The sequence below is a fragment of the Aegilops tauschii genome, chromosome 1 (genome assembly GCF_002575655.3).
Source record: "Aegilops tauschii subsp. strangulata cultivar AL8/78 chromosome 1, Aet v6.0, whole genome shotgun sequence".
NCBI lineage: Eukaryota > Viridiplantae > Streptophyta > Magnoliopsida > Poales > Poaceae > Aegilops > Aegilops tauschii.
In genome coordinates, this window is record NC_053035.3 from 478230070 (window position 1) to 478301406 (window position 71337).

The 71337-nt window shown below is 46.7% G+C and overlaps 3 protein-coding genes, 1 long non-coding RNA gene and 1 pseudogene across 5 annotated transcripts; 1 reads left to right on the forward strand and 4 right to left on the reverse strand.

Annotated features, from left to right (window-relative positions):
* Positions 1 to 18547: 18547 nt before the first annotated feature.
* Positions 18548 to 22755, reverse strand: LOC109763903 (auxin-responsive protein IAA19). Its single transcript, XM_020322786.4, has 5 exons — positions 22230 to 22755; positions 21234 to 21463; positions 20338 to 20479; positions 19414 to 19475; positions 18548 to 18912 (listed from the first exon to the last, which is right to left on the reverse strand). The coding sequence occupies exons 1-5, from the start codon at positions 22577 to 22579 to the stop codon at positions 18902 to 18904; spliced, it is 795 nt and encodes a 264-aa protein (XP_020178375.1). The 5' UTR covers positions 22580 to 22755; the 3' UTR covers positions 18548 to 18901.
* Positions 22756 to 30196: 7441 nt separating this feature from the next.
* On the forward strand, positions 30197 to 35001 carry LOC109763896 (glutamate receptor 3.5). Of its 2 annotated transcripts, XM_020322763.4 has the most exons (6): positions 30197 to 30569; positions 31681 to 33026; positions 33110 to 33387; positions 33565 to 33596; positions 33695 to 34101; positions 34216 to 35001. In XM_020322763.4, the coding sequence occupies exons 1-6, from the start codon at positions 30305 to 30307 to the stop codon at positions 34696 to 34698; spliced, it is 2811 nt and encodes a 936-aa protein (XP_020178352.1). In that variant the 5' UTR covers positions 30197 to 30304; the 3' UTR covers positions 34699 to 35001. The 2 variants fall into 2 exon arrangements, with proteins under 2 accessions (XP_020178352.1, XP_020178355.1); XM_020322766.4 differs by lacking the exon at positions 34216 to 35001 and having other exon boundaries at positions 33700 to 34055.
* An 862-nt stretch (positions 35002 to 35863) lies between these two features.
* LOC109763897 (UV-B-induced protein At3g17800, chloroplastic) lies at positions 35864 to 39057 on the reverse strand. Its single transcript, XM_020322767.4, has 3 exons — positions 38828 to 39057; positions 37612 to 37886; positions 35864 to 36991 (listed from the first exon to the last, which is right to left on the reverse strand). The coding sequence occupies exons 1-3, from the start codon at positions 39053 to 39055 to the stop codon at positions 36208 to 36210; spliced, it is 1287 nt and encodes a 428-aa protein (XP_020178356.2). The 5' UTR covers positions 39056 to 39057; the 3' UTR covers positions 35864 to 36207.
* A 2406-nt stretch (positions 39058 to 41463) lies between these two features.
* LOC141021331 (uncharacterized) lies at positions 41464 to 42099 on the reverse strand. The gene is made up of 2 exons (XR_012182272.1): positions 42002 to 42099; positions 41464 to 41905 (listed from the first exon to the last, which is right to left on the reverse strand). It is a non-coding gene; the product is annotated as an uncharacterized lncRNA (long non-coding RNA).
* A 2375-nt stretch (positions 42100 to 44474) lies between these two features.
* LOC109763908 (uncharacterized) lies at positions 44475 to 49610 on the reverse strand (annotated as a pseudogene).
* Positions 49611 to 71337: the final 21727 nt, after the last annotated feature.

Sequence of the window (71337 nt, forward strand, 5' to 3'; positions counted from 1 at the left end):
CCAGTCATAGCTGGGCTTCTGACGTCCCACTCCTTCATCACTTGATTGACTACCAAATCTGAGTCTCCGTAGACCATGAGGCGACGGACGCCGAGTGAGATGGCCATACGTAACCCATATAAGAGTGCTTCATATTCTGCTTCGTTATTGGAGGAATCAAAGTGAATCTGGAGAACATATCTGAGCTTGTCTCCTCGGGGAGATACCAGTACCACCCCAGCACCGGAACCATTCAGCATCTTGGAACCGTCAAAGAACATGGTGCAGTGCTCCGAGTGGACTTGAGTCGGCAGTTGCTGTTCGATCCACTCGGCGAGGAAATCTGCTATTGCTTGGGACTTGATAGCTTTCTTTGCCTCAAACTTAATATCCAAGGGAGAAGTTCAATTGCCCACTTTGCCACTCGACCAGTTGCATCTTTGTTGTTCAGAATCTCTGCTAATGGAGCATCGCTGACGACTATAATGGAGTGGTCAGAGAAATAATGTGCAACCTTCTTCGTGGTCATATAAATCCCATAAACAAGCTTCTGATAATGTGGATATCTTTGCTTTGATGGAGTCAAAACTTCAGAAACATAATATACTGGGCGCTGAACTTTATAGGCTTTTCCTTCTTCTTCCCGCTCGACCGGAAGTACTGTACTGACGACTTGTCCAGTGGCTGCAATGTAAATCAGTAAAGGCTCTTTGCTGATTGGGGCAGCAAGCACCGGCTGGGTGAAAAGCAGGGCTTTGAGCTCTGCAAATGCTGTATCAGCTTCAGGAGTCCACTCGAACTTATCAGACTTCTTCATCAGTCGGTAAAGAGGCAATGCCTTTTCACCGAGGCGAGAAATGAATCGACTTAAGGCGGCCAAACAACCCGTAAGCTTCTGAACATCGTGCACACGCACAGGGCGTTTCATTTGGAGAATGGCACCGACTTTCTCTGGGTTAGTGTCGATCCCTCATTCGGAAACGAGAAAACCGAGTAATTTTCCGCCCGAAACTCCGAATGTGCACTTTGATGGATTAAGCTTGATATCATACCTTCTGAGGTTGGCAAAAGTTTCAGCTAGGTCAGCCAACAGGTCGGAACCTTTACGTGACTTGACCACAATGTCATCCATGTATGCTTCCACATTCCGACTGATTTGAGTGAGTAAACACTTCTGAATCATCCTCATGAATGTGGCTCCAACATTCTTCAGGCCGAATGGCATGGTGACATAACAGAAGCACCCAAATGGAGTGATGAAAGCTGTTTTTATCTCATCGGGTCCATACAGTCGGATATGATGATACCCGGAATAAGCGTCCAAAAAGGACAAGCGCTCACACCCTGCAGTCGAGTCGACTATTTGATCGATGCTGGGTAGAGGAAAGTGATCTTTCGGGCAGGCTCGATTGATATGCTTGAAGTCAATGCACATGCGAAGTGAGTCGTCCTTCTTGGGGACCATGACAACATTGGCTAACCACTCGGAGTGGTAAATCTCTCGGATAAACTCAGCTGCTAGGAGCCGAGCTACTTCTTCACCGATCGCTTTTCTCTTCTGTATGGCGGACCGTCGAAGATGTTCTTTGACTGGTTTCACTTTTGGGTTGACTCGCAAACGGTGCTCAGCCAGCCCCCTGGGAACACCCGGCATGTCAGAAGGTTTCCATGGAAAGATGTCCCAGTTCTCACGGAGGAACTGGATGAGTGCTTCTTCCTATTTGGAGTCGAGCGTTGTCGAAATGTGAGTCGGAGCAGCATTGGGATCAGTCGGGTGAATATGAATCGGCTTCGTTTCACCAGACGGCTGAAATGCTGAATCCGTGGCAGGCTTCTTTGCTTGCAACAAATCACTCGGATCTGCATTCTTTTGATACTCCTGCAATTCCACTACTGCCATTTGTGCATCGGCGATCTTTGAGCCCTTCTGGAAGCACTCTTCTGCCTTCTTTCGATTGCCAGTGATAGTGATCACTCCTTTGGGACCAGGCATCTTCAATTTGAGGTACACGTAGCATGGTCGAGCCATAAAACATGCATAAGCCGGCCTGCCCAGAATAGCATGATAAGCACTCTGGAAATCGACGACTTCAAACGTCAACTTTTCTTTGCGGTAATTCTTGGAATCACCGAAAACCACATCAAGGGCGATCTGGCCGAGTGATTCAGCCTTCTTGCCAGGAATAACTCCATGGAAACTCATATTGCTTTCACTGAGTCTGGACATCGGAATGCCCATTCCTTTCAGGGTCTTCGCATACAATATATTCAAGCCACTGCCACCACCCATCAGAACCTTAGTCAACCGAGTGCCTTCGACGACTGGGTCGACCACCAACGCTTGCCTCCCAGGGGTGGCTATGTGTGTTGGGTGATCAGACTGGTCGAATGTAATGGCAGTCTGAGACCATTTCAAATAACTGGGCGTCGCTGGGGTGACCATGTTCACTTCTCTGTTGATGACTTTCAGTCGACTTTTGCTCTCAACATCAGCAAAAATCATCAGAGTTGAATTTATGTGGGGGTAACCATCATCGTCTTCTTCCTTATCCTCAACCTTGTCTGATTCTTTCTCCTTCTCTTTGGGTTGTTTCTCTCGGAATTGCTGGATTAGGAGCCGACATTGTCGAGTGGTATGCTTCGAGTAAATGAGATTACCCTCCTCATCTTTTTTGCTGTGAATGTGGCACGGTAAATCCAACACATCATTTCCATCTTGATCTTTTACCTTCTTGGGGTTCCATGGCCCTTTGGGATTCCCCTTGAACTTTCCTTGAGTCACGGCTAAGGCTTCTCCGGGAGCAGCTGGCTCGGCTTTGCGCTTCTGCTTCCGACTGGAGTTCCCTCCCCCGGTTTCGTGGGCGATTGTTTTGTGCTTGCCACTACGGAGCTGGTCCTCCTCCTCACCATTAGCATACTTGGTGGAAATTTCCATCATTCGACTCAGAGACATATCTCCGGTCCGACCGAACTTCAGATTCAATTCCCGATACTTGACGCCTTCCTTGAAGGCACAAACTGCTTGGTGATCAGACACATTCTCCACCGTGTGGTGCAATGTGATCCGTCTCTGGATATAATCTCTCAAAGTTTCATTCGACTTCTGTACGCAAGACTGTAGCTCTGTCAGCCCTTCTGGTCGTTTGCATGTACCTTCAAATGTTCGGACAAACACCCGAGCGAGCTCTTCCCGGCTATAAATACTGCCAAGTGCTAGCTGATTCAACCATGCTCTGGCCGAGCCCTCTAACATCAGAGGAAGGTGTTTCATGGCCACTTCATCATTACCACCACCAATCTGCACAGCCACTCGGTAGTCCTCAAGCCAAGTGTCAGGCTTGGACTCACCAGTGAACTTGCTGACTCCAGTCGCCAACCTGAAGTTGGGAGGAATCACTGCTGCTCTGATGGCTCTGCTGGAACACTCGGGACCTATCGTGGAATTGTCACGACAGATGTCCTAATGAAAGGACTTAGTCGTGAGGCCAACGCATCTATGTGATAGCTTGAGAGGGGTTGAGTGGAATCGAGAGACGCGACACAAGACAGGGATTTAGACAGCTTCGGGCCCCGAGAAACATCATCCGGTAACAACCCTACATGCTGTTTGAGGCTAGGTCTGATTATCATCACGAGGGAGTCGCCGGTAAACTGGCTCTTTGTGTCTAGCCCTAGAGATTGTTTCTTCTTCCTGCTTGTCCCCCTTTGGGGAGCCCTGCCCCTCCTTATATATGTTGAAGGGGCGGGTTACATGTGGAGTCCTATTAGGATTAGGACTAGTCTATCTCTAATACAAACCGGATACAAGTCCAGGTCTTAACTCCTTGTAAAACAAAAATTCCTCACGCCTTTCCTCTTAAACCGGCCACCATAGTATGAACCGGCCTTCATGAACCGCCCGTTGGGCCACCGGGTCTTGTCGCTCCTCTGACCCGCCTGCCGGATTACCAATGAATCGTAAACCGCCAGGTCCAAACGGGTCGCCAGTGAATCGTTAAGTCTCAGCCGGGTCTCAAGTAAACCGCCAAGTCCGGCCGGGTTATACTTCCGGCCGGTTTACGCCGCAGGGTATATCCCCGACATTAGCCCCCAGTTTAATTTGGATTTATCCATGTTAAACTGATCCTGTAAAACAAACACAAGAACAAATTTGACAGATTATGCTCGGGTTAAGGATTCTTGTAAACCAGCATCTGATCATCCTTAAGTCCTTGTCATTTCCTCCTTCTAGAAAATCCGGGTCAACAAGCCAGCTTCATACTCAATTTGCTGACATTGGTTTCTCACAGAGAAATATTGTGAAGAGTAATCCACTTGAGTCGGCTTCCAAAGCGCCGGTTTAAGAAATATGGGTCTTGAAATACTTATCTGATATTCAGCCGGTTTGAAGATGTAAAACTTGCCGGTTTAATATTACCAAAATTGTCGGTTTATAAATATTGATGGCACTGGGTCATAATTGTTGTCGACACCGGGCCATGTAATTGATCTTCCTGATTTGCTCAAAACTGATAAACTAAAGACGTTCCTTCTTTATATGCATAATACCTGTAGCCCCCAAGTCTTAAGAGGAGAACATAGTGATAACTTAAGACTTGCTCCAATAAGTGTTTTCAACCATGAAGAAATCCGGTTTGTTCATCTCAATCATATAAACTGAATACTCCATATATGTAGCCCCAAGTGTCGGGTTGTCATGCTTGCAGCAACCTGGGACTTGTAATTGCTTATAAAAACTTCAATCAGTGTAGCCCCCAAGGGCCGGGTCATTATGCAATAATGAGCAGGAACTTTGTAAATATAATCATGTAGACTTGAGCAGTGATGTGTAGCCCCCAAGGGCCGGCTCCTTACAATGTGATGAGTCGTGTCTTCAATAAGACTAGTAAAAATGACTTTGCATTAGCCCCCAAGTGTCATGGTGCATGCTTGCAGTGACATGAGACTTGCATGTAATCTCAATTTGAATAATGTAGCCCCCAAGTGCCGGGTTGTAAGCCTGCAGCGACTCGGGACTATTCCTTCCATTGTAGAATAAATCATATCCTTTGATAAAATAATAGCCATTGCGCTAAAGCGACTTTGAAAACCTCAATAATACCGGTTATTAATAACCATAAAAATCCAGCCATGTTGGCTATTCAAGATAATATAATCCGGTATGAAAACCTTATTCATTCAATATCATAATGAAAATTCAGCCAAGTTTGGCTATTTGAATAATATAACCCAATGATTCATAAGCGCATGATTCCAATGGTGCAATCCAAATATACACTGGCGATTTATAGTCCAAAGCCAGACCGAGTTAGCAAACACCGGATAATTTCTCATCATATACTGGCGACTTATCGTCTTAAAGCCAGGCCGGTTTAATAAACACTGGATAATTTATCATCATGCTTTATTCAACCTGTTTCTGCATACAACAAATTTAAAGTGTCCTGGCGGTTTACCGCCGGACGGGTCATAATGCCCAACATATAACCCGGGTTTATAACCAAGGCTGCACTTAAGAATAATCAAATATGAAATATATCATACCTGTGACCTTTAGGCATAGTGTTGGCTGACCAACCTTGTAATGAGGGTAATAACCCTAATCTGGAGTAAAAGTAACTCCTGTTATATGATGCCGGTTTACAATAAAACCATTCCGGGTTGTGATAAACACCGGTTTATTCCATACTAGTGACTATGAGTCAAAACCAGACCGGGCTGATAGTCTCCGGATTATAACTTGACCATGTACTGACAACTTGTAGTTGACAGCCTAACCGGGTTGATAAACACCGGTTGGAAAACATCACAAATCTTATCAAAAGAAAGATGAACTTAGCAAAAGGCAAATAAAACCGTTGTAGTCGAGGCTTTTCACGGGCTGCCAGGCCCCAAATTTGATCAAGAGGTGTAGCTATGGTTCGGGTTCGACCAAGCCCCCAAGTGATGCTGTGGCATTACGCCGATCAAGAGGTGTAGCTATGGTTCGGGTTCGACCAAGCCCCCAAGTGATGTTGTGGCATTACGCTGATCAAGAGGTGTAGCTATGGTTCGGGTTCAACCAAGCCCCCAAGTGATGCTGTGGCATTACGCCGATCAAGAGGTGTAGCTATGGTTCGGGTTCGACCAAGCCCCCAAGTGATGTTGTGGCATTACGCCGATCAAGAGGCGTAGCTATGGTTCGGATACGACCAAGCCCCCAAGTCATGCTGTGGCATTGCGCCGATCAACTGTCGTGGAATTGTCACAGCAGATGTCCTAATGAAAGGACTTACTCGTGAGGCCAACGCATCTATTGTTGGGGAATGTAGCAATAATTCAAAATTTTCCTACGTGTCACCAAGATCAATCTAGGAGATGCTAGCAACGAGAGAGAGGGAGTGCATCTTCATACCCTTGAAGATCGCTAAGCGGAAGCGTTACAAGAACGCGGTTGATGGAGTCGTACTCGCGGCGATTCAAATCGCGGAAGATCCGATCTAGCGCCGAACGGACGGCGCCTCCGCGTTCAACACACGTACAGCCCGGGGACGTCTCCTCCATCTTGATCCAGCAAGGGGAGAGGAGAAGTTGAGGGAGAACTCCAGCAGCACGACGGCATGGTGGCAATGGAGCTCGTGGTTCTCCGGCAGAGCTTCGCTAAGCACTACGGAGGAGGAGGAGGAGGAGTTGGAGGGGCTACGCCAGGGATGTGGTATGGCTGCCCTCCCACCCCCTCACTATATATAGGGGGAAGGGGAGAGGGGGCCGGCCCCTCTAGATGGATCTAGAGGAGGAGGCAGCGGCCAGGGGAAACCCTAGATGGGTTTGGGCGCCCCCACCCCCTAGGAAACTTGCCCCCCGCGCCCCCACCTCTCCTGGTTACGTGAGAGGGGTTGGGAGGGGCGCACAGCCCCTTAGTGGGCTGGTTTTCCCCTTCCCCTTGGCCCATAAGGCCCCCCAACGCTTGCCGGGGCCTCCGAAACCCCTTTCGGACATGCTGGCCATAGCCTGGTACCCCCGGAACAATTCCGGAGTCCAATACACTTCGTCCAATATACCGATCTTCACCTCCGGACCATTCCGGAGCTCCTCGTCATGTCCGGGATCTCATACAGGACTCCGAACAACCTTCGGTAACCACATACTATTTCCGATAACAACTCTAGCGTCACCGAACCTTAAGTGTGTAGACCCTACGGGTTCGGGAACCATGTAGACATGACCGAGACGTTCTCCAGCCAATAACCAACAGCAGGATCTGGATACCCATGTTGGCTCCCACATGTTCCACGATGATCTCATCGGATGAACCACGATGTCGGGGATTCAATCAATCCCGTATACAATTCCATTTATCCATCGGTATGTTACTTTCCCGAGATTCGATCGTCGGTATCCCAATACCTCGTTCAATCTCGTTACCGGCAAGTCTCTTTACTCATTCCGTAACGCATGATCCCGTGGCTAACTCCTTAGTCACATTGAGCTCATTATGATGATGCATTACCGAGTGGGCCCAGAGATACCTCTCCGTCATACGGAGTGACAAATCACTGTCTCGATTCGTGCCAACCCAACAGACACTTTCGGAGATACCTGTAGTGCACCTTTATAGCCACCCAGTTACGTTGTGACGTTTGGTACACCCAAAGCATTCCTACGGTATCCGGGAGTTGCACAATCTCACGGTCTAAGGAAATGATACTTGACATTAGAAAAGCTCTTAGCAAACGAACTACACGATCTTGTGCTATGCTTAGGATTGGGTCTTGTCCATCACATCATTCTCCTAATGATGTGATCCCGTTATCAATGACATCCAATGTCCATGGTCAGGAAACCATAACCATCTATTGATCAACGAGCTAGTCAACTAGAGGCTTACTAGGGACATGTGTGGTCTATGTATTCACACATGTATTATGGTTTCCAGTTAATACAATTATAGCATGAACAATAGACAATTATCATGAACAAGGAAATATAATAATAACCATTTTATTATTGCCTCTAGGGCATATTTCCAACAGTCTCCCACTTGCACTAGAGTCAATAATATAGTTCACATCACTATGTGATTGTAATGAATCCAATACCCATGGGGTTTGTTCATATCTCGCTTGTGAGAGAGGTTATTAGTCAACGGGTCTGAACCTTTCAGATCCGTGTGTGCTTTACAAATCTCTATGTCATCTTGTAGATGCAGCTACCACGCGCTACTTGGAGCTATTCCAAATAACTGCTCGACTATACGAATCCGGTTTTCTACTCAGAGTCATCCAGATTAGTGTCAAAGTTTGCATCGACGTAACCCTTTACGACGAACTCTTTTACCACCTCCATAATCGAGAAAATTCCTTAGTCCACTAGTTACTAAGGATAAGTTCGACCGCTGTCATGTGATCCATTCCTGGATTACTATTGTACCCCTTGACGAACTCATGGCAAGGCACACTTCAGGTGCGGTACACAGCATAGCATACTGTAGAGCCTACGTCTAAAGCATAGGGGACGACCTTCGTCCTTTCTCTCTCTTCTGCCGTGGTCAGGTCTTGACTCTTACTCAATACTCACACCTTGTAACACAGCCAAGAACTCCTTCTTTGCTGATCTATTTTGAACTCCTTCAAAATCTTGTCACGGTATGTATTCATTTGAAAGTACTATTAAGCGTTTTTTATCTATCCTTATAGATCTTGATGCTCAATTTTCAAGTAGCTTAATCCAGGGTTTCCATTGAAAAACACTTTTCAAATAACCCTGTATGCTTTCCAGAAATTCTACATCATTTCTGATCAACAATATGTTAACAACATATACTCATCAAAAATTCTATAGTGCTCCCACTCACTTCTTTGGAAATACAAGTTTCTCATAAACTTTGTAAAAACCCAAAATCTTTGATCATCTCATCAAAGCGTACATTCCAACTCCGAGATGCTTACTCCAGTCCTTAGAAGGATTGCTGGAGCTTTGCATACTTGTTAGCATCTTTCAGGATTGACAAAACCTTCTGGTTGTATCACATACAACCTTTCCTCAAGAAAATCGTCGAGGAAACAAAGTTTTGACATCCAGCCTGCAAGATTTCATAAATAATGCAGTAACTGCTAATATGGTTCCAACGGACTCTTAGCATCGCTACGAGTGAGAAAGTCTCATCGCAGTCAACTCCTTGAACTTGTCGGAAAACAAACGACAAGTCGAGCTTTCTTAATGGTGACACTTACCATCATTGTTTGTCTTCCTTTTAAAATCCATCTGCTCCCAACAACCTTACGACCATCAAGTAGTTCTTCCAAAGTCTATACTTTGTTTTTATACATGGATCCTCTCTCGGATTTTATGGCCTCGAGCCATTCGTTGGAATCCGGGCCCACCATCGCTTCTCCATAGCTCGTAGGTTCATTATTGTCCAGCAACATGACTTCCAAGACAGGATTATGTACCACTCTGAAGTAGTACGCATCCTTGTCGACCTACGAGGTTTGGTAGTGACTTGGTCCGAAGTTTCATGATCACTATCATAAGCTTCCACTTCAATTGGTGTAGGTGCCACAGGAACAACTTCCTGTGCCCTGCTACACACTAGTTGAAGTCATGGTTCAATAACCTCATCAAGTCTCCACTATCCTCCCACTCAATTCTTTCGAGAGAAATTTTTCCTCGAGAAAGGACCCGTTACTAGAAACAATCACTTTTGCTTCCAGATCTGAAATAGGAGGTATACCCAACTGTTTTGGGTATTCTATGAAGATGCATTTATCCGCTTTGGGTTCGAGCTTATCAGCCTGAAACTTTTTCACATAAGCATCGCAGCCCCAAACTGTTAAGAAACGACAGCTTAGGTTTCTCTAAACCATAGTTCATACGGTGTCGTCTCAACGGAATTGCGTGGTGCCCTATTTAAAGTGAATGCGGTTGTCTCTAATGCCTAGCCCATAAATGATAGCGGTAATTCGATAAGAGACATCATGGTATGCACCATATCCAATAGGGTGCAGTTATGATGTTCGGACACACCATCAGACTATGGTGTTCCAGGCAGTATTAGTTGTGAAACAATTTCCACAATGTCTTAATTGTGTGCCAAACTCGTAACTCAGATATTCATCTCTATGATCATATCACAGACATTTTATCCTCTTGTCACGACGATCTTCAACTTCACTCTGAAATTACTTGAACCTTTCAATAATTCAGACTTGTGTTTCATCAAGTAAATATACTCAGCATCTACTCAAATCATATGTGAAGTAAGAACATAATGATATCCACTGCATGCCTCGGCACTCATTGGACTGCACACATCAAAATGTATTACTTCCAACAAGTTGCTTTCTTGTTCCATCTTACTGAAAACGAGGCCTTTCAGTCATCTTGCCCATGTGGTATGATTTGCATGTCTCAAGTGATTCAAAATCAAGCGAGTCCAAACGATCCATCTGTATGGAGTTTCTTCATGCATATCTACCAATAGACATGGTTCGCATGTCTCAATCTTTTCAAAAATGAGTGAGTCCAAAGATCCATCAACATGGAGCTTCTTCATGCGTATTATACCAATATGACTCAAATGGCAGTGCCATAAGTATGTGGTACTATCATTACTATCTTATATCTTTTGGCATGAACATGTGTATCACTACGATCGAGATTCAATAAACCATTCATTTTAGGTGCAAGACCATTGAAGGTATTACTCAAATAAACAGAGTAACCATTATTCTCCTTAAATGAATTACCGTATTGCGATAAACATAATCCAATCATGTCTATGCTCAACGCAAACACCAAATAACAATTATTTAGGTTTAACGCCAATCTCGATGGTAGAGGGAGCATGCGATGCTTGATCACATCAACCTTGGAAACACTTCCAACACATATCGTCATCTCACCTTTAGCTAGTCTCCGTTTATTCCGTAGCCTTTTATTTCGAGTTACCAACACTGAGCAACCGAACCGGTATCTAATACCCTGGTGCTACTAGGAGTACTAGTAAAGTACACATTAATATAATGTATATCCAATATACTTCTGTCGACCTTGCCTGCCTTCTCATCTACCAAGTATCTAGGGTAGTTCTGCTTCAGTGACCGTTCCCCTCATTACAGAAGCACTTATCCCTTGCCCTTCTTGAAACTAGTGGTTTTACTAACCATCAACAATTGATGCTCCTACTTGATTTCTACTTTCGCGGTGTCAAACATCGCGAGTTGCTCAAGGATCATCATGTCTATCCCTGATATGTTATAGTTCATCACGAAGCTCTAATAGCTTGGTGGCAGTGACTATGGAGAACCATCACTATCTCATCTGGAAGATTAACTCCCACTCGATTCAAGCGATTGTAGTACTCAGACAATCTGAGCACATGCTTAACGATTGAGCTTTTCTCCCTTAGTTTGCAGGCTTAAGAAACTTGTCAGAGGTCTCATACCTCTTGACGTGGGCACTAGTCTGAAATCCCAATTTCAGTCTTTGGAACATCTCATATGTTCTGCGACGTTTCAAAACCGTCTTTGGTGCCACAATTTTAAACCGTTAGCATTACGCACTAAACTATACGTAGTCATCAAAACGTGTATGTTAGATGTTTCGCAACATCTACAGACGACGCTCGAGGTTCAGCACACCAAGCGGTGCATTAAGGACATAAGCCTTCTGTGCAGCAATGAGGACAATCCTCAGTATACGGACCCAGTCCGCATAATTGCTACTGTCAACTTTCAACTAAATTTTCTCTAGGAACATATCTTAAATAGTAGAACTAAAGCGTAAGCTATGACATAATTTGCAAAGACCTTTTGACTATGTTCATGATAATTAAGTTCATCTGATTATTTAATGAACTCCCGCTTAGATAGACATCCCTCTATTCATCTAAGTGATACATGATCCGAGTCAACTAGGCCGTGTCCGATCATCACGTGAGACGGACTAGTCATCATCGGTGAACATCTTCATGTTGATCGTATCTACTATACGACTCATGTTCAATCTTTCGGTCTCTTGTGTTCCGAGGCCATTTCTGTACATGCTAGGCTCGTCAAGTCAACCTAAGTGTTTCGCATGTGTAAATCTGGCTTACACCCGTTGTATGCGAACGTTAGAATCTATCACACCCGATCATCACGTGGTGCTTCGAAACAACGAACCTTCGCAACGGTGCACTGTTAGGGGGAACACATCTCTTGAAATTTTAGTGAGGTATCATCTTATTTATGCTACCGTCGTTCTAAGCAAATAAGATGTAAACATGACAAACATCACATGCAAATCATAAAGTGACATGATATGGCCAGTATCATCTTGCGCCTTTTGATCTCCATCTTTGAGGCGCGGCATGATCACCTTCGTCACCGGCATGACACCATGATCTCCATCATCGTGTCTTCATGATGTTGTCTCGCCAACTATTACTTCTACTACTATGGCTAACGGTTAGCAATAAAGTAAAGTAATTACATGGTGTTTTTCATTGACACGCAGGTCATACAATAAATTAAGACAACTCATATGGCTCCTGCCGGTTGTCATACTCATCGACATACAAGTCGTGATTCCTATTACAAGAACATGATCAATCTCATACATCACATATATATAATTCATCACATCCTTTTGGCCATATCACATCACATAGCATACCCTGCAAAAACAAGTTAGACGTCCTCTAATTGTTGTTGCATGTTTTACGTGGCTGCTATGGGTTTCTAGCAAGAATGTTTCTTACCTACGCAAAAGCCACAACGGTGATATGCCAATTGCTATTTACCCTTCATAAGGACCCTCTTCATCGAATCCGATCCGACTAAAGTGGGAGAGACAGACACCCGCTAGCCACCTTATGCATCAAGTGCATGTCAGTCGGTGGAACCTGTCTCACGTAAGAGTACGTGTAAGGTCGGTCCGGGCCGCTTCATCCCACAAAGCCGCCGAATCAAGATAAGACTAGTAACGGTAAGAAAATTGAACAAATCATCGCCCACAACTACTTTGTGTTCGACTCGTGCATAGAATCTACGCATAGACCTAGCTCATGATGCCACTGTTGGGGAACGTAGCAATAATTAAAAAATTTCCTACGTGTCACCAAGATCAATCTAGGAGATGCTAGCAACGAGAGAGAGGGAGTGCATCTTCGTACCCTTGAAGATCACTAAGCGGAAGCGTTACAAGAACGCGGTTGATGGAGTCGTACTCGCGGCGATTCAAATCATGGAAGATCCGATCTAGCGCCGAACGGACGGCGCCTCCGCGTTCAACACACGTACAGCCCGGGGACGTCTCCTCCTTCTTGATACAGCAAGGGGAGAGGAGAAGTTGAGGGAGAACTCCAGCAGCACGACGTCATGGTGGCAATGGAGCTCATGGTTCTCCGGCAGAGCTTCGCTAAGCACTACGGAGGAGGAGGAGGAGTTGGAGGGGCTGCGCCAGGGATGTGGTATGGCTGCCCTCCCACCCCCTCACTATATATAGGGGGAAGGGGAGAGGGGGCCGGCCCCTCTAGATGGATCTAGAGGAGGAGGCGGCGGCCAGGGGAAACCCTAGATGGGTTTGGGCGCCCCCACCCCCTAGGAAACTTGCCCCCCAAGCCGGGAGGGGCGGCTGCCCTAGGGGTGGCGCCCCCACCTCTCCTGGTTACATGAGAGGGGTTGGGAGGGGTGCACAGCCCCTTAGTGGGCTGGTTTGCCCCTTCCCCTTGGCCCATAAGGCCCCCCAACGCTTGTCGGGGCCTCCGAAACCCCTTTCGGACATGCTGGCCATAGTCTGGTACCCCCGGAACAATTCCGGACTCCAATACCCTTCGTCCAATATACCGATCTTCACCTCCGGACCATTCCGGAGCTCCTCGTCATGTCCGGGATCTCATCCGGGACTCCGAACAACCTTCGGTAACCACATACTATTTCCCATAACAACTCTAGCGTCACCGAACCTTAAGTGTGTAGACCCTACGGGTTCGGGAACCATGTAGACATGACCGAGACATTCTCCGGCCAATAACCAACAGCAGGATCTGGATACCCATGTTGGCTCCCACATGTTCCACGAGGATCTCATTGGATGAACCACGATGTTGGGGATTCAATCAATCCCGTATACAATTCCCTTTGTCCATCGGTATGTTACTTGCCCGAGATTCGATCGTCGGTATCCCAAGACCTCGTTACCGGCAAGTCTCTTTACTCGTTCCGTAACGCATGATCCCGTGGCTAACTCCTTAGTCACATTGAGCTCATTATGATGATGCATTACCGAGTGGGCCCAGAGATACCTCTCCGTCATACGGAGTGACAAATCACTGTCTCGATTCGTGCCAACCCAACAGACACTTTCGGAGATACCTGTAGTGCACCTTTATAGCCACCCAGTTACGTTGTGACGTTTGGTACACCCAAAGCATTTCTACGGTATCCGGGAGTTGCACAATCTCACGGTCTAAGGAAATGATACTTGACATTAGAAAAGCTCTTAGCAAACGAACTACACGATCTTGTGCTATGCTTAGGATTGGGTCTTGTCCATCACATCATTCTCCTAATGATGTGATCCCGTTATCAATGACATCCAATGTCCATGGTCAGGAAACCATAACCATCTATTGATCAACGAGCTAGTCAACTAGAGGCTTACTAGGGACATGTTGTGGTCTATGTATTCACACATGTATTACGGTTTCCAGTTAATACAATTATAGCATGAACAATAGACAATTATCATGAACAAGGAAATATAATAATAACCATTTTATTATTGCCTCTAGGGCATATTTCCAACATCTATGTGCTAGCTTGAGAGGGGTTGAGCGGAATCGAGAGACGCGACACAAGACAGGGATTTAGACAGCTTCGGGCCCCGGGAAACATCGTCCGGTAACAACCCTACATGTTGTTTGAGGCTAGGTCTCATTATCATCACGAGGGAGTCGCCGGTAAACCGGCTCTTTGTGTCTAGCCCTAGAGATTGTTTCTTCTTCCTGCTTGTCCCCCTTTGGGGAGCCCTGCCCCTCCTTATATATGTTGAAGGGGCGGGTTACATGTGGAGTCCTATTAGGATTAGGACTAGTCTATCGTCCGGGTCTTAACTCCTTGTAAAACAAATATTTCTCACACCTTTCGTCTTAAACCGGCCCACCATAGTATGAACCGGCCTTCATGAACCGCCCGTTGGGCCACCGGGTCTTGTCGCTCCTCTGACCCGCCTGCCGGATTACCAATGAATCGTAAACCGCCAGGTCCAAACGGGTCGCCAGTGAATCGTTAAGTCTCAGCCGGGTCTCAACTAAACCGCCAAGTCCGGCCGGGTTATACTTCCGGCCGGTTTACGCCGCGGGGTATATCCCCGACAGGACCCGAAACATGCACCCTGCTGCCGGTTGGGTAATCTCTATCGTGGCCATCTCTGTGTGCTCTGTTCCTGTCAACCAGACCTTGAACGAGAATGGATCTCGCGTCAAAGCCCGGCTCCCGGGGGTCGACTGGAATCCTTCGCCCTCCATTGTGAGGGCGTCTGTCATCGTGTTGCCGAGGCGCGTATGACCCACTCCTTGGGGGAGGCGTGGGTACTCGACGATGATCATACTGGTCACGATTCCTGTACTGATCCTGTCGATCTCCACGTCCCTCACGCCTTGGAGGCGATCTTGGGCTGTGAGCCGACTGAACTGTGTCTGCCATCACAGATCTACTATGAATCCTATTCCGAGACTGTGACACTGCTGTGTTCTGCTCCCCTGCCGCCCGGAGCAAAGCCCGGATCTGCATCAAACCCCTACCAGCCTCCGACTGGGAAGGCTGAATCGACTCTGCTATTCGGGCAGCAGCCGTGAGATTCTGGATCGGAGTTCGATATACCTGGGTTGAAGGCGGAAAGAGTTGGCGTCAAATGGATTCAGGAACTCGCTGCCGAGCACGCTCGTCGAGTGCGTGCTGGAGATTCTCCAGTCGAGTGCGCTCAGCCAAGTTGGCCAGGCACACCTCCTCCAATGCCCGGGCCTCGGGGGTTTCTCCAACGATAGGAGTGTGAAGTGCATCCATGTTACGGCGGCGAAGCTCTTCCCTCAGCTGCGAAGAGAGGGGCTCGGGGCGGTACTCCTCGTGGGCACGCGACAGATCGCCTCCGCCATCACCACCGCCGTCGCGGGGGAAGCCAGGAGGACTGCGCGGTCCGTTGACCATCAGGACTTCCACCGCAGGGTCACTGCTGTCGCACTCGGATGCGGTCTCAGCGGAACCAGTCGAACAGGCCGTAGAGAGTTTCGTCGGGCTCGATTGCCGCGACTTGAGGGGTGGCCGACTGGCGAGCCACCGCGTGCCTCACCCACCACTTAAGCCTCGACCGACCGGAACGCTTATGCCGGCGGGCCGCGGGGAGTGAAGACGCCACAGGAGCCGACCGATACTGGGCCGACGGCTGCCGCAGGAGGACGCCGCGGACGCACACGCGAAAGTGCGTTGCCCCGCGGACGGGGAGCGCCTCGACGTCGAGTGGAGCCTCTTGGAGCCAAGCGGAGTCGTCGGCGACGAACACGAGCGCGCCGAGACGGATCTCACGGCCCTCAGTCAATCCTCCGCCTGAAACCATGCTGATGGGGATTTGAAAAATTGCAACTTCTCCAACAAGTCACTAAAACACCTGCCCCACGGTAGGCGCCAACTGTCGTGGTTCTAAGTCTGACAGTAGAATGGGGGTAGGGATGTAAAGGCAAGGTCCTAGCTATGGAGAAGCTGTACGCACGAGTTTTACGAGTTCATGCCCTTCTCGGGGGAAGTAACAGCCCTACGTCTCGGAGCCCGGAGGCGGTCGACTGGATTATATGCGTGTGTGTTACAGGGGGTGCGAACCCTTGTGCTAGTGGAGGGGGGTGGCTTATATAGAGTGCGCCAGGACCCCAGCCAGTCCACGTTACAAGGAGTTCAATGTTCATAAAGTAGGAGCGTTACAGGTAACGTCTGCAGTAAAGTAATATAAATGACTATTAAGTCTAAGAGTAAATGCCCGACTGTTGCTGCGCGGAGTGGCTTTAGGTCTTCTGCACGTCGAGTGGTTTAGTGGTCGAGTGACATAAACAAGGGGGGTCTCCGAGTGAATGGTAGGTCGAGTGGATTGCACTCGACACCTTTGTTGGGTCCCCTCTATTTACTCCTGAACCTCTTTGCTTCTAGGACAAGGACCTTAGGTAGGACGTATAGGTCAGGCCTATTACCCTACCCCAGGTCTATGTCCTCATCATTGGGCGCGGGGGCGGTTGGATGTGTCTGGCCGCAGGGCGGACATGTCCGGCGGCGCGGAGGGGAGAGTAGTTAGGGTTCATCCGCGAAAAAATGGAGGGGAGGTCCTATTTATAGCTAAAGGGAGCTAGGAGAGTCCAAATGGGGAGCGGTTTTCGCCCACACGATCACGATCCAACGACCGAGAGCATGGAGGGGGTTTGGATGGGCTAATGAGCTGTGGTGAAGGGGGGCTGGGCTGCAAAGAGAGAGGGGTTTCGGGGTTACACGGTTAACCGTTAGAGCGTCAAACGACCTCCAAATGGAACGAAAATTGACAGGCGGTCTACCTACTCTAAAACAACACCGCACGCCAAGTTTCAACCCATTCCGAGAACATTTTTCGGCCACTAATAAAATAATATTTCAGAGGTGCCGGGGGCGTGAGAGAGTGTCGGAACGCGAAACGGACAATGGGGAAAAAGACCGGATGCAAGTTTTGAAAAATATGAGGATGCAATGCATATGATGACATGGCAAAATGCAACACGCAAGCAAATGACATGGCAACGACGGCGAATAACTGGAAGACACCTGGCGCATCGGATTCGGGGCGTTACAGGAGTAGACCACTTGGGAGGTGATCACGGACTTGTCAAGAGTCGTTCGTCCGATGGTGGTGATGTTTTTGCCCTCATAAGTTGTTAGCTTGTTTGCGGCCTTGTCCACTAGAAATTGAAGATCCACCAACTTTAGTTGCCAAACTGAAAGAGGGAGCCCCAAGTATCGTAGAGGGAAGGAAGCCCTAGCAGCCGGCAACCTCTGGGTCAGACGTCCCAAATCGAGGTGGTTGCATCGGATGGGCACAAAAGAGCTCTTGTTGAAGTTAGTACACAGACCCGTGACCTCACCGAAGCCCCTCAAAATGTTTGCAAGGTTGTCGACGTCCCTTTTGATCGGAGCCAAGAAGACGGCCGCATCGTCTGCATAGAGGGAGGTCCTCATCATGGCTCCCCTACCCCTGATTTTGTGGAGGAGCCCCTTTCTCGTAGCCACCTCGAGAATTCTTTGGAGTGGATCAATGGCGATGACGAAAAGCAGCGGGGATACGGGGTCCCCTTGCCGAAGGCCCTGTCCATGCTTAATTGGGTCGCCGGCAATACCATTGAGGATGATCCTCGAGGAGAAGCTAAGAAGGGCTGCAATCCAGTCCCTAAACTTGCTAGGGGATCCTCGCCGTTGGAGAAGGTCGAGCAAGTACTCCCACTTCACGGTGTCGAAGGCCTTGCGGATGTCAAGCTTGAAGAGAAGTGAAGGGGTCAGTTTCATAAAATAGATTTGCTTCCGTGCACAACACAAGATGATCATTTTGCGAAAGTTTTCATAAAATACGACTTCAAATATATATGTAAGAGCGTAGGCGAAAGCATCATCATACAGGCGGTGATCTTTCATCATGAACCAAAAGGGACCATCTACAACGGCGAGGTCAAAAACGGATTGTTTTACAGTAGGACGCACATATTCCACTACACACGTAGATAGATAAACTAGCAGCAGCGCAGACACTTTCAGAGAGTTGAGACAACCATCGCACCCTTCAGCGGCGCCTTGCAGCGTTAACTCAAAATTCCACACTTGCGTGATTCAGACACAAGACTTCAGGAGGAGGAGAGGCCAGGACGGACAGACGCTTGTTTGTTCTGGCCGATCGGTTCCAGCTATCTTGGGGCTACAGGTAGATGAGATGATTTAAATCAGATCAACAAACGTGAAGGAACAGATAGATATGTCAGATAACTGTCGAACAAGAGGGCGAGGGCAGTCGGTACTCAAGCACTGTATGATATAAATTGTACTACAAATTACCAGATATAAATTGTAATTAAATATTTGATGAGATCTGAACTATGATTGAAGACCAGTGTTTTTAGTGCAGTATATATAATTTTTAAGAACATCATGGTCAGATTGTAAGTCTGTTCAAAAGGATATTTCAGAGGCTTTTTTCAAGTGAAATCACCACAAGCACACAATAAGGATGAAACTTAGATATACTCTTATTGTGGACCTGTGGTTTAGTAATCAGGAATACCAGCACGGCATGAAACTAAAGATATACTAAAACCATGACAAATACTGGAGCCACTAATTTCACGTGGCAGACTCTTTTTCTGACAAAATCTTCAAAAGCAAAAATGGATTAGTATTAGAGACATGACAGTATGCGTACCCATTCCAGCAGCATCAGAGCCTCTCATGATTCTCAGTTTCCGACAAGTAGTGGTAAACAAGCTGCAAATGATTGAAGGATAGTAAGCTTACATGAATAGCTAAATAATGCATGACGACTCATTCAAACAATTTATACGGCATAGGCTGTGCATAGGGAAAAATTAAATAGCATACACATTACAGAAAGATACACAAATGAAGGAGCAGGAGTAAAAAGGCCAAAACAGTGTATATACATTGTGTATTATCTCTTAATAAATGGATACCTCAATTCCCAAAAGATGTTTTTTCACAAAATCAATATGTACTGTTAATGTCAATAATGCTAGGAAAATAAGCCTGTCTACTAGGAACACTGATTCACAGAAGGGCAGTGTCCACCCATCACGCAGAGGCCGGAGGTAATATATCTTCCATTTTCCAAAATAAAAGAAGGGCAAGCAAAGCTTCAGGGATAATTAAGAAAACTTGATTACCCAACTAGCAAATTTTACTCATGGGGGCATCTCAAGTGCAGAGTTTGTGTTGCAAATTTTTGGCTACCTCCAGATATCATCTCCGAAAGTCCAGTGTCAAGGGTAAACCACTTGTGGTAAAAGTCTAGGGTACCATGTTGAAAGTTCTATTAAGTTCATGGCTCTACTATCAAGATCTCCAAAGTTCTACAAAAGTTACATAAACAATACCAAGTTCATGACTCTATTATCAAGATCTCCGAAGTTCTACCAAAGTTACATAAACAGACAACAGCAAAAGCAATACTGATGTCCAAGTGGACAAAAATACTGTATGAGAGAGAAGAATACCACAATAAGACATCATAAAAGCATACAAAGTTAAAGAGAAGAATACAACAATAAGCCGTCATAAAAGCATGTTAAGATGCATGGATCTCACAAAACCACAAAATTCAGGAACTTACTCCCAAGGAAGATCACCAACAAGCATCCAGTCAGCATCCTTGTCCTCATAGGTAAGTACATACTCTTGGTCCTGAAGAGCATCAGCCCTAGAACCATCAGTGAGCCTGTCTCTCGTCGATGTTTTGCAGGAACTGCTTTTGCCTGTAATGCCACAATTTTAAATATAAATATGCTTCCTTGAAACATACATCTATTTTAGAGGAATAGAAAACACCTGTAGTTGCCCTACAGTTCAGTCAAAAAACAAGTTCCAGAAGTAAGGCTAGAAAAAACAAGTTCATGATACTTATAGAGGCATAATGAAAAATCGACACAATGGAAAATACTGTAAACATTGCACATCTACAGAGTTAACTGAACACAGGTTGCCAAAAGTTGCTTCCTTTGCTCCTATACGCAAGGAATGTTGTTAATGGCATATACTACTGCTTTGCTTTTGTGTTGGTTCCTGCCATTTAGGAAAGACCAGACTAGCACTCAATTTGCAATCTATTTCTTTAATTTTTCTCACTTCTGAAAAGGATGTTAAGTTAACGTAGTTACTGGTCATTGACTAGGCTTGGAAACCATAGTTCGTCTAGTGGGATTCACAAGTAGTCATGCATCTATTATCTTCTCATCAAGAGCTTCAGTAACAATAAAATCCATCTGGAAATCTTATTCCCAACCTCCTATTTGCTCAGGCTAGATATTAACCTACTCCCTCCGTTCCGAATTACTTGTCTTAGATTTGTCTAGATACATCCGTATCTAGATTCATTTTAGTGCTAGATACATCCGTATCTAGACAAATCTAAGACAAGTAATTCAGAACGGAGGGAGTACTTAATAGTAGTAACTTGCATCAAGAAGAAACAACAAAGGAGGTGGATTAAATGAAAACAGCAACACCCACCAGTGATGAAGCAGCTGAACATCTTCTCCAGCTCCAGGGAAAGGTTGTCATAGCTGGAGTAGGTCTTAAGATCGACCTTCCTCAGGTATGGGGCCCCATCCATGCTGACCTTGACATAGCAGCATCCTGCCTCGCTTCTGCCTTCGTTCTCCGCCTTGGTCTTTGTGGCATTGGCGGCTAGCGTGTTCTTCCGGTAGCTCCGAACAGGCGGCCACCCAACAACTTGTGCCCTACAGAGTGCATAAGACTTGGGATTAGACCAGATCAAACAAAACATCAAGTGAAACACATGGTTTTAAACATGCAATCAATATTCGGATTATTAGCCACTCCCCCTTCCCCTTGTCAAATACAACTCAGTGAATTTAAGATAAGCAACCCACTAAGTCACTTGGGTGATAATTTCTCCTTAGGCGCATGTCTCAGCAACACAAAACGAGGGTCGGACTTTTTAGGTTAGGCCAGGTATTTTTCAGAGTACCAGTTTGTTAAAATTGGTCCACTTGAGCACGAAAATAAGAGAACCATCACTACTTGTGCCATAGATAGTGCATAACACTGACTGCCAGACCAGATCGAACCAAGTTAAGATAAGCAACAAACCCAGCTGAGCTAACAGAAGCCGGTTAAGTGGCAGTTTTAGCAGGGGACATCCTCTCGTCTCGTGTGTTTGATTCACAAGTACTCCCTCCGTAAACTAATATAAGAGCGTTTAGATCACTAAAGTAGTGATCTAAACGCTTAGTGATCTAAACGCTCTTATATTAATTTACGGAGGAAGTACTAGTACTGGTTGCTCAAATCTTGTACTCACATTTCAGCAAGAAAATCAAGCGAGGCATCACTATGATTGGACACTAGTGCTTATGAAGCAATCCAGAGGTAAATCAACCGCCGAAATCTAGCAGATGCGCACATATCCAAGGAGCTAGCTAAAACTGCAACAGCAAAGGAACCAAGCTCAAGCTGGAGCTCGAAATAAAATAAGAAGCTTACTTGGCAGCTGGTGGAGCTCCGGCTCCGGCGGCGGCGGCGGCTTCACCCTTCTGCTTGTCCTCCTCCCCGCCAGCCCCGGCAGCAGGGGCAGTACGGTCGAGGAGCGAGTCTGCGAACCCGCGCTTGGCGCCGCCCCTGTGCGGGACGGTAGCAGTAGCGGGAGCAGGTCCCAGCGTGAGCGCGGCGTCGACGGCGGCCTCCGGCTCGTCGCGGCCGGGAAGGCCGAGGCGGAGCGCGAGGTGCGGGCCGGCCTCGCCCGAGGCGGAGGAGGAGCAGGAGGAGGCGGAGGGCGCGGGCGCGGCGGGGCCGAGGCCGATGTAGTCGCGCGCTTCGAGATTGGGCGGCGGCATTGGAAGGAGGCGAAGGCCCGAGGAGGAGGAGGAGGAAGGGAAGGGGGAGGAGGAAAGGAGCTCTTTTTGTTTGCTGGCCTCGGAGAGGGAAGGGAAGGCGGGGCGTGATAAAGAAGAAGCAGAATGGGAGTGGTGGTGGTGGCCGACCGGGCGGGCGCCTCTTTATTCTGCTCCCCTTTCCTCGGGCCGGGTCGGGTTGCCCGGGCGCGCCTATTCGCTCCCGGTGGGGACATGGTGGGGCCGTGGGTAGGAAAACGTGTGCATCATCCTCTGTGTGGCCGCGGCGACCGTGTGTGTGTGGGACCGTGGGTGCTGCTCGTTCATCTCCCAAGTCAAAAGGTGAAGAAGTGGAACGGGGACTGGCTTTGGTTAGCATGGCTAGCAGCAGATATCTATGCTTGCTTGCTAAGCTAAGCCTAAGCATGAACGAGGGTCGAGGGCAGGTCTTGCAAAGTCACGCTGGCGTTGCTTCTAGAAGCGCACAGGCAGGCTTGCTTGACTTTGACTGTAGAAAAAAAAAGTGCGTAGGGTGGTGCGACTCTACTGTGGTTAGATGTGTGCGTCGCGGCTGAGTTACGTACGCCTGGCGGTTAGTAGTACACTCGTGGTAAGCATACGGATGTCGTTAGTAAAGCCGGTTTTCCTTTGCAGCGACAGGATCTCGAGGAGGATTACCCTTTTGAGTTTTATAATCATCGTCCCGGATTTCAGACACCTGCCGCTTCTGCGCCAGCCACTCTTCGTACGCACGCTTGCTCGCTTGCTTCACTTCACCCCCGCGCGGTGAGTGGGCCCTGCATAGCGTGGCCCCATTTGCACGTACGAACGGAAGCATTTCTTTTACCCTCTCGGTCGATCGGTTCTGGTCTCGCCCATAATTAGTACCGACTCGATCCATGGCTATGGCTGCTGGTCTTTGTTCCCTCCCGGTGGTGGGTGTACGCCGCACTTGTCTCGCGTCGTGGGAAACGGAGCGGAGCGGGCGGAAGGATAAAAGTAATGGCGGGTGGTGGCGGCCACGTACGGCGCGCTGGCGCTGGCCGGCCGGGGCGCAGGGGCACGGCACGGCAAAGGACGGACCGACCGACCGGCAGACACCCGGCCCGCGAGTCCACCCGACAGCGCCGCGCACACGTCGCTCTCCTCCGTCCTCCCAGACCCACCACCACCCTCCCGTGCCCAGCTGCCCCGCCCCCATCGCCGTGCCGTGCTCAGCGGCTCCACCACTCCCACGCCGAGTCGCTGGCGACGCCGACGGTCATCGCGGTCAGAGCCCGTCACCGGCACGCCACCCGCGTCGTCGCGGTCAGCGCCCGTCACCGGCGACGACGCCACCCCGCGTCGCCCGCAATAGTGGACGCCCGTTCCCGAGCGCGATCCCGCTCTGGCGCCATGCCATGATTGCCATCGCCATGCCGCCCCGCCCCATGCGCGTGCGCGGCGCGCGCGCTGGCCCCCGTGCGTTCGTGCCGGAGCGGCACTGCTCACCCCATGGGCGCCCCGCGCGCTCATGCATGCGCGCGTCGTGGCGAGCGTGCCGCGTGCTGCTGGTGCCCGTGCGCCGCGTCGGTCGTGCCGGCTGTTCGGGCGCGTGGTACTACTGTTGAGCCGGGTCGCGTGGCGGATTGTCATGAAGTTTCTGCGGGTGCGCCGGGACCGTGCGTGCGCCTTGATTGATTGCTGCGGTGGTGGTTGGTGCACCCACCGGAATAATGCCGACCGACCGTGTACGCAGTTGTATATGCTGCGTTTTCCACGGGCAGGCATTTCGACGTCTTTTCTTTGCTCCAACAAACAAACTCCAGTGTTGCAGGTGCAGCCGAAAATATGCTTCCGCGTACGTAGGCAATTTCCCTTTTTTGGCTGATCAATGGATTGAATCGCCACTGTTAGTGGTGGTCCTCGGAAGTGAAATTGTCTAGTGCTTGCTGCCACCAAACTCGCGACAAAGCTCGTACATTGCGCTCCCACATTTTCAGATAAACAAAGCATTGGTGATTCAGAACTAATGACGGTTACTAGTTCTGTTTGGAATAAATTGACTAAAATCCTCACGGATTTTGGTTTGTTCTGTTTAGATGTAGCGGGAGCAATTCTAGCATATGCTCCGAAATGAAAGCCTCAGCAGCTGATTTAGGCTTGGGCTTTTGCCTCTGCTTTTGCAGCTTTTTCATTTTGAACAAAAAGCGATAAAAGCTCTAAAGGCATTTATTTAGGAGCTTTCATGGCTTTTGATAAAAATGTAAAAGCTGCAAAAGTAGAAATAAAAGCCCGAACAAACAGGGCCGTAGAGGGTCCCTGATTTTTGTCGGAAATTGCGGAGGCAGTACAAGGTTCTCCAAAACTGCTGACTCCATAATTTCTCTGTTCTATTTCTCTCCCGTTGATGCACATTGACTCTGGTTTATCCTCAGTTTCGCATGGATATAATGGATCTTCTCACCGTTGACAATCACACACTTTAGCACGAGCTTAAACAAAAATATTTTTTTTAAATGATCATATCTATATAAAAGTTCACCGGAAGTATAAAGCAACTCAAAGATAATAAAAATTACATTGAGATTCGGACCACCGAACGACCATTACCACCACCGGAACGAGTCGCTGACGCGCAGCTGTTGCGGCTTCTCTACCGGAGCCGACTTGACCTTGTCGATGACAAACGAGAAGTCTTCGTGCACGTGCCCCTAAATACCAGCGCCCTGGACTTGCAGTTATCGCCATTGAACCCTTGCATAGATCGGAAACACGTGATACCAATTCTTCTCGCATGCATGATGAAAAACCCTTACCTCACCGCACCAAGGAGACAACAGGAATCTATGCCGAAGGTCCGTCGACTATGTTCAGACGGACGAACTAGAGGATGATTAGAGCCCAAAAGGCAAAGTCGAAGAAGAAGAACCGCCATCCGTCGGAGCGCCGCGCTTTATGTGAGAACAGTGACAAATTTATAGCCAACCTCCACGACATTCTTCTCATAGGCGGTTTCTGTGGGTCTTGTGCATTCTTCTCATAGGCGGTGTCTGTGGGTCTTGTGGGTAGTCTCGTTGATTAAAATAACCTGTTTTATGGGTGTGTTGCAATGGTTTTTGTTCGATTTTCCACATATTAACCGGAGAACTCTCATGTTGTTCTAGTTCATCATGAAAATCCACACGCAAAACTGACTCAACATCACATAGTAAAAAAAGTCTTATATTTAGTGACAAAGGTAATACTCCCTCCATTCCAAATATATGCGCCCGCGCTTCCTGAGGTTCAACTTTGACCATAAATTTAGCCAACGAGACCGACTGCGGCGGGAGAAAACATTATATAATCAGTTTTGCTATAACTCATCTAGATGAGATTTAATTTGGTCTCATTCACCTTTTATAGCCATTGAATGTGATGCTATAAGATGCGTGTGTGCTGACGTGGGTTGTATCCGTTCTTGTTTTCTAAGTGAATGAGACCAAATTACGTCTCATCTAGATGAGTTCTAGGTACTCCCTTATATAATTGAAAACTTCTTTTGAATACGAATCCACTGGTATACTTTTGCTCCACCGTAGTCGGCCGCATTGGTTAAATTTATGGTCAAAGTTGAAGCATGGGAATAGAGGAAGGGCTATATCTTGAAATGGAGAGAGTAGTAGATAGAAACGCTTCGAAAACAAAGCTTGTACTACTAATGAATCTTATTTTATGATAGACTCTTCAAACTTTCTTCAACGGGTTGAATACAGTGGGCGTGGGTACGTGTAAGTCGTCTGACATCTAAAGTTGGGTTAGTTGATCGTTTTGAACCCTTCAATGAAGATCCTATGGCGATTGGCCCTTCTTCTTTCCCGGACCGCCGCACGGGCCGCCGGCCAAACCGCCTGCGACCACCAACCACGGCTTCTCGCGCAGCCTCATCACCCCGCCCTCCCCAGAACTACCCCCACCGCCGGCCTTGTTGGCGCTCCCGGCCATCCCTCTAGGCCCGCCCGCGTCCAAGTTTTATCTCCGGTGAAGTTACATCACCACCGTTCTTTCGCCCCCACCCCATTCCCTAAGATGGCCGGAGGGAAGGAAGGAGCCCGTCGGACGAACTCTTGAAATCGACTGATCCCAAACCGAAGTCAGTCGAGTAACATTTAGCTAATGTTCAATACAATTCACTATCAGCTGGCAGGACACGCGCATCACACGAGGTTTTTCCACCATGTATGTATGTGGCCGGCGGGCCACTCGCAGCGCGCACGCTTGTGCGGAGTGGTGGGGGTATGGACGAGTCAGCACCCCATGCCGTGCGTCCTCCGTGCACGAGCCTGTCTGGTGTGGGCATGCCGTCTTGGTGCCATGCTCCCACCGGCGCGTCGCCTCGCCATGCCGCTATGGCCAGACACCCAATGGCCAGGACACGAACCAAACCGGCCCTTTGTTTCCGTCCAGTGCACGATCCCATCTGCTCGATCATGGGCGCGCGCGACGCACATCGGCACATGCAGCAGGTGAGGCGAGAGGCCGCCGGCTTTGGGCGAGTGTTGACCCGGATTGCATGGCGATTGTCACGAAATTTCTTCTGCCGATGATGCACCGCGTCCGTACATTGATTGCTTGCTCCAACGGTGGTGGTGGTGGTGGGTGCACCAGCCAGAATGATGCTCGGTATACACTATCGCTACGTTTTCCACGGGCATTTCGCATTCTTGGCACGGTGCGGCCGGCTACCGAACTCCGCTGTGCAACCGGGGGCACAGTTCCACGTACGCGGACATGAACAGCTCCGTTTTTGGCTGATCGATGAACCCAACCATCACCACTTGGTACCACTGCTTACTACAGTCTGTCAAATGTCCACTGCTACCACCAAACCAAACACGGGACAAAGGTCAAGTAAATGCGATCGCATCGCATATTCTCGATGTGAAACAGCAGCATTCAAACCAAGACCAACGCATCGGTTGCTCTGCTCGGAATTGATGGAGCGCGCGGTGGCCAGGCGACAGCGCATGCGGGCGGCGGGCCGGCGGCAGCACCTGCAACCCTCCCTCACGATCTACGACGGCCGGCCACTACGAGCGGCAAGGCTAGCTAGCGTGCGTGCGTGCGTGCGTTAATACTCCGCTGCTGCTGCTGTGTGTCTGTGACACCCAGGCCGTCCACGCGGGCATCATCACCGCCCCGCTCGGTCGCTCCGCCGGCCATGATGGCCGTGCCGTGCCGTGCGACGGGCGCGCTCGAGAGCACCGCATTAACTCGCCTGACGCGCCGCTCCAGCTACCTCCACTCCACTCCACTGCGCCTGCTCTGTTCATCCACTGCTCGCTGCCTCTGCCGCTGCCAGCATAATTGTGCACCGAGCGCAGCAGCCTATGTCGACGTAGTACGCTACTTCTGTCTAGCGGATGCATTTTAAGAGGAAACTGTACTGTACATCCCCATGACCGTGCCGTGCACGGTCATCGACCACACAAGGCCGTCAACCGAACCGTCCAAGCTGATCGAGCATCAGCGCTCCACTCGTCTGTGCTGATGATTTTGGCCACATCAGTAACCCACTATGAGCAGCCTAATTACGCGCGAGGTTTTCCAGGTGAAAAGCTTGATGGATCGATGGATCGTCGTCTCCGTTCCCCAGAAGCCGGAAACCTGGCGCGCGCACCTGTCTTGCCGCCCGGCCGGCAACCGAGAAGGACGGGGCCCGTGCAGCTGCAGCCATGATGACGATCCAACCCTGCCCCGCCATGTTCCTTTCCAACGCCCACATCCCGGCCCCGGCCTGGCCTGCGCGCCCACTGGCGCCAGGCACCGCGGAGTGAGGTCGACGGATCGGCGCGCGCTGTCCGGTCCGGCGAGGACAGAGGAACAAACTGGACGGACGGACGGGAGGGCCGTGCCCCGGCTCTGCTATCGACTCTCTGTCACCCCGTGCCGTGCCGTGCCGCGGTTCCGTGCGTGGCAACGGCGTGCGGTGTGGGAAGGAACCGGGGTCTGGCTGGCACTGGCACGGCAGCGGGGTGCACAGTGCGGTTGCGCCAAGTGGGTGGCCAAAGTCACTGTTGCTTTGACCATAAACGAGAACATAACCACGATTTGAACCCGTCTAGAAGAAGAAAAAAAACCGGATCTGACCTCTCGTGGTCACGCCAACATCCCTGGCGTTCACGTTACACGGGAAATGCCACGGACTGTGACGTTTGGGCCGGGCGTTTCCTCCATGGGCCTTGGCATCTCTGTCTGGGATAAAACTCCACGGGCCACGGCGTTTGGGCCAGAGAAAAACACCATGGGCCAAAGTGTTCGGCCTAGGAGCAAACACCATAGCAACACAGACGCCAGGGTTGTTGGCGTGACAAAAAAAAAACGATCAGACCCCGGTTCAAGCCAATGAGGCACTCTCAAGATGAGGTCAAATCGTGCAAAACTTTTGAAAGAGGGTCAAAACAGTGATTTCGACCAAATGCGTCGTGGCCGCTTCAAGTCAATGTACCTGCCAGTGTGCTAGGTGTACGTCAAAAGCTACGCGTCGACTCGTTTTGGTTCGACAAGTGCACAGTCTTTTTTACTGCAACCAGCAAAGCGGCCCTCGCAAATGTGAGGGCATCATATACTTACTTGTGTTACTTTTTAAATGTTTAATTATTTTCATAAAAAGTTAAATTATTTCAAAAAATTATTATGATTCTATAGCCACTACATATAAGACACCCTAAATAGAATATCACCCCAACAGACCGCATCTTCAACATGTTATATGAAAGTATATCGTTATGAAACTTTTCTTGAATATGTTATACATGTATTTTCTTTTTTGTGGGAAGTTATACATGTATTTCTGTATGTACAAAAAATTCTTTTTTTTCGCTATGGATTTTTTTTAATTAAAAAAGGGGCTCCCTGGAGCCGGTCCTCTATTGGGCATTTTTGCACACCCTTATTCTTTATTCAAAGGAGTTATATTCAGCTTCTATGCCGGAGGCGGAGGGAAAGATATTTGGTGCAGACCGCCCTGTCGAGCGGAAACTTGGCAATCCTCTAAGATATGTACTTAAATGTTCTTTTAAAAAATATTGCACATCCATAGTGCATCTGCATCCGTTAAGTATTTTGTGCAAAAGTTGAGTTGGGAAAATAATTCAGTAAAATTCATACAAAAGTATGTAACAAATTTCATGTTCATGTGCACTAGAAGAAAAAGGAAGAAATCACCTAAAATGTGTCGGCTTCCTATAGATTTTCTTACAAAACAAGTTTGCATGTCAACTTTTTTTCATTTTCTACAAATTTGAAGGCCCACAAGACATTAGACGCACATATACATGCCTTTCTTTTTCATTGATTGCACAGATTTAAAAAATATATAAAGAAACACTTGACTGTTCCACATTTCAAAACAACCACATCATACAGTAATAAAGATCGGTAAGCAGAGCAAGAATCGTTTTTTATCTAAGGAACATCATTCGTCATAACAAGGAGGTCGGTTCTCTCCCGCGAAAAACAAATAAACAAGGAGGTCGGTTCATTCTTTTTTTTTTTCCTTTTTCCTTTTTCCGAAAGCTTGCCACTTGATGAAGCTGGAGAGATGGATCCCGCTGAAATGGAATAAAGGGGTTACAATTTTGTCACGTGCGCTGCACGTGCCAACCAAACACCTGCTGTGATGTGGAGGGCGGGACAGACAGACAGACCAGGGACGGGGCCTTGGACTAGTGTAGGTGCCAGTTCTGAAGCTCGTGGATTAGGCCAATGGGCGCGCTTCGGCTGACGCCTCTGCTGCTCCTGGTGCTGCTCGCCGCCGCCGCGGGGAGGGCGGCCGGGGCGGGGCCGCGGCCGAGCGAGGTCGCCGTGGGCGCGCTCTTCACCTACGACTCCGTCATTGGCCGCGCGGCGCGGCTCGCCATCGAGCTCGCCGTCGACGACGTCAACGCGGACCGCACGGTGCTCGCCGCCACCCGGCTCAGCCTCGTCGCCCAGGACACCAACTGCAGCGGCTTCCTCGGGACCATCGAAGGTTTGCCCCCCCCCCCTCTCTCCCTCTGTCTCAGTTGCTCATGTTCATGTCGACCTCAAGAGCTGAAATTACAGTAATTTCGAGTGCAAAGATTCAGCTTCAGGCAGCAAAATGCAATGGTTTCGAATAGAGTGATCAGACCAATGAATGCTAATGTAGCCCTACTGATTTGTAAATTGTTGATCTGCAAACCCTTAGGAAAACCAAAGTGGTTGTCACTGCTTGATTCAGAATGCCAGAACTAAGTTGCACACTGGGAGTAGTAGTTGGTAGCCTTGATTAGTTGCTTTGCTCTCCACTTTTGCAGTACCACATCTTTTATTAGTAGTTATTACGTGTTCTCTTCATCCGTTTTTATCCCTGGAAATTCATTAGACAATTGCTTGCACAGTTTCAGTGACATTCCCTCTTGGGTCAGGTAACACAAATTTACAGGACCTAAATGTCGACAACCAAGAAATATCCATTTCAACTCCAGTGGATTATTGGTATAGTGTCTTTATCTGTTTGAACTAAGGTCAAGCTGCCCTCTTGCACATCATTTATACTAGCTTAATTGCAATAATTGCCTGCCTCGTGCCTCATGAGATGATTTGATAATGTTTAAACTGGAAACAGAGAGGCCAACTGTTCGCTTGACCTTATGATGACATTATCCTTTCTTAAGAGTTTTGATAAACCATACTGTCTTTTGGTAATACTAGAAGAGAAACAGACAAAAAGCATGCCGGTGCAGTGGTACCACAAATGGCAAAACTTATGAACTTCCTTTATAGTATTATTACGTATGGTGCAAGAAACGTGTCGCACCTACTTTGGGGAATCCGATTCTTCACTTTTTCTCATGCAAGGTCTCCTTTTCTTTTCTTTTGTGTCATGTGTGAGCATCAGAATAAACAGATTTATCAGATGCTGCTCCTCTTTGCTTGAAGCAGCACTAGTTTTCCTGTTTCTGCCAGACAATAAAGTTTGCTTACCATTTGTAGATCCTGACTTTTGAGCAGAATGAGCACTTACAGATGTGAAAACTTAACTTCGATTTATCAGATGTAGCTGCTGCTCTGTTGGATAGTCCACGAACTGATTCACAATTTTTTCTACTTGGTTGCAGCATTGGAGCTAATGGAGAAAAATGTAGTTGCTGTTATTGGCCCACAATCATCTGGAATAGGCCATGTCATCTCCCATGTTGTTAACGAGCTACATGTTCCTCTTCTATCATTTGCGGCCACTGATCCGACGCTTTCCGCGTCAGAGTATCCTTACTTCATAAGGACAACCATGAGTGACTACTTCCAGATGAACGCCGTTGCTAGCATTGTCGATTACTACCAGTGGAAAGAGGTGACCGCTATATTCGCCGACGATGATTATGGGCGAGGTGGCGTGTCGGCCCTCGGCGACGCACTTGCAACAAGGAGGGCAAAGATTTCACACAAAGCAGCCATTCCTCCAAATTCAAACACAGAGGTGATCAATGACGTGTTGTTCAGAGCAAATATGATGGAATCAAGGGTCATGGTTGTGCATGCCAATCCTGACACAGGGATGAGGATCTTTTCTGTTGCCAACAAGCTTCAGATGATGGCCAGTGGCTATGTCTGGATAGTAACTGACTGGCTAGCTGCTGTCCTGGATTCCTCGGCATCTAGAGATCTTAAAGGTATGAGTCATATTCAGGGACTGGTTGTTCTTCGCCAGCACACTCCTGAATCTGATGCCAAGGATAAGTTCACCACCAAATGGAACAATGCCGCTCGTAGCAGAGGCATTAATTCTGGCTTGAATTCGTATGGTTTTTATGCATACGACTCGGTCTGGGCTGTCGCTCGCGGCATCGACCAATTTCTTGATAATGGGCAGCAGGTCAACTTCTCTGCAGATCCAAGGCTGCACCGTTCAAAAGATAGTACTTTGCAGCTGTCAACTCTCAAGGTATTTGATGGTGGTGAGCAGATGCTGCAGCAGCTTCTGCTCACGAATTTCACAGGCCTAACTGGTCTGGTGCAATTTGGTCCGGACCGCAACCTGGTACGCCCAGCATATGATATCCTTAATGTGGGTGGTTCTGGTTCCCGGTTGATTGGCTACTGGTCCAACTACTCAGGCCTCTCTGTCGCTGCTCCTGAAACTTTGTATCAGAAGCCATCAAATGCTTCTTCAGTTGCCCAACGGCTCTACAATGTGGTCTGGCCAGGTGATTCCACCACTACACCTAAGGGGTGGGTTTTCCCGAACAATGGTCAGCCTCTGCGCGTCGGTGTTCCGATCAAGGCGAGCTTCAAGGAGTTAGTGGCAGGTGGCAGGGGCTCTGATAATGTGACTGGCTATTGCATCGATATATTCAACGCGGCTATCAGACTGCTTCCTTACCCGGTTCCTTGCCAGTTCATAACAATCGGGGATGGTAAAAAGAACCCTAACTACGACGACATTATTAGTATGGTTGCTGACAATGTATGCTCGATCTCATTCTTCCTTCCGGTGTATGTATTTAACCATTTTGTTATCAGTCCTCTGATCTGTTTCATTTTCACTAGTCCCTTGATGCAGCTGTAGGAGACTTTGCCATTGTGAGAAACAGAACAAAGATGGCAGAATTCACGCAGCCTTATATTGAGTCAGGGCTTGTGATAGTAGCACCGGTGCAAAGAGCACCTTCGAGTGCCTGGGCTTTCATGAAACCCTTTACATTGGAGATGTGGTGTGTAACATGCGCTCTTTTTATTTTCGTGGGGATTGTTGTTTGGATTCTTGAACATCGGACCAATGAGGAGTTTCGAGGCTCTCCGCGACGACAAATTATAACAATAATTTGGTAAGCTTCTGTTGCTACTTAGGGATGTATTCGATCCTATGCTACCAAGTCTGGCTTGAGTCTGAAATTTTCATGAGGCAGAGTGTAATGTACTACAATATTTGTGTTGTTGGTGATTTTGTAAATGTTATATGTTAGGAAATAATTGACTGACATTTCATTCTTATAATATTTCAGGTTTAGCTTCTCAACAATGTTCTTCTCACACAGTAAGTACACTAGATCCATCACATGATAGTATTCTTAACTCATCCATGGTGCTTTCCATGTTCTGGATGGAAACATGTTGACATGAAACTCACTTCAGGGCAGAACACGGGGAGCGCGCTTGGGCGGTTCGTGTTGATCATATGGTTGTTCGTTGTGCTGATAATCAATTCGAGCTATACTGCTAGCTTGACGTCAATCCTCACAGTCCAACAGCTATCTACAGGAATAACCGGGATCGACAATCTGATTTCAAGTGGTTTACCTATTGGATACCAGGCTGGAAAATTCACCAAAAACTACCTGATTGAAGAGCTCAGTATCCCCGAGTCTCGATTAGTAGCGCTGAATACGATCAAGGAGTATGCCGACGCCCTTAGACGCGGGTCAGGAGACGGAGGCGTCGCTGCAATCGTTGATGAGATGCCATATGTTGAGATCTTCCTGTCATACCACTGCGATTTCAGAATAGTGGGGCAGGAGTTCACCAAGGAGGGATGGGGCTTTGTACGTTCATCATCTTCCTTGCTCTAACCACTTTCTCTTGGTCACTCATCCACATTTCATCTCATTCTGAGGAAAATTATTTATTCTTCTCCATTATCTTCTTCTCCTTTGCAGGCATTCCAGAGAGACTCCCCCCTCGCCGCGGATTTATCGACGGCCATCCTTCAACTTTCAGAGAGTGGCCAGCTCCAGAGGATCCACGACGAGTGGTTCACCAGGCCGAGCTGCTCCACTGATGACACTGAGGTGGGAGCAACCAGCCTTGGCCTCCGAAGCTTCTGGGGCCTTTTCCTCGTGTGTGCCCTGATATGCCTCTTGGCTCTGCTGGTGTTCTTCATACGGGTCTGCTGGCAATATAGCCGCTACTCTAGCTCTGAAGCTGCCGGTGAGCCCGGTGCAGCCGATGCTGTCGGCCCCACCGCCGCTGCCGCCAATGCTGTCGAAAGGCAGCGGAGACCGTCACGCTTTGGCAGCTTCAGAGAGCTGGTAGAGTTTGTTGACAAGAAGGAGGCAGAAGTCAAGAGAGCGATGAAGCGGAGACCGAGCGAGAAAGATAACCAGGCCGCAGGATCCTCGGATACTCAGCCAGTGTCTTGAGCAGAGAACGTTCTCTCTGACTTCAGTCCTTCAGATGGCAAAACAGGGAAGGAAGCACGATACCGATAATATGTTGAATTGGGTTCTCGCCCAAAGAGAATAGTACGATGATCTAACTTGCTAAAGGCTTTGAAAGTGATCTAACTTGTTATTGTAGAATGATCTAAGAATCCTTTTTCATCAGGGTCACTAGAATTTTGTCTCTGATGTACACAGTTTGTACTACTAAACAATTCTCTTCCCAGTTGGCTTGTTTCTCAAGTTTTGAAAGTGGTTTGTTTCAGTTGCATCTCTTAACAAGCATCGATCTATTTGGCTGACTATGATTTATGTGTTGAGACCATGGTAGAACACAAATGGAAAGTAGACACAAAAACAGATTCAAGATGTAGGGTATAATTCTTCTCTTTGTTATTCAAATGTCCGGGAGAGAATAAATGCGCTGGACATGCCTGTGGTGGATGATTATATGCATTCTGATGCTTGAAATTTTCAACTGTATTGAGTTTCTGTGTTGGTGTATCTATCGACAGTCTAAGCAGATGTGCAGAAGGCAGAAAAGTAGCATGTAACCATTTAAATCAGGTTCGCTATTTTTTATTTCTTTCTATGAGCAGTTAACTGGAGTTTATGGAATACCTGAGACACAACTGAAATCCATTACTTAAGCTTGGTCACAGGTTTGATACTTACTATCCCTAGATTTAACTTTTTTTCAGGGAATCCTTAGGTTTAACTTGATTAGACAATAATCCTAGAATTGGAGCACCTAACTGCACATAACAGAGAGAGTGTTGAGTTCTTAGGGGCAATGGGTGAGGCCATTACCGGAGTCGAAGCGAGGTCCCTCGCCTGCTCGTCACAGGCGTGATGAAGGGTCGGTGTAGACGATCATGGCAGGTACCGGCATCCTTCAGGTCGCCCCGTCACTGTCAGATGACGATGTCATCGTCGCCCCGTCACTGTGAGGTGGCTGGCGGCGATGGAGATGGCCTTCCTGTCATCCAATCGCAGGTAGGTTAGGGTGCCCCTGATCAGGGCGCATTAGTTGGGTGAGGGGCGCGAGTGTTGATGTGTGGCTCCTCCCCTTACGTTATTGCTCCTGCTGTCTGGAGATCAATCCATCAATCATAGCTTTGAGTCATGGTCAAATGGACTTTGACACTTTGTAGTACTTAACAAAATCTTCTTGCACATCTGAAGATGCATGAGTGCATTACTACACTGTATTACAGATTACAGACTATGCCTAAATGGACATATGCTTACTGGCACCATCTATACAACAAGGTCATAAGTAGATTATTATTTTTAGTGCCTGCAAGGTTGTTATTTCAGAAAAAAAAAAGCTACTACATATTTTAGCACCTGCGAGGTCAAGATTTACATGCACAGAAAAAAAAGAGGCAATTCCTAAAATATATACAAGGCCTCAGGAATCTTCTGCAAACTCTTCTTCCAGCGAGCTCCGTATCTACAGTTCTTCAGGAATCTTCTGGAGATCCATTTTCAGCTGTCCTGCAACTTGTATATCTCATCAACATAGTCTTCGCTATCCCATAGGAAGGAACCAAATGCAATGGCTTCAAGCAGCAGTCTTTTCAGGGATGCCGGATCAAGTATCACCGCCTCGTCAATCTCCGTGGAGCCCATCTTTTCTCCAAAGAGTGCCCAGCTGTGCTTCTCGATGAGATTACAAGCCTCGTTTGTGCGCAGCTTCGCGCATAACTCCAAGGTCTTTGGGTCGAAGCCCATCATGTAACTCTTCAGGTCATGAGGATCAACGACAGACCGCGGTTTCGAGGAAGGCACCGTTTCCACAGAACCGTCAAAGGCCTCTTGCTGTTCCTTTTTACGGGTAGTTGCAAGTTGAGCATTGAGAAGCTGAATTGGCTGTAAACATTCTTCTGACCGAGCAAAAGTAAGGTCCAAGCGATGCCTTACAGCGACAGATTTGAGGAAGTACCCATACATTATTGAAGCAGAATAGATCCGAGCTAATTGCAGTCTTTTGACACGAAGTGTTGAGCGATTGATCTTGGGGCCATTCCTGTGCACCCATCTGATAATGCTAGTCAAGTGCTCCTTAATTTGACCTAGCACCTCAGGTCCATGAATGGATTCAAGATCTGCCTCCCTTGGTGGCCATATATGTAATCTTCTATTACTGATGATTTTTGATAGATTCGGAACCATCGGAACCTCAATCTTGGAATATTTATGAACAATCAACATGTACATGACGTCCTCAATAGCAGTCCTGCACTCCTGGTCCTTCATTTCAGCAATTCTCCTATTTGTAATGGTTCCAGACAATATACTTAGTTATCCAGGAAAATATAATACAGTAACAAAAGTGAAAAGAACAAAACAGAAAATCAGGTCGACGATATTTGCTATGTCAGGAATCCAACAACTGCACCAGCTACTTAATGGATTCAGTTAAATCAGACAGTCTCTAAAAAAAAGTTAAATCTGACACATGCAGGTCATGAATAAACACATGGCAAACATGGAAGAGAATCCCGGATTGAATATTAGGACCATACTTTCCTTATTCTTTCGTTTAGATATACTAACAATGATCCATATCTTGTCCACACTGATACTAGGGAACACGTTAGCCTGTCCAGGTTTATGTTCATAGACCTCTGGTGATACCCTTTCTTGTTTTGGATTTCAGCCTCACTTACAAGGTAAAACACTCATATTACGCTCCAGGTGCTATGAGGTCATGTTGAACTAATGTGTTTGTCATTCTTATAGAAGAGCACATTATGGTCTGTTTTCAGAAATGTTGGAAACATATACAGAAAAAAATGAAAACAAATCAAAAGCAGCAACATTAAACTCTTCAGAGGCTGAGAGCCTGCGACTAAATATTTCCAAAATGGACAGGCAGATATTACTAACCTGTGAAGACAGTCCTCGGAAGAACCGATACTATATTCCCAGCGGGTCAGCGTGTCTTTCCTTTGAATAGACAGACGCTGAAGTTGCTTTGCTGCAGCTACTAGGAAAATTTGAGGCTGGTTCTTCAATAAGCCACACAAGAAGCTCCCTTCCCATGTTTGGGGCTCAAGTGGTGCATTGACGCTATCAAATTCAGATTCATCACCCTTTGCACCAGTAACAGTAGTCAGTAGCTTTCTGGTGGTGCATTTGGATTTCCGGTTCAAGATATTTCCCTGCAATTTATAAAGTTGATAAGGCTGTGATCACAACTCCTGCACATATATATCTAATGACGATTTAAAACTAATGTAAGAGATGAATCAACTTGAATTCAGCAAGAATTATTAAATACATGCTTGGTTTTGATTCCCCAAATTCTCTTGCCAAAGAAGTTGCCAAACCCAGGAACCTCCAACTGGATTGACAATGCCCATAGGATAGTGGCAAAATTTTGCAACAAACGAAATCACCAGTCTTTGCTAAAGTTTGGCAGCTACCGGCCAACTTGGGGTAGCAAAACAAGCAAGCACAAAAAATTCATGTATGGCTGTGAGTTGGAGAGTGCAGAACTTAATAATTCGAGTAGATTTCGTACAAGTACAAGCTTTGGCCTCCAACTTAAGATAAGATCATTATTTACAGAATCGCAGCTTCAGTGAGGAACTGTATCACAAAAACTACAGAGGAACAGTTCACAGGATTAGATAGTCAGGTAATGTATAGCGACCGTTCTGCATATCTATGACTCTATCAGTTCAGGTGAAGAGTTCGTAGTCTATTTCAAGTGGGCTACTTGGGCAGTAAAATTTCCAGCAATTCCCGCTGTACTGGTGACTGGTGTATTGGGCCTGCTGGCATATCTGAACCAATCGCCAAGGGCACAGTGAATCGGCAACTTGTAACAAAATTCAAGAACCAAACTCCTCCCCAAATAAGGGGAAACAATTGTAAGCTGGCTCGGCACCTCAATTCAGATCATCCCTCCATCTGCCCAAGGTTAAATTAAAATCTATGGACGTTTTCAGCCGCATGAACCAGTAGCGCTAGTAAATACCCACTAAGAACTCACAAAGAGCACCAATCAATCAGTTTCCTCTGATTGAACCCAGGCTCGCCACACCGAAACCCCGCCGAGAACAGGAGGACAGAAATGAATAGGAGGTTGAAGAACAACCTGCTGCCAGCACGGGGACGCGGAGGAGAGGTACGAGGGCCGGCGGGAGCCGCGGCGGACGGCGGCCGGCCCGCGGTCGCCGATGGCGGCGCGGGGGGCGGGGCGGAGCGCGGCCATGCTGAGGACGGGAGCAGGTGGCGACGGTGAGCCGATTCTTTGAGGATAACGCCGTGTGCCGTCTGGGGGTAAAGTACACTCGCAGCCGTTCAACGTGTCGACGGTGCACATTGGTCCTCAAAATTCCACCCTCGGAAGATAATTTTCATCGTTTTATTTTTTGAGATAAAAAATAAATTCCACAGTTAGAAGAATACTCCCTCTGCTCATCATATCCCTACAAGCACCTCGAAAATACTGAGCCGGTATAATATTTTAAGATTAATGAAATCACCACAAGCGTCTTGTAGTCCGACGAGAACATTTCCAACTGAACGAACTCGCCGAAAAATCTGAATAAATTCAAAAAACTATAAGATGTTTTGGATATTTTAATATGGATTACATACGGATTTAAATAACTTAACAAAACATATTAAACTATGTTTATATACAGAAAAAAAAAGTTACTAGCAAGTGGGGCGTATGACCCTCTGTGACTATAATGCCGCGTGAAAGTTTAAGAAATAACTACATGGGTAGATCGGAATATTATTTGACTTTTTTGAAAACTTTTTTTTAATTCAGAATAATTATTTTTAATTCCAAAAATCATTTTAAAAACACGTTTAGAAAAATTTGAACAATATTTCAATTTTTGAATAAATTTAAAATACGGAAGATGTTCTGCATTTGTGAACAAATTTTGAAAAAGGGGAAAATCATTTTAATTCCCGAACAAATATTTTGGACACGGAACATTTATTAGAATTTGAGGATTTTTTTTGAAAGTGGGAACATTTTTTTAAAACAATCAAGTTTTGAAACACACAAAGATTTTTTATATCCCCGTACAATATTTGAATTTTGTGAACAAAAATTGATACAGGAATAATCTTTTAAAATTCTTATTTCTTAAAAGACGAACTTTTAAAAAATTACAAATACTTTACAAAAACACGATTTTGCGTTTGGTCAACTCTTTGACGCAGAGAGCGTCATATAGGATTTTTCGCCCATGAACCCGTCTCATTGTTATAAAGAAAAAACGAACCTGTCTCGTACCTTCTGGTTCGCTCAACCACACCGTAACCCGCCGCCCCGCGCGCTGCCGCGCATTGAGAGCATGGTTAATAGTATAGCCAGTTGCTGGCTATAAGCCAGTGCCATGTCATCTACAGCCCATCTTATAGCCAACATGTACAATAGTAGATCAAAAGAGTGTACTACTTTTTTATTATGTGGCCCACCTTTCATTCTCACAAAGTGCCTAGGAGCACGTGCTAGAGCTGGCTCTTCACGAAGAGCCCGCTTATCTTCTCTCCCCTCTTCTCTTTCCTCCAACTAAGCATAAATATACTAGTTTAATCCTTATAGCCCGCTGACTCAGCTCTATTGTACTTGCTCTGAGGCTGCACTCGACGACATCCATCGGGAGCTCCTGGGCAAGCCAGCCGAGGACCCGAGGTGCACGGCCTCAAGAAGTTCATTAATACTACATCCGTTTGAGCGTGATAGATATTTAAAGTAACCAATTAATTTAATGGCTCCTTACACTTGGTTAACTAACTTGAAAGGTAATTCTGATATTTAGATTAACCAATTATTTACAATGAGAACGAACATGTCACTTTCTCTTTTGTTAGTCTATGTGTGAAGATGCAATGGACAACAACACAAATCGAATGCACTGAGAAGCTGTTCTATGCCTTTATGATTGAAGTGTAGCACTTTGTACATGCACATTGTTTATAAATACATACATGGATAATGCTGTTAGGAATGTCTCGGTGAGAAAGAGAGAGATAGAATATCTCGGACGGAGCAAAATCTGGTCTTAACCATTGGCGATTATGATTTTTTTCTCCTTCCGTTACAATGCACGGGCCCTTTTGCTAGTAATAATAATAAAATACGGGCAAGTCCTTCAAGGAATCATCATCGTCTTCCTTCTGTATCCATCTGCGACGCGCAGCTCGATGTTAAAAACTCAAGAGCTTACACAAGCAGCGGTCAGAAAGTCATTGATGTAGACTAGAAGACGCGACCGACGCCGATTTGAAAAGATCACCGTTCGAGAGCACCGACAAGGGTCAGTCTATAATCCCAAGTCCAAACAGGCGAAGGTGGAGACACAAACCTCATAAGACCCCAACGGAGCCGTATCTGGCTAAGCTTCATCACAATGCAAAGATGTAACTGGAGAGAAATAGACCACGCCGCGATGTCGCCCCTCCGCCGTGAATAAACGCATGAGTCGAATTTGCCCAGCGATTGACACCATCGTCTGACTCGTCGACGCCCCTACAAGGAAGGGGAGGAATCATTGTACTCATCGTCACTGCTGCCCCATCTTCACCGACGTCCAAGAATTCAGAGACACCCACTAGACACGAACCGTGCGCACAGATCCGGGGCTCCCCGCCCAACTGTCGCCGGCTGGTGGAGAGGTGGAGAAAGCCGCAGCCGTCGCTTGGTCGCAAACTGGCTAACCTAACAAAAACGATTTGCTCACATGCACGTATACGGAGAGAGAGAGGTTTCTCTACGAGTTGGCTTATAAGAAATAAAATTCATCACTTGTTCCTCGCAAAAGAGAAAAAGAAAAAGACAGATGAAATTTGTCATCAATAGACCAAATCAATCAGACAAACAACTTTGAGGCCCTCCTGCGCCAATTCTCCTCCATCTTATTTATTCCAAAGGTGACGTAGAGGCTGAGGAACTCGCCGGAGGAGAGCACCGCGGCCCAGGAGCGGCACACAGCGTGGAAGCGCTGGATGGACTTGAAGGGCAGCCGCACGAGCACCTCCGCCGTCAGCTCGTCCGGCAGCACCGGCGCGCCGAACGATCCTGCCACCACGACCATCCTCCTCTTGCTGGTCGTCGTCCTAGACGACATGCATCCGCCTTGTAGGGTAACCTCAGACCGGGGATCGAGCGGTACAGGTACAGGTACAGCCGAGACGATCTATCTCAATCCTGAAGAGGCAAGATCTGTTATCTCAGATGCGAGCAAACGGACATCAAACGGGGAGGGAATAATCCGGGAAAACTAGCTAGAAACTCGTTACCGACCGAAGGGGTCACGAATCACGATCTTCTCGCCTTCGAGCTCGAGGTGGCCGCAGTCGCTCGCCACTCGCAGTCGCCGGCCTGGTTTGGTTCCGGGACGCCGGGGGACGAGCGCAAGGGGCTGGCGATGGGCCGATATATATCGAAGAATATCGAGCGAGAGGACGTGTTTTCTCTTTTTCTTATCTTATTATCGAGCAAATGCGTGTGTTTTGCATCGATCGGACGCAAGAAAACGATTTTTTTTACAATTATCTCCTTTGGCAAAATATCACATGGCAAAATATCATCAATTTCACATGGCAAATTACAATCTTCTATCGCTTCTGTAAATAGTTGCCATGGCAATATTTTTAATATGAATTTATGTGGCATGGAAAATTCTATTCTTTTTTATAGCTACCATCTTTGTTTCAGGAAATAGTTTGCCATGGCAAATCTCTACGTTTTTGCTTTTCCATGGCAACTTTACTTTTATTGAGATGGCCAATTTTACTTTATTTTACTATGGCACACTTTATAACATTCTCCATGGCAAATTTTACTTTCACATACATGGCACCTTCACTTTGTAGCATGTCAAGTGGCATTTTTTTTTCCTCTAATGTTCACATGTCAAGTTTTGTCTACACATGGCAAACTTAGAAACATTTTTTCTAAATTCACACGGCAAATTCACAACATTTTTTTATACTAAACATGGAAAATGTAGGTATTTTTTTGCAACACCCCCATGACAATCTTTATTTTTTTCTTACTTAACCATGGAAATTTAATTTTTTGATCATGGAAAATTTAGTTTATTGATTATGGCAATTTTGGTTTATTGATCATGGCAAATTTAGTTTACAAATCATGGCAAATTTAGTTTATTGATCATGGCAAATCTAGTTTTCAAATCATGGCAAATTTAGTTTGCACGATTTTTTGTCGTCGCAAGTTCTGATATGAATCTCCCATGGCAATTTTCTTGTTCATACTTGATTTTTCAACTTTTTTTTGTTTTTTCACACACGACAAATTCATCATACAAACACACGGCAATTCTTGATACGAATTTGCCATGGCAAGTTTTGATACGAATCTGCCATGGCAATTTCTCATTCATATTTTTGATTTTCAACTTTTTGTGTGTTTTACACACACGGCAAATTCATCATACCAAAACATGACAATACTTGATACAAATCTGTCATGCCAAGTTTTGATACAAATTTGGTTTATTGATCATGGAAAATTTTAGTTTATTGGTTCATGGCAAATTTAGTTTACAAATCATGGCAAGTTTAGTTTATTGATCATGGCAAATTTAGTTTTCAAATCATGGCACTTTAGCTTACATGAATTTTTCTGCCATGGCAAATTTCAATATGAATCTGCCATGGCAATTTTCTTGTTCATATTTGATTTTCATTTTTTTGTTTCTCTCACACACGGTAAATTCATCATACAAAACACGGCAATTCTTGATACGAATTTGCCATGGCAAGTTTCTTGTTCATACTTGAAATTTCAACTTTTTGTGTTTTTTCACACACGATAAATTCATCATACAAAACGCGGCAATTCGTTGATACCAATCTGCCATGGCAAATCTCTTTTGTCCATACTTGATTTTCATTTTTTTTGGATTTTCTCACACGGCCAAATTCTCCTTCAAAACACGGGAATTTTAATTAAACTTTCATGGCAATTTTAATTAAAAATGCCATCACATTTTTATCTTTTATTGTCCTGTCAAATTTTGTGTTCTTTTCACATGAATTTTTCAACTATTTGTGTTTTCTTCACATGGCAATATTGATTTTTTTGTCATGGCAGATTTGCCATATTTCATTTGGGGGGGGGGGGGGGTTAGATATGTGTTTATAAACCTTTGCCATTGTTAGGAAAACAATATAATGTGGCAAATAGTTTGGTCAAACTCGAATGGCAAATTTTCTGCTATTTTCAAAGCAGATAGCATCTTTTGTAGCTGAGCAAAATCGGGGCTTTTATTTGTCACAGAAAAAAACAAAATCTGGGCCTTTTCATTTAATTCTTTGTCAATGGGCTTTTTGTTCCTTTTTTCACAGGGGAAGGGTCTGCTGTGGAGGCGTGCGATATGGGTTCCCCCTGACAAAAGAATTCGTGCGGGGGGATCGATCCCCTCGTACCGAATGAGTCGTGTGGTATGGTGCTCCTCCTGCCACACGTGTGGACAGTTCTAATATTCACCCACACAGGATCGTGTGGGCTGCCTCCTGCGTATGCCACACAAGATCGTGTGGGCGAGTGTCCATTCTGCCACACGTGTGGCAGTTATCAGCGTCCTGTTTTTGACAATTATCTCCTTTTTTTTACAAATCGTCTCCTCCTTTATTCATTCAAAAATAATGTGGCATCGTTTACAAGGAAAGTGATAACCTCACCAGGGGCATTATATCCAACTAAACACTCGGAGGAGAAAATCTAGCCATCCTAACTAGTTCATCAGCTATTTGATTGCATCTCTATTACAATGATCAAATGTGACATGAGTGAAATCTAGTGACATGAAATAACAATCGTCAATGATGGCAGAAGCAACTGAAGAAGAATATCCATTGTTCAATGCAGTCACCACCTCCGTACTATCCGAGTTGAGCTCAATCTTACTGCATCCGACTATACAAGCAAGATTCAAACCAAACCCTTCCACAATGGCTTCAGCTGTGACCGAATCAAAACAAAGATCAATCTTCTCGTTGGCAGCAGCAATAAATTTACCATGATGATCTGGGATCACTGCTCCGTCCGTTCCCGCTAGGGTGTCACTATCAAACCCTGCATCAACATTTAATTTGAAATAGCCGTGTCTTGGTTTCTGCCAAGCAACCAATCAGATTCGAGCCTTTGGGCTATAAGAGATAATATAGTTAGCAGCTAGACCCCTCACTGCCATATTGATTCGAGCTGCACTCTGAATCTCTTCATCGTGTGTCGTCGTTCGTACCACAGGTACCATGTCGCCGTTGCCACTGTTTCCCTTAACTTAGGTAATCCAAGCACTTGGATCTGTTTGTTATGCAAGACACAACATATGTGACAGAACCAGTTCGCCCGCTCTTTCAACTTTCAACGCCTGTTTGATCATATCATTGAGCCCACGTGACTCCCATACTTCCATAGCTAGCTTGCATTCGAACAACAAGTGTCTTATGTTATCAGGCCCCTGATTGCATGTCGGGCAGCTTGGATTTACTCTCAAATGCTTCTTAGCTAGGATAGAACGACATGGGATAGCGCTTTGAATGGCCGCCAGATGAAAATCTTTATTTTTGCTGGGCACACTAAATTCCAGACCGAGTCCCATGCGCTAGAGTTATTCGAAGCTCCTGCCGACTGTTCCAACTTAAGCCCAAATTGGGCTTGCCACTCGGTATGATAAGCTGAACGGACTGTAAAGGCCCCTGTCTTTGTCATATATCATGCCAGGAAGTCTGTCATATCATGTAATGGGAGGGGGGTTGCCAAAATTCTTCGAGCATCCACTTGCCAAAAATGTTTGGTTCACCAGCTGTTCCACTCCTAGTCACCGGATCGATCAGGTCACTGACCTTGGATAGGAGGTGGTTTCCTCTAGGTGAAATCACCTTTCTTGTAGGACTTTGTCGTATCCATGGGTCTTCCCATATCCTGATATGCTCCCATCTCTTTTTTGTTTGATTGTTGATAAAGAAGTGACCTAGCTACTATTATCTCTCTAGCAGCTGCAGGCACAAGAACAAAACAATTCGCATTCTCTCCTATCACGTGAAAAATCAAATTTCAGTGAAAATCTGAAAACTCACCTCGTGGACCATCAAGATCCACAGGGAATGGCACAGATCTGAGGTCACTTGAACACGATTTTATAGACAACCCCTTCTTTTACAAGTCCTTGACGCTTCGACCACGATCGATTCGTCTTCAATCGTGGGTGTGATGGAGACTTGTCCTACGCCGGCCATGACCGTTGACCGGTCATCCGTCGGCCGCGAACTCTCTCCCTCCACCGTTCATGAAGAGCCCTCCACCGGCCATGATCCCTGCCCCTCTGCTGGTTTTGACTCGCCCTTCGGAAGACCCGTTGGTATCGCTTTTCCCATGATATCACCGCTCCTCCATCCGCTATCATGCCTCAACCTCCTTGTAGTTGTAGCCATGCACAGGTAAGCAACAGAGTACATCATTTGATTCAGGTACTGATTGTATTACTATGACATCATAGTTTTATTGCCTCAACCTCCTCGTAGCTCTCCACCTGATGGTAGTGCAGTAAGTAGGTGAATCATGGTAATTTTCCTTCTTCAATTGATACTTTTGAAGCATCTGAATTGGTCTTTCTGTTTGCCGCTTTGTTAGTATTGTGCAGCGTGTCCAACAGTGGCCGACAGTAAGACTATATTGCTATGTAAGTTGGACTTCATCTGTATAAAGAAATCCTATTTGAGAGCAGTAGACTATATTCCCAAAAGAAAAAGTATGGGATGGGTTCTCAATTTAAAAAAGAAGCACGGGATGCCTGCATACACACAAAAAAAGAACCAAGAAGAACCAAGGATAATAAAGGTAGTTGTCATACACACAAAATAGCTACTATATTATTTCATAGTTTGTATTTCCATTCTAACTGTTTTTTTTTCATGTTTCCTCGCAGGTTCTTTTCTTTTGATTCAAGGCAACTTCGTGTTTTTATTTTGGGTAGTACAAGATTAAATTCGAAGCTACTGGGAGCTTGACGTCATTTGTAGATGGTTTTGTGCTGATATTTTACTTGGACTACTATTTTTCTACGTTTCTAAATTTTGTACTTCACAGCTATTTCAAAATATTTCATGAGGACAGCTATGCTCCTCGGTCAGGAGCGCAACCTAGCCGCCGCCAGCGCCACAACCAGCCGCCCCTTCTCCCCTCGCCGCCGCCGGCAGGCGTCGCCGGGCAAAGCCCGTGCGGCTCGGCGGCGGCGAGGCCCTCTCCTCATCCCGTTTGGAGTGGCGCGGCACGGGCCGGCCGCTTCGAAGGAGCTCAGGTGCCTTGGCGTCCAGGGCGGCGCAGCGAGGCAGCATAGGTGGTGGGGCGAGCACGGCGGGGCTGCGCAGGTGGCGGGGCGGCGCGGTGCCCAGACACACGTCACGCGCGTGCAGGCGGGGCGGACAAGCTCGGATCTGACGCGCGTGGGCTCGCACGGCGGCGCGAGGTGATGCTTTGGCTTGGGCGGCGCTGCACTTGGTGGTTCGTCAAGGGAGCGGTGTGGATGCGCAAGGGACCTGGCTGCCCAGATTTGTCTGCAGCTCGGGTGGGAAGGATGTGCTCGTGCGGACAGGGGCTTCCGGCGGCTACCGGGAGAGGTGAGGCGTGCCGCGGGCGGCGGTTCGGCTACGAGGGGCGCGTATGGTGTGGCGCTCGCCGCGGGCGCGTGAAGGGCCTGGACGGCTGGGCGGCACGGTCGGCGCGGCTCAGAGGCGTCGCGGATCTGCTGTGCTAGGAGGCCGCAGAGGGTGAAGGTGGTCAGATCCAGCCGGATTTGACCTCGGTGGCTCGATGGAGGGCTTGCTGATGCATGATGTGGGGGCTCGAGAAGCTGACCCCGGCGAAAGCTTGTCTCCGGCGTGTCCGGAGCCGGCGATGGCGACACTCTCAAGCGCCATTTCCTTCTTGTTGGCATCGTCGAGGTACTCTTAGCTCCAATCTTCGCAGCTTCGGGGGAAACCCTAGATCCATGGGATCGGACGATGACAGTGCTCTAGCATCGTATCCCCTCTTGGGGGCTTCGTCGTTGGAGCTAGGCATCATCAAGCGGGACCGATGGAAGTTGGTGGTGTTGGAGTCGAGGCTTCTGCGGCAACGATGATGGGCGTGTGCGATGTCGGAGACGCGGCATTGGTTGCGGTAGTCGGCTCTTCTTCGGCATGTTAGTGGGACTATCTCGGGTTGTTTTGTTGCGGTGAAGTCGGAGCTTCGGTGGCGGAGCCCCTATGGCGACGATGACAGCCAGCAGGTGGTCTGTTTGGTGGTCTTCCGCGGCGCCAACCTTGCATAGTTCTCCTTCGGAGCTATCTTTCAGAGTCGGAGCTGTGTTGTCCTTGGCGCGGATGGCTGAGTTTGGCGCGGGGTTTCTTGTGTTTCACACAGCCTCTATGGTGTGGGTTGGGTCGACATTTGTCTTCGGAGAAGTCGGAGTCGCTTACTCGGAGATTAGGGAGGGCGATGAGGCCTGTTGGGGAGAAGTGATTACACTAGTGTGTGATGTTGACGAGACCCTCTATGTGAGGTGTGTGGTATTATGTGTGCCGCTAAGCGGTTTGTGACGGTTTTCGCCCGGTTTTTCGTTTATTAACCGGGAACTCTCTTCTGCTTTATTAATGAGACGAGGCAAAGCTTTTGCCTCCGTTTAAAAAAATAAATTGTACTTCTGAGAGTTGTCTCGTTATGTAGCCACTGCGGTTCCCTGTGGATCTAATGGTCCATGAGGCGAGTTTCCAGATTTTCGCTGAAATCCCGTTTTCACCTGTCGCCCATACTATTCATTACAAGAAAAGTATTACAACACAAACACAGAAAACACATAACTGCTAGACTATATTTAACTAGTGGCAATCGGTGTAAGTCTCGTGCTCTTTGGTGTATATTCAAACAAACTAAGGGAGCATTGCATTATACAGTTTGGACAAACAACCTAATGTGCACAAAAACGAAGTTGTATCAAATTGCTAGAGTATATTTAGCTAACGATGATCTAACTGGTGCAAACCCCATGAACTCTGCGCAGGAGGATAACTTGCCAGACTCTCCTCGTATAACAAAGGGACCAACGGCAAGATTTTGCTGTCCAGTGAATTTTCTCCATGCAGAGGAACAACACACTTTTTGAAAGATTGTTCGCCCCTCGTAATGTGTCCATCTTGATTCACTCCAAGGCGTGAAGATTGCCCTGGCGATGCGACCTGCAGCACCCCATAAAGATCATACAAGTTCTCAATCGTGCGCCTTGCCGGATCATAAAGACCCAGTTTTCTTCCCGTGTTGAGCAAGATTCTCCCGTCTCTGGGGTCGACAAGCAACGGCACCACAACGTTTTCTCCAAGGGAATAGCCTGACCAACCTACCAAATAGACTTTATATGCTCTGTCCCAGCGACCATGCTCCAGCTTCCAAATATCTAATTCTTCTGCGACAGGATCTGCAAGGACCGCACATAACATTCCCTAAGCTCGACCACAAATGCTTGGCAAGGGCTCGTGTCACTCCACATTGCGATGGGTGAAGGGCAAGGGACGAGATCAAACATCATTTTTGTGACGTCAAATGATACAATGACCCTCTTATGAATCTGCATCAACCTTGGTTCACTCATCCAGTATAAAACTCCTGCTACATAGGCAGGTGGCATGCTATTTATAGGCAGATGGGGTTCAAGGTTGTGCTGGATCGACGTGAGTCCAGTGACTGAGCATGTCAGGAAATACTGCTGAGATTCGAAGTCCTTCACGTGATAGAAAATCTGAACGACAACATGCTCCTGTTTCAACATGTTGAACCCCAGGCCAGCATTCTTGTTGCCAACTGCGAAAACGTGGTCTTCTAGTGTGCATACATTGCCACGCTTCATTGCGAGTACACGGCGGCGCACTTGGTGTGGCCACACTACTGCATGGTAGTTATGGTGTGGTAACCTGTGGAAGGATTGTACAAATAGTCCTCGGTCTCAGTGCTTATCAGGTTCATACCATGGCAAGGCTTAGAACAAACCACCTTTGTATCAAGCCAGGCGCCTTGGCTAGGACAGTCGCGAAGCAATTTCTTCGAGGGAGCAAAGCTGAAACCCAGTCCTCCTGGCCCCTTGCCAACAAGCATGACTTTTGGCTCCCTGTCCATGTTGTTATGCGCATGGTAAGAGCGAATGAAACTTCCACTCTCGATCAAACTAAGCCACTGCTTGCTTACAAGTTTGAACTGTGTGGCAAAATCACCTGGGAGTCGGAGTAGGATCTCCTTGATAACTTTAGCTAGGGGAGATGCAGATGATAACGCCATCTCTACGTTGGTTTTGTGTACCGGAGCAAGACTCTCTTTGAATAAACTGAATCTAGGAGCATACTGCTCATCGGTCTTATAAAATGGAGTCTCCGGTATTGCAAGAATGGTGTCGAGAGTTCTAGACAGCAGGTCATATGTGATCACCTTGCCATTGGAAGTTGCCAAGATCATCTTTTCCATCGGTCCACAGTCGCCAAAATAACCGATAGCTCTGATAATCTGCGGACCTAGCAAAGAGTCTCCTTCAAGGTGCCGCGACAAATCAATGCTATGCAATAAAGACCAATCACCAGAGCTGTAGTTCCAGATCTCCATCATACCATTGTTTTGAGCACGAAGGTCCCGGACCATACACAAGCGGCCAGCGAGGTCCACCAAGTGCACTTCGGGTTGTGGTTCCTCAAAAGGCGGCGACCGGACGCAGACGAAGGTCTCATCTTTGAGAGAAAATGATAATACGGCAGCGCTTGGCCCAGCACTTGGGTAAATATACAACTTTTACAGTAGTTGGCATTTTTTGGAGCCGTTCGTTTGTCTCGATCTAACGGCGCATACATACGTAGTACTCGAAAGTACGCGGATGAAAGTACTCGAAAGTACTCAAAAGTACTATTAGTCTAGGGGCATTTTAGTCCTAGGAAATATATGACAAGGTGGGGCCCTCTCGTCCAATGAAAAACCGCCGCCCCTCTCCTCCAATGCAAAACCGCCGCCCCTCTCGTCCAATGCAAAGCCGCCGCCGTGCTCCTTCCCCTCTTCCATCACCATTGAAACCGCGGCCATCTCCTAGCCTTCTCCTCCTTCTCGCGGCCGCAACTTTGCTCTTCTCATCTTCCACATCCACCCCCCTCTTCCATCCACGCAAGATCCTCGATGGAGCAGCAGATCGAGCACATCGGCGGCGGCGAGAACGCCGACTTCGTGGAGATCGCCGGCGGCGAGAACGCCGACTTCATGGAGATCGCCGGCGGCGACCAGGTCAAGATGGCCAGGTTGACGGAGATCCGTTCTTGGTTTCACAACATATTGCAGATGAACTGGACGACAATGGCCACTTTGAAGCAAATGACAGGAAGGAGAGGGCAAAGCTTTCCTCCCACCCGCACAACCGATGCACAAGGTCGAGATCCTCCTCTGGGCGATGGAGTAGGCCGATTCGTCCAGCCCGTGGACCAGGCGTAGGTAGTGGGCGTTCAGATCCAGGGTAGAGCATCCACTGGATCAGGAACCCACGGTGCACGAGGTGCCGTTGCAGATTGTGGAGCCTCCAACCGAGTCGGAGATGACTCTGAAGCGCAAGAGGAGGAGGACAGTGGTCGCGACATCGCTTCCCCGCCGTTCTCCACGCTTCCCTCGCCGCTCTCCTCATCTGAACGGCAGCCGTAGCTATGTTTAGGGTAAGATTGCTGAATTTCATTCATCATTACTTGCCACTTGCTTAATTTGATTCTCTGCAATATGTTCTTGCTACCTGTGTACTTGAATCCGTAGCCTCTGGATGGCAGCTTAGTTTGATCGATGAGGCTGTAATGAGTCTAGGCATATAGCATTGCTATGTTTACTTGCTACGTTTTGATGTGAATGAGTGGTATCCATGATAGGAAATTTTGTTTGTCACCTCAAGAGTTGTGTTCAAATTACGTGATGCAATCTGTGTAAATTGAACTTGCAATATTTTGGCTGCAAGAAGTGCCTCCAGAAAAGTTCAGCACACAGTTTAGAGTGATAGACTCTGGGTTGACACTGAAATATTTCAATACTGCAAGTTTAGTAGATAGTTGTAGGCATTGAAATATTTCAGTAGTGACAGGTTCACACTGAAATATTTGAGTAGTGCAATTGCAGTACACACGGGTACACACTGAAAAATTTCAGTAGTGCAATGCAATTTCAGTACACACGGGTAGACACTGAATATTTTAGTACTGCAGTTTCAGTACACGCACGCAACCCTAGAAATATTTTGGTGTAGCAGTTTCAGTACACGCGCATAGCCACTGAAATATTTCGGTGGTGTTGTATCAGTACAAGCACGTAGCCTCTGAAATATTTCGGTGGTGCACTTTCAGTAGACGCACGTACCCACTGAAATATTTCAGTGGTTCACTTTCAGTACACACACGTACGAAATGAAATATTTCAGTGGTGCTGTTTCAGTACACGCATGTAGCAACTGAAATATTTCAGTGGTGTTGTTTCAGTACACACACGTAGCCACTGAAATATTTCAGTAATGCACTTTCAGTACAGAGATGTAGACACTGAAATATTTCAGTAGTGCCATGTCGGTGATCTTGCATCCAAATATTTAGGGCTTCCTAATGATTCAGCAAAAAAATAGACATAAGCAGTGAAATAATTTTTGTAGGGATGTTGGCTTACTCATGTTGCCGTGCTGTACAACCGTTTGCTTCACTTCCTGTAAGTCCTTCTTGCATGTGCTATGGCCTACATGCTGTTTACTCTCATCACAGCAGTGATTTTGCATCTTGCAAAGGTCTTATTAATTCAACATTGACTTCTATGAACTTTGTATTCAAATTCGTATCCTTACAGTTGTTGTGACAGATTTCCTTGGCATCTTCAAATTACCGTACTGTCATTTTTCCAATACCAACTGTATTCAATCTGAAACTTTCAGTTACTTATATGCTACAGGTGGAATCATGGATAGGTTGCTGAAGATGCTGCGTCTCACAATAAAAGTCCCTTGCTCAACCTCAACATCACAAGCTTTTTTGCATTTCTAATTGTCTCACTATTTCATGTGATGTATTTGAATACCAGAAGTTGTTATGCATTACAAGTTCAATCTGGTAATCGCAGTACCTGCAGTCTGTGTGTTATCTGTTTTGTATGTGTGGGATCAAAATCTAATACGGTTCTGATTCCTGTTTTCATGGCCTTGATGCTAAGTTAAGTACATGCTGGTCAGAGTGATCGGAGGGAAGGGTGGCGCTAGTGGGAAATATTTTAGGGTTTTATCGTCGTGATAACCCTAGGAAATTAATAAAAACGTCGAAAATCAATGGAACTAGTCATGGATGCTTCTCATGTTGGTACAAGGGTGAAGAAAGAATACAAGTCCATTTGAAGCAAGTCGAGAAAAACCCGTCCTTCCACACGGACCCTTACCTCCTACCGGAACGGCCGCCGGTGAAGGATCAACAACGTGCGCTTCTCGCGTCACCTCCGAGAAGTATTCTAAGCATTTAATCGTATTAGAAAATCCATACAAATGCCGACAACCTTACCAAACTAGTCATGCTTCCTTCTCATGTTGATACAAAGAAGTGGAATTTTTTTGGGTCCATTTACATCATGTCCGGCAAGTATTTTAAGAAGTATAAATTCAAAAAAATATAAAACCTTGGAAACCTAGCTTTGTTTGTGCAAGAGATCATGTGTGCCAAATTTTGGGTGATTTGGAGGTGGTCGAAAAAATCACCGCATTCCGGAGGGACCATTTGGTCTAACTGAAGCCATTTTTTGAACAAAGGTGCTTTTTTCCACCACCTCCAAATCACTCAATTTCTCTATGACACGGTGACCCACATGTGCCAAACATGTCCATGAAAGAAAATTTGAGAAAAATATATTTTACAATGCCCCCTTGAGGTATAGACCGATGTTTTGATCAGTCAGTCTAGAGGGCAGTATAAATTCAAAAAAAAATGAAAAAAATATAAAACCTTGGAAACCTAGCTTTGTTTGTGCAAGATATCATGTGTGCCAAAATTGAGGTGATTTAGAGGTGGTCGAAAAAATCACCGCATTCCGGAGGGACCGTTTGGAACAAAGGTGATTTTTTCCACCACCTCCAAATCACCCAATTTCTCTATGACACGGTGACCCACATGTGCCAAACATGTCCATGAAAGAAAATTTGGAAAAAATATATTTTACAATGCCCCCTTGAGGTATAGACCGATGTTTTGATCAGTCAGTCTAGAGGGCAGTATAAATTCAAAAAAAAATCAAAAAAAAATATAAAACCTTGGAAACCTAGCTTTGTTTGTGCAAGAGATCATGTGTGCCAAAATTGAGGTGATTTTGAGGTGGTCGAAAAAATCACCGCATTCCAGAGGGACCATTTGGTCTAACTTAAGCCATTTTTTGAACAAAGGTGGTTTTTTCCACCATCTCCAAATCACCCAATTTCTCTATGACACGGTGACCCACATGTGCCAAACATGTCCATGAAAGAAAATTTGGAAAAAATATTTTACAATGCCCCCTTGAGGTATAGACCGATGTTTTGATCAGTCAGTCTAGAGGGCAGTATAAATTCAAAAAAATAAAAAAAATATATAAAACCTTGGAAACCTAGCTTTGTTTGTGCGAGGGATCCACATGTAAAAACCCCATACGCAAAAAAGAGGCCCAACCAAAGTGCCCGACGGAGTTTCGAACCTAGGGCATTAGTTTGTGATGGGGAGGGTGTTACCGCTGGGCTGATGATGCATTTTCATACAAATTACGTGCCCTCATATTTAAGAAATTCATTTACCATAAATATCATGTGAACCACTGCTGGTGTCCACGTGTCAGCAGTTTTAAGGGCGGCGCGGGGCATAGCGCACGCGAGGTGCACGGCGCGGGGCAAACCCCACGCGTCCACACTTTGGAAGGCCCTGGTAGGTGAGACAAATCACCCCCCTCGACCCCTCGGTAACTCCAAGAGGTAGCCGCATTCATTTTCTTCCCCAATTCGGGTAGAAAACCCTCGTCCTCTCCCACTCCAGCCATACCACCTCGTCCTCTCCCAAACCCTCCTGGCTTCCTCAGCAATCCACTCCTCCTCCTCACCTCGTCGACCGCCGATGAAGCGCGGCCGTGAAGATGCGGCCGACGAGCCGGAGGCAACCATCGGTGGAGAGCAGTCTGCTGCCGTGGGTGCCGCCGCGGTTGCAGCGGCTGAGTCCGCCGTAGCGGCGACCGCTGGCGGTGCAGCAACTGCTGTGCCTCCTCCCGCTGCCATCCCAGCCGTCGAGCTACCAGTCGGAGAGCGTGTGCATGAGAAGGTGGGGGAAGATCTGGACGAGGAGACGGCGAGGCTCCATGAGAGAATCAAGGAGGAGTTCTACGGGGGGGGGGGCACTGTGGATGAGATAGAGTTCGAGATGGCTGTGGATCCCAGGAAGGGCGGCGATTTCGACGAGGATGTCATCGACGAGCTGTCGGAGGTACTACTCTGGTTTTTTGAGATTTATTTTTCCTTCATGTACTCTGTTTTTTCATGGCATTGGGGTTTTTCTTGTTAAGTACATGAGAATCAAATTCATAAGGGCGTGCTAGTTGAAAGGATCTAGCATAGATTTTCTTGCATAATGAATGGTGGTTTTTGAATCTGAATCATTTTCTTAAAGTATTGATGAGGTATTTCTACTCATGTACTGGCCCCTCCATAATGTTTGCGTACATGTAGGATTGTAGGGATCTAGCATAGATTTTCTTGTTGGATGGTGATTTTAGAATCTGATTCATTTTCTGTTCGAATAGACAGAAGAAAAAAACCCACTAGTATAGCTAAAACTCCATCAAGCAGGCAGATGATGCATTTGCAATATAATGGCAATTTACTGAATTGACACAGAGTTGCCATACTGATCTCTTAAAACACCACCCATCGACTCATGTCCTTCTTAACTATCATATGATGCATCTACATTCAGTTTTAATCGGTAAGAATCCTGTTCTGACCACTTGATTATTTCTTTGACACCATTTCCTGTTTTGGTAATTGGTCTGCCTTGTTGCATGAGGACAGAACCAATACCTTGACCTGATGCATCTGTTTAAAAAGTAAATGGTAGGGTCAAATAAGGCAAAGCCATAACAAGAGCAGTGACCAGACAATTCTTCAATGTTGTGAAGGCCTCAATTTGAGCATCTGACCACTGGAATGAATCTTTTTTAGACAACATGCCCTAAATACTCAACTTGTATTTGTAAAACTAGAATTCAATTTCTGAATCTTTTTAGACCACTGGAATGAATCTTTTTTAGCATATATTTGTAAAACTAAAATTCAATTTCTGATTCGAATAAATAGACAAAAAAACACTTTGTTTTGCATGACAACATTTCCTGTTCCAAGTTAAGTTGCTCCAAAGTATTTTCCTCACCGGTATCACCAGAGTCACAAGATAAGGGATAAAGATAGTAGCCCATAGCTCCTTTGTAACTACCGACGACTAGACAGTTGGATTTAACCCTAACTAATTGCATATACCAATTGATGAGAGGCGTCGTAGCAAGGCATTGCATTCCACTGTGATAAAGCTTGGTCTATTTTGACATTTTGATTATGTCGTAAATCTAGTATCGACGCATCACTTGAAGAGCACACTGACATCAGTTTAATGTCAAATTAGTCGCACGAAATGACAAAACAATCTCTCTCTCTCTCTCTCTCTCTCTCTCTCTCTCTCTCAGATAGATGAAATTGAGCTGTATGGGCTGCAGCGTAGTTCTGCATTATGCGTTGACTTGTCAGTGTGCTCTTGGCATTTTCGTCCATACTAACAATGTTGGAGAATTAGTATTGCTGCTCTCAGAAAGAATTATGGTTTCTTGATTCCAGTAGATAGAAGAAACCCCCGAAGCCTTTTTTCTGATTCCAATCAGAATTACACCTGTAACAAGTATCAAGTATCATTAAACCAAGCCACATTATGAATTCTTTCATGTGTTAATTATGTACTTCTTGTGCACTAATCTATCAATGCAACTATTCCACCGTCCATATTTATGCATGTCAAATTATTTGGGTCAATTATGTATGTGCATATACGCCTTATTTCAAGCAAATAGATAGTTGTCATGTTACACGTCTGTACTTTTCATACATTCTAATTAAGAGCAATGTAGCAGAATAGATTAACTGAGTTCTTCTTTGTGTACTAATTCATAGGAGGATGACGATGATGTGGGGTATGACATGGACAGCAGGCACAACAAGAGCCGCTACATCGTGAGGCAGCTGATTGCTAGAAAATTCAAGTACCGTTTCTATGGAAAGCTTGGCTGCCCCTTCTGTGGCAAGGCGATCAAGGGCGGCATAGATGGCTTGATGCAGCATGCCGTCTCCACTGGCAACTCCTACAGTAGGAAGCAAAAGGCCAGTACTCTGGCAAAACATGTGGCCTACGGGCGCTTCCTCAAGATTGTCAAAGTCAATGAGCCCTACTACATCCCGCCGCGCCGCCGCTGAACAACGGAGACAAGTGATGTGCTACTAGACTGCTGCTGCTGCCCCAGGACCGCCGTGTCCTTTTATGTTATCGGTATTCGCTGGTCGACTCTAAAACTTATGGTCTATGGTGTGTAAGAACTTATGTCCTATGGTCTATGGTGGGTGTGAACTTATGGTGTGCGGTCTGCCGTTTAACTAAGTGTTTGCTGCTAATCTGCTTAAGTGTGGTCTAAGTTGTTATTAGTACTATTTTGCTGATGCATGTTAGGTATTGTACAATGGTAGATGCTAAGGGTGATGCTTAGAAAAATAAACCGGGTTTTTCTGAAGCACCATTGCCTATTCCTACAGGACAGACGCCTAGTTAAGTGTCTATCTTGTACAAATAAGCACCGGTGCTTAAGAAAAGCCTGGTTTATCTCTCTAAACACCTCGCCTAATCACCTTGCATTGTACAAGGCCATAGCAACTCAAGTATCGTACGGTGGTCTATGTTATGTTTGTTGTGTTATTCTTCCGTTCTAGAATCGTACGGTGATGCATGCTAGGAACTCTACTACAATGACTATGGTAGTTATACCTTGGCATGATTATGTTCAGTTTATAACTCAGGATGTTCCAGCCATATCTATGACCAGTTACAACTGAACTATGCATTAGTTTTTGCCAAAAGTAAAGCATGCAAATGATTGCCAATTCTACCTATTGCCATATGAAGCTTTGTACTGAGGATGCATTAGTTATTGCAATAAGTAGAGGATGCTCATGTTTCCCAGAAGTGCCTGTTTCCACTTTCTGGTAAGAACTGAACATGTATCAAATTATGCTAAAAGTAGACCATGAGCATGAACATGTATCAATTGCTGCTTCCTATTTGTGTTTGAATGGGCTCAACATATCTTGTGATGGTTTAGGGTCTCTGCGTGACTGTGATGATAACTCAAGATGTTCCAGCCATATCTATGACCAGTTATAACTCAACTATGCATTAGTTCTTGCCAAAAGTAAAGCATGCAAATGATTGCCAATATAACCGTATTGCCTGTTCAATTTTTGTACCGAGGATGCATTAGTTATAGCAGTAAGTAAAGGATGTTCATGATTGCCAAAAGTACATATATCCACTTTATGATAAGAACTGAACATGTATGAAATGATGCTAAAAGTAGAGCATGAGCAAGATCATGTATCAATTGATGCTACCTATTTAAGTTTGAATGGGCTCAACATTTGTTTGGCTATGGTCTTGATGTCAAATTTAAGTGGATCATTTAACATATGATCTACTTATGAGTTTAAGCACACAACCTATTTGGTCATGCATAAAATAAGCGCAGTTTAACAAGGGTATCCAATTGCTTAACCACGTGAAGTTGTGCAAACCCTATGAGGGTTCAACTACTAAAAGAGCGGCCGGCAACGATTAAAAAAAGCTACGATCAGGAAATACCTTCTCTCGGAGACGTCGGCGCCGAGTTGATGGCCGCGGATAGTGCGTGGCAAACTAGAAGTGCCCGTATAGCGCGGTAGACGGCGGCAAGGATATACGGCGGGTTCACGCGAGGACGGGGCGGCGAGAAGAACACTGAAGTCCGACCCCTCATGGCGGTGGGCGGTGGCCGGCAACTCCTGTAATCCGGTGAGCCCGGGTCTCCGATCTGATCTTGCAGCGGTCGTGGGAGCCGCGGATGGCACGACCGGGTGGTTAGAATGAGGCGCTGTAATCGCGGTATTTAGGGAGGGGTGGGCCGCGTTGAGTTATGTGAGATTTCAATAATATCACAATGATATCCCAAAATATCTAGAAGATATTGTCCTTGCTTTTTTAGTATTAACAATGGTTTCTTCGTGTCGCATATGCCCGAAAAACGCCATGCGTGACAAAACTTGCAATACATGTTGAAAATGGTCGACATTGTACTAATGAACGAAAAAATCACGCATGTGACGAAACTTCCAAAATTTGTTGAAGATGGTTGATTTGGAGATGTTCTACAATTTCACTGCAATATTACATATTTATTTTATAATTAAAATTCAATGATGCAAGGTTTTACATGTTTTTCAATTGTTTTCAAACTTAAACTTTTTACACATGTCCAAGAAAGGCAATGTGGCAAGGTTTTACATGTTTTTCATTGTTATCAAACTTAAACTTGTCACATAAGACACGTGTACCTAAAAAAGGAAGTGTTATTTTAGTATAAGTCAAAATGTCTCATAGGCAAAAAAAAGATTTCATAGAAAAAAAGCCCACCTACCTAACATGATATTTCACACACCACAGCCCGCATACGACTACAAACCTAGTGATATGGGCTAGGATGCAGCCCCGTGGTGGGACTAAACTCAGACGCACGCGCACCCAGCAGTGCACAGAGCGCGGTTGCCACGACGGACTGCAACTGCGCCCCACCACAACTACCCCCACGTCCTAGACGAACCGCCTCCCCCACGTCCCCATCCCAGGCGTGAAAAAGCCCCAAATCGACTACGTCACTGCCTCATTCCGAGAACCTCCATTGCCGCTTCCATCTCTTCTGCAAACAACCCACAAACATCTCTCTTCGAAGCCCGCAGTCGCAGGAGGAGGGCAATGGCGGAGGAAGCGTCTGCCAAGCGTCATTGTGGCCAGACGTCCCACCAGAGCGGCAACCTCGACGTCGTTCGCGTTCCCGGTCAGAAGCGCGAGTACACCGTAACCCTCACAGGGGTTGAGCTCCACGGCAAGGAGACGCTGGAGGTCGTCTGCACCAGCGAACCAGACAAGGCCGACGAGATGATCTCTAGGATCAGGAGGAGCGTCTGCGGCTCATACCCCCACATCATGGGCGTTGATGTGGAGTTTACCAAAGATGATGAACCTCCGCAGATGACAGCAGTTCTGCAGATCAGCGTGGAGGGTCTCTGCCTCGTGTACCACATCGCTGCGGCCACAAAATGGTGAAGTATCCTACTCATTCACCCTCTTCCATTCATCAATACTGCTCCCTCGAAATTTCATTAGACTAGTTTCATACTAGATGTACTAGTGTAGTTTGTGAAAATGGATGCACTAGTGCAGTTCCTCAAAGTAGATGCACTAGAATATATTTTGACCCTGATGCACTTGATTAGTATCTGAAACTGTTGCACAAGATTAATTTGTGAGGTTGATGTACCAGTGTAGTTTCTCATCTTGATTCATTAGTGTAGTTTCTGAACTTCATGTAGTGAAGTAGTTTCTGAACTTGGTCTGGTGTTATTTTCACCACCAAAAAAACTTAAGAACTTGGTGAAGCAGAGGTATATGTTATTTTATTCAAAATAATAAAACTAAACTGGCACTTAGAAAGCAAATAAATCATTGACTCAACTATATATTCTGAAAAGAAAAATAACATGGTGTACTTGATTTTAATTTCAGAACTTTGTGTACTAGTTTCTGAACTACATTCATCCATGACTTATACTGTATAAGCATCTACTCAATGTATTATTCACTTGTAAACCGTAAAAAATAGAAGATTAAATCTTGAAAAATAAACACTAGTACTCCATGTATTCATCACTTGTCTCTCCCCTAGCAGGCCAAAGCGCCTCAAAGAGCTCCTACAGGAGGAGAAGTTGTTCACCTTTGCCGGTTTCAGCATTAAAAATGACAGGGACAAGCTGAAGTTGTCTGGTTTGGAGATAAACCCCAACAAGCACATCGACATTCACCGCATTCCGGAGGAACCATTTGGTCTAACTTAAGCCATTTTTTGAACAAAGGTGATTTTTTCCACCACCTCCAAATCACCCAAATTTTCTTTTACACGGTGACCCACAGGTGCCAAACATGTCCATGAAAGAAAATTTGGAAAAAATATATTTTACAATGCCCCCTTGAGGTATAGATCGATGTTTTGACCAGTTAGTCTAGAGGGCAGTATAAATTCAAAAAAATTCAAAAAAATATAAAACCTTGGAAACCTAGCTTTGTTTGTGCAAGAGATCAGGTGTGCCAAAATTGAGGTGATTTGGAGGTGGTCGAAAAAATCACCGCATTCCGGAGGGACCATTTGGTCTAACTTAAGCCATTTTTTGAACAAAGGTGATTTTTTCCACCACCTCCAAATCACCCTAATTTTCTTTTACACAGTGACCCACATGTGCCAAACATGTCCATGAAAGAAAATTTGGAAAAAATATATTTTACAATGCCCCCTTGAGGTATAGACCGATGTTATGATCAGTCAGTCTAGAGGGAAGTATAAATTCAAAAAAAATCAAAAAAATATATAAAACCTTGGAAACCTAGCTTTGTTTGTGCAAGAGATCATGTGTGCCAAAATTAAGGTGATTTGGAGGTGGTCGAAAAAATCACCGCATTCCGGAGGGACCATTGAGGTGCAGGAGAGTTCGTGGCCGCAGAATATCACGTAGGCCTTTCTGGAGACAAGACAGCGACGGAATCCGAGGCAGATTAGCCTGCAGCAACCGGTTTCGGGCGGTCCTAATCTTCTGTGGCAGCGGGCCGAGGCGCTGGTGGGAGTGGAGCCGCAGAAGATCCAGGGCGGCTCGCAGACTCATCATGAGCCCATGATGCTGCAGGCCCATTGGAGTCAGGGGCTGTCTCCACGTCCGCCTGGCGAACGGCGGGGCGCCGCTTGTAGCACACGGGTTGGGCCGCAAAGCGCGTGCGTCCCTGACCGTTATCTGGTTGCCGCATGGCCGCCGGTTATTGGTGCGGGCCGGAGGGCGCGCCTCGCCCAGTCCGAGGTGGCCGCGTGTCGAGCGGCGGGTCGGAGGCGTGCGTGCAGCCGACCGCAGCTGGCGCGTCTGGTCGATCTGCCGCGGATCCGCAGCTGTCACCTGGCGCTGATCCCGGAGACGATTGCCTGGGCCTCTGCGACGGAAATCCCGAGGAGGATATGTTCCCCATGCCGCGGCACACGCGATATAACTCGCCCGGAACGATTTCTTCACCAGTTTCTTCGCCGTTTTCACAGTTTTGTTTGCCTGGCTCCCTTGTAGCATGGTGAGTTGTACATGCAGATACAAACACACTGTGATAAGAAGTCGCAAGCAGTTTTCCTTACACTCTACGTGGAGGATATGTAGGATGAGTATGATTCATCATCTGTATTCATCCTGTATATTCTTCAATTGGAGAGCATGGATGACTAATGTATTTTTCGAATTTATCAGGCTTTTATTTTGTTTTCAGGAGCGAAATATAATTCCTCCATTACATCTATTCCAAATTTTATCGTGCAACCTAAACAAACTAACACGCTGGCCACGAAGAAACCATGATTCTTGAGGTTGCACTTGAAAAACTCACATATAAAATGCAAAAAAATATATCCCAAACTAATACTGTTACGAGGGAGTGGACAACCAAATAGCTGAGTCATACAATATGAGTTAGTCACTAACTGACAGAATGAAGTATTTTAGAGAAAAGGTCACACGATACTAGACATAGACGACAATGCACACGCCAAAGGTTGATTGTCGACGTACTTGATGTCCGACCGTGCGCACAATGTTGTAGCTATCATAGTTCTGCTTTGAGATCCTGCACATAAGGATATTATTAATGCCATGGAATATATTTGGACACATTAAAACATTAAATTACGGCATATTAGGCACCTCTATCAATTTGGCGCACGTACGTCGATTGTGACCACCTGCCTCATGACAATAGCTACATCTACCCTTTGTTCTAGTTTTCTTCATCTTTGCCTGTAGCCTTTTCTTCGGAGCACCTCGGCCTGGCACATGCACGGGATCCAGAACCTTTTCGAAACCTTCACCATCAAGGTTAGCCGATTGTGGCATCAACGGGCCAAACCTAATGCTGTTACCCTGAGCATTAGTTGATCCCTTGCTATCAGCTTGTTCACTTGTTGATCCCTTGCAAACATCTTGTCCTTCCAAAACCCTTTTTAGATCCTGAAACGCCTCATCAGAGTGGCATGCCTTGAAACATGTTGCGTGACTAAAATTCTTAGCTTACGGTACCTTTGTAGGGCTGCAGAGTATGCATACATCTCGCTCTTTCTGGTCGGTGCGAATGCACATTTTGCACTCATTGTCCACCTAGTGGGAACACAACACCTGGGCAGTGTTTCTTCTTGTAAAATTCCCAATATGTAAAATATGTGGGAACATGGTGTGCCTGCGCATTCCAATTTGTGGCAAGAACAACTGATACTGCGAAGCATACCTTCCTTTGACTCCGTGCGCACTTCGATCTTTTTATCCATTCTTTCCTTCTTAGACACAACGTATGTGGTAACCTCTGCTGCATCAAGTACCTCTCTGATCTCATATTTTTTGACAGCATCTATGCTCCATAAGACCAACTTAAACACAGCAGGAGTGAAAACTTTCGCGGCGTTCTCAAGAACTGAAGCATTTTCCTCTGTGAACGGAACGGACTGTAAGACCTCGACGTCTTGGAGAGCCTCGTTCAAGCGTCGCGACGCGAGGCAACGCTCATAGTGCTCTAGCATTTGAAACAACGTCATCTTAGCCTCAAGATGCGTATGTAGCACCGAGTTTAAACTCTCACTCCGCTGATTGCTGCTCAATCCTAGAAAACAACGGCCCTCAAGATATGGAGCACACCACAGTTTTCTCATCTTATACATCTGATGCAACCAGGAGTCCTCACTTGTTACTTTATTCCGTTGTAAGAAGTGTAACCATTTTCTCTCACGCTCTTCAATGGAAGATGTATCATATATGAAAGATCGGAATTCCTCCTGTACCGCGTCATCATGCAGATGGCGTACAATGTTCTGCTGAATGTGCCATATACAGAGCCTATGGTTTGAGTCAGGCCACACCACCCTGATTGCTCTCTACATTGCAAGGTCCCCATTCGTGATCATAGATATAGGATGCTTCTGTCCCATAGCATCAGAAAAGGTCCGTAACATCCACTCGTATGCCTGGCTTGTTTCATGTGAAATGATACCACATGCAAAAATAACGGTGCTGCGGTGGTGATTCAACCCAACAAACGGCTCAAATGGCAGATTGTACTTATTGGTTCTGTATGTGCTATCAAAAACAATAACGTCTCCAAAAGCCACGTAGTCAAGTCGGGATTGACTATCACACAAGAACAGTCCCTTCAGATGGCCAGCTTCATCAACCAAGTACCTGAAGAAAAAAATCCGAATCTTGCTCTTGCCTCGCCACCATGTGATTGATCACCGTTTGAGCATCCCCGAAAGAAATTGTTTCTTGCTTGTTAGCATGGCAGAAATTGTAAATGTCCCTCATAATGCATCCAACCTCATCATATCCACCGTATTGCATGCACATAATATCCATAATATGGTGTTTTCTGATCCCAGATTTTTCCATGTCTGCAATGTCCGCTTTCTGCTCATCGCTAATTCTTCTGTGTGAACGCAAAAGACACGACAGATCCCGTGGGGCTAGAGGATGGTTGTGTTCATCGATGGAATCCTTGACAAACCACTGACATGTTTCCTCCTGTCTTGCAATCACCAATTTAGCTTTACACCCTACACGAGTTATACTCCGTGGCCTCCTCTTTCTATCTTCCATCTTCCTCTTCATGTGCTTCTCTTCACGAACCCCTTCACGACTACACACAAATTTCCTTAAAATTATATGGCAGTTGGATCCATCTCACTCGACATAGCTTCTCCGGACACTAAAACCTTTCTCAAGACCATATTTGTTATAGAATGTATAACCTTCATCCTCACTATTAAACATCTTGTTGGCAATATGATAGTACTCCATCATTGACTCGTGACTTACGTCCGCCATGTCTTCCTGCATCACAATTCGGACGAATAAAAATCTGAAAGGACAGACATAAATGCATGCAAAACCCAGTACGAAATCTTGCATGGAATTTTAAACTTTGCTCCTTGTACATGTTATGTCAAGCGATCATAAACGTCCATAAACTGGGTCCCCCGTAAACTAGTGAAGTGACCATGGATGATGAAAAATTCTAAATTGAATTGCATGCACTAGGGAAACCTAAATCGATGATGACTAAACAAATCTAAGTAGGAAGTGCAGGCTACGAATCAAAGTAAGTTGAGATTCGGGCGATTCATACCTTAAGATGCAAGTCCGGAAGCGATGAGATCAGCGGGGGGCTTTCTCCTATACCGCCGCCGCCGACACTGCCGCCGCAGATGTCACGCCTTATTCTTCTTCCTGCCGCCGACCACGTCTTTTATAGTGAAGGGGACCAGGAGGAGGACGAGAACGACGCCTACGACGGTGAATTGGTTCCTCTCGCCGGGCTCGTCGGACAGAAGGAAGAGGACGAGAACGACGCCGACGACGGTGAATTGGTTCCTCTCGCCGGGCTCGTCGGACAGAAGGAAGAGGACGAGAAGGAGGACTTGACCGAGCTACTAGATCTATATGTGGTTCTGGTCGTGGACGTGATCGGTTGATTTTTTTACCCTGGACCATTATGCCATTCTCTGATTAAACTAATTAAGTTAATTTATTCTTAATTCCTCACCAGATCGGACGGCTAATAAAAATTGAAGGGGTAAGTACTCGAAAGTACTCCCAGTACCGCCCCAATCACCGTAAAGGAGCTCGGGTAAATAAGCCAATGCAGAAATCCGTCTGCAAATACCGGTGGCAGAAATCCATCCGCAAATATCGGTGGTAGCTTACCTTGAGTCCATGTTGCTGTTATAATGGCGGTCTGAATAAAGTGGCAGAACCTGAATGGTACACCACCAACAGGTGGCCTCCAGCGATCTCCATGCTCGCCGCCGAGGACGTACACCTTGCACCCGATCCTCTGCTTCTCGTCCAGTTTCCCACAGGCCACCCTCAGCCTCACGACCTTGTACTCCTTGGTGCTGGCGTCAAACCCGAGGCCAGCAGTCGAGAAGATGGCGTGCTGGCAAGGCGGCAGCCGGGTGACCGCCCGTGTGGCCGCGTTGAAGACGTAATAGGCCGGCGCCACCGCGTCGTGCAGGGAGTAAATAGCATAAAACTATAACTTTTCGTGTTATGGTTTCAAAAAACTATCGAAAATTTGTTTGTAACTAATAACTATCACTTTTGGCATCGACTGTTTCAAAAAACCTAAAACGCACGTTGCTAAGAAACTAAACCGGTTTATGACAGGTCGGACACGCACCTAAACGAACTGTCAGTTTGACCATTTGTTTAACCGTTAGCTGACATGTGGGCCCACATGACAGTGTCTCTTCCTCATTTAAAAGCAATTGGGTCCCTGTAAATGTTTAAAAAATGCAATCGGGTCCCTGTAATCCTTTGAAAAAAAGCAACCGAGTCCCATATCCGGCAAGTCAATCCCGCCGGCCATCCCCGCCTCGATTCCGCCGGCCATCTCCATACCAGGTCGCCGCCGCACGCCATGGCGCTGCCTAGAAACGCTGCAGCGAGCCATGGGTCGCCGCCAACCTCTTCCTCTCCCACGGGGCCGGCGAGATCCGGCACAGGCAGCGCCGCCGCGCGCTGCTCCCTCCTCACCCGCTCCGGCCCTCCACCACCGTGCGGGAGGTCGTGCTCCGGCCAGAGAGGCACCGCCGCACGCCCTGAAGGGGCGCACCGCCGCCGTTCGGGAGGCCGTGCTCCGGGCAGAGCGGCGTCGCCGCGTGCTGCTCCCTCCTCACCCGCTCCGGCCCTCCACCAGCATCCGGGAGGCCGTGCTCCGGCCAGAGGGGAACCGCCGCGTTCCATGGAGGGGCGCACCGCCGCCGTTCGAGAGGCCGTGCTTCGGGCAGAGGGCGCCGCCGCGCGCCATGCGGGGGTCCGCGCCTGGAGGCCGAGGTCCGCGCGGAATTAGGCCGAGCGCCATGGTGGATGGCGGCTCTGGTAGGGGGGCAGTAGGAGGGACGACCGGGGGGAAGGGAAGATGGGACGGGGGAGGAGGAGGCCGGTGCATATCCGGTGTGTTCGAGCTGCCATGGCTCGTGCGGGGAGAGAAACGGGAGGAGAGGAGGAGAAGAAAGAGAAGAGGAAGGAAGAGATAACTGACATGTGGGCCCCGCATGCCAGTTAACGGTCAAACAAACGGTTCGGTTAGATGCGTGCCCGAGCTGTCATAAACTGATTTATTTTCTTAGCAACAGGCAATTTGGGTTTTTTGAGACAGCCGATGCCGATTTTGGTAGTTATTAGTCAAACAAATTTCTGGTAGTTTTTTAGAACCCTAACACGAAAAGTGGTAGTTTTATGCTATTCACTCACGTGCAGGAGAGCGGCGAAGGTGATAAGACCGCAAAGTCGCCGCGCACGTCGTCGAGAGTAAATAGCGGGCCATTGCTAGAGTCCGATGACGAGCCCAGGTACACCCCGGTGGAGTCGTATGCTGCTGACGGCGAGATGAATATGAGCTTAGGTTGCGGCGCCGCCTTGGCCTCCGCCTCGGCCTTGGCCATGTGCACTAGTAGAAAAAGGGTCAAATGTCAAGACATTAGTGCCGGTTTGCTTTTGAGCCGGCACTAATGTGTGCATTAGTGCCGGTTCCAACGGCTAGCCAGCCGCTTTCATTAGTACCGGTTTGTGGCCGACCTTTAGCACCGGTTCGTGCCACGGACCGGTACTAAAGTGAGTGGTGGCAGAATGTTGTCAGTCCGGGGCCCCTCCAGCACCTTTAGTACCGGTTCATGGCACGAACCGGTGCTAAAGGTCGTCCTACATAAGCCCTTCGTCCACCCGAGCTCGCTCTGTTCTTCCCCTTTCCCCTCTCCTCTTTGTTCTTCCCCTCTTCCTCTCGAGCTCATCACACATTTTGGCCAAAATTTGTCAAGATTTGAAGGCCCCCATCCATTCAAATGATCACAAAGGTTAGCAACTTTGTCCTTTCATCTCTCATTGCTAGATTAGCTCTTGCAATGCTTTGTATAGTGATTAATTTATGAGTTTAGTAATTTGGTAGAAAATATATGTGCTAGTATTTGATTTATATGCAATTTGTGGTCAAAACTAACACTTAGTTTGCATATGTAGGTGTGGTTTACTTAGTGCCTTCTAAATCTCCGTCGTAACCACAGTCGATCGCCCGCACCGTTCCGTCGCCGGCACCACCTTGCGGTGAGCCTCTTGTTCATGAATGTTTTACATTACCAAATTGATGTTTGTGTGATTTGGATATATAGTTACTCGTATAATTATCTTACCCGTACGTTGTTTGTTATACATAGTGCCATGGTTTTGATATCCGTCCCCGTCGGCCCTCGTCCTTGTTATGATTCGGATGTGGAATATTCTCTTATAAAACTAGTTGTTGCATTTCGTGTTTATGACAAATTATGCCCATCAAGTTGACATAGATATTTTTGTCTAGGAGGTTTGTGAACCGGAAATTGCAACCGACCCTATTGTCGAGAGGTTAAATTTAGTTGAAAGAGAAAACGAGTATTTGAAAGAAAAATTGAAAAGAATTGAGGGGGAGAAGATGGAATTGGAGTTGCATGTTGCCGATGTCGTCGATGATCACAAGATCAAGATGGAGAAAATGCGCTTGAAGATTAGAAAGATTAGAAAATATGCCATTGATAGTGAGGCTTGGTATCATTATGCTGTTGGATCAATTGTTACCTTAGTTGCGATCTTGATCGCATTTGTTGTTGCATTTAAATTCTTTAGTTAGAGAGTTATTTGTTTGTCGCATTTAAGTCTTGTATGAACTTTATGTATGAACTTGTATTAATTTGGTCTATTCGGTGTTGTGTAATGAAGATGAGCCGACAATGAATGTACGATGACCGATGCTCTCCCGAGTTCATTAATGGCGTGCAAACTTTTCTGCTTGCGGCTGAGGCAAACAAGCGGGCGGATGGTTTTATGCCTTGTCCATGTTTAGTCTGTAAGAATGATCACAATTACTCTACGTCAAGAACCATTCACGTCCACCTGTTTAAGTCCGGTTTCATGCCCCACTATAATGTTTGGACCAAGCACGGAGAAAGAGGGGTTATGATGGAAGACAATGAAGAAGAAGAGGACGACGACAACTATCCTGGCCATGGGTTCCCTGAATACGATGATACAACAATGGGGGAAGAAGCTGAGCCGGCAATGCGGGAAGAAGCTGGAGAAGAGGCATCAGATGAGCCCGCTGATGATCTAGGTCGGGCCATTGCCGATGCAAAGAGAAACTGCGCAAGTGATTTGGAGAAGAAGAAGTTGCAGCGCATGTTAGAGGATCACAAGAAATTGTTGTACCCGAATTGCGAAGCTGACAAGAAAAAGTTGGGCACCACACTAGAATTGCTGCAATGGAAGGCAGAGAATGGTGTATCTGACAAGGGATTTGGAAAGTTGCTGGTAATGATAAAGAATATGCTTCCAAAGGACAACGAATTGCCCGAGAGTACGTACGAAGCAAAGAAGGCTGTCTGCCCTCTAGGGTTAGAGGTGCAGAAGATACATGCATGCCCTAATGACTGCATCCTCTACCGTGGTGAGTACGAGGATTTGAACGCTTGCCCGGTATGCGGTGCATTGCGCTATAAGATCAGGCGCGATGACCCTGGTGATGTCGAGGGCGAGCGCCCCAGGAAGAAGATTCCTGCCAAGGTGATGTGGTATGCTCCTATAATACCACGGTTGAAACGTTTGTTCCAAAATAAAGAGCATGCCAAGGCGATGCGATGGCACAGAGAAGACCGTAAGAAAGACGGAAAGTTGAGAGTACCCGCTGACGGGTCGCAGTGGAGAAAAATTGAGAGAAAGTACGGGAAGGAGTTTGCAGATGACGCAAGGAACGTATGGTTTGGTCTAAGCACAGATGGCATTAATCCTTTTGGGGAGCAGAGCAGCAACCATAGCACCTGGCCTGTGACTCTATGTTTGTATAACCTTCCTCCTTGGTTGTGCATGAAGCGGAAGTTCATTATGATGCCAGTGCTCATCCAAGGCCCTAAGCAACCTGGCAACGACATTGATGTGTACCTAAGGCCATTAGTTGAAGAACTCTTACAGCTATGGAATGGAACAGGTGTACGTGCGTGGGATGAGCACATGGGGGAAGAATTTGACCTAAAGGCCTTGTTGTTCGTGACCATCAATGATTGGCCTGCTCTCAGTAACCTTTCAGGACAGACAAACAAGGGATACCGCGCATGCACGCACTGTTTGGATGATACCGACAGTATATATTTGGACAATTGTAGGAAGAATGTGTACCTGGGACATCGTCGATTTCTTCCGAGCAGGCATCCCGTAAGAAATAAAGGCAAGCATTTCAAAGGTGAGGCAGATCACCGGACGAAGCCTCGCCATCGTACTGGTGCTGATGTACATGATATGGTCAAGGATTTGAAGGTAGTCTTTGGAAAGGGTCCTGGCGGACAACCTGTTCCGAATGACGCTGACGGACGTGCACCCATGTGAAAGAAGAAATCTATATTTTGGGACCTGCCCTATTGGAAAGATCTAGAGGTCCGCTCTGCAATCGACGTGATGCACGTGACGAAGAATCTTTGCGTGACCCTGCTTGGCTTCTTGGGCGTGTATGGGACAAAAGATACACCTGAGGCACGGGAGGACCAGCAACGTATGCATGGAAAAGACGGCATACATCAGGGTCATGCCAGCTACGCTCTTACCAAAGAAGAGAAGGAAATCTTCTTTGAATGCCTGCTCAGTATTAAGGTACCGTCTGGCTTCTCGTCGAATATAAAGGGAATAATAAACATGGCAGAGAAAAATTTCCAGAACCTAAAGTCTCATGACTGCCACGTGATTATGACGCAACTGCTTCTGGTTGCATTGAGGGGGCTTCTACCGGATAACGTTCGATTAGCCATTGTGAAGCTATGTGCATTCCTCAATGCAATCTCTCAGAAGGTAATCGATCCAGAAATCATACCAAGGTTAGAGAATGATTTGGTGCAATGTCTTGTCAGTTTCAAGTTGGTGTTCCCACCATCCTTCTTCAACATCATGACACACGTCCTAGTTCACCTATGCGAAGAGATTAGCGTTTTGGGTCCTGTATTTCTACACAATATGTTCCCCTTTGAGAGGTTCATGGGAGTCTTAAAGAAATATGTTCATAACCGTGCTAGGCCAGAAGGAAGCATCTCCAAGGCCCATGAAAATGAGGAGGTCATGGAGTTTTGTATTG

Excerpts from the sequence above, each read along its gene's own strand:
- LOC109763903 (XM_020322786.4), bottom strand. The coding sequence starts at position 22,579 with ATGCCGCCGCCCAATCTCGAAGCGCGCGACTACATCGGCCTCGGCCCC. Across the intron at positions 21,464-22,229 it reads GGAGCTCCACCAGCTGCCAA|GGCACAAGTTGTTGGGTGGC; the intron begins GTAAGCTTCTTA and ends TGCACTCTGTAG. Across the intron at positions 19,476-20,337 it reads GTTGGTGATCTTCCTTGGGA|CTTGTTTACCACTACTTGTC; the intron begins GTAAGTTCCTGA and ends AATCATTTGCAG.
- LOC109763897 (XM_020322767.4), bottom strand. The coding sequence starts at position 39,055 with ATGTGCACCGTCGACACGTTGAACGGCTGCGAGTGTACTTTACCCCCA. Across the intron at positions 37,887-38,827 it reads CGTCCCCGTGCTGGCAGCAG|GGAAATATCTTGAACCGGAA; the intron begins GTTGTTCTTCAA and ends TATAAATTGCAG. Across the intron at positions 36,992-37,611 it reads TCCGAGGACTGTCTTCACAG|GAGAATTGCTGAAATGAAGG; the intron begins GTTAGTAATATC and ends CATTACAAATAG.
- LOC109763896 (XM_020322763.4), top strand. The coding sequence starts at position 30,305 with ATGGGCGCGCTTCGGCTGACGCCTCTGCTGCTCCTGGTGCTGCTCGCC. Across the intron at positions 33,388-33,564 it reads CAAATTATAACAATAATTTG|GTTTAGCTTCTCAACAATGT; the intron begins GTAAGCTTCTGT and ends ATAATATTTCAG. Across the intron at positions 34,102-34,215 it reads CCAAGGAGGGATGGGGCTTT|GCATTCCAGAGAGACTCCCC; the intron begins GTACGTTCATCA and ends TCTCCTTTGCAG.